Here is a 72,089-nt window from a genome sequence, read left to right on the forward strand (position 1 = left end):
GTATGAGTATCGAACCAGGGAAAAACCTACGTTCTGAATGCAGTGTTGTTTCTAGGTAAAAGGTCAGTCCCTAGGAACCGTTATATAATGAAATGTAGGGAAGGTTATAGATGACAGGTTGCAGTGTTACCTATATGGAATATAACAATGGAAAACCATATTTTGCGCCTGAGTCACAAACATTTGTGTAAGTTTACGATTTTTTCCTATTCACAAAGGTATTTTACGAGTAATATCATTATGACTGCAGATTTTACGCACTCGTGATGGAGGCTCAGCACATAAAAAGATAGGACTTTTCTATCTTTTTACATTGGGAGTCTCTGTCACAAGTGTGGAAACTCCACAGCTGTGTAGTATCTTTTGACTGCAGTCTCTGTGCTCATGGCATACTTTTTAATTTACTATGTTGGCACAAAGGATTTTTGATAAAAAGTTGTAAACATTTATCTTGCTGTTTACATGTGCCCTTATTTTCTATAAGGATTACCTTCATATTGGTGTGGATCTTTATTGGCAGAATATCCCTATTACTAAATATCGATGCCTGAATATCGTGAGTAGCAGTATAAGGAGGAATGGAATATTGTTGGCATGTATATCATTTTTTGTTTGCAACAATATTATCGAAGTAAAAAAAATCTATTACTTAAGTATTGTTGTATTTTACAATTCTTTAGCAATGTGTATTTTTTATAGTATTTAATTTTTTTTAATGTTTTGTACTGTTTTCTTTAAGGTATTATTTGTGTGTTTTTTTAGATGTATATTGTTTCATTTAAAAATGTTTTTAAATTATGATTAGAAAAAAAGTGAGGTTTTTGGGTTACATATGGGTTTAAGGGGGTAGAGTTCTTAAATTGTAATATTTGTTATGTATTTTTTAAATGATAATGGATTTTGTGCATTAAAATATTTTTAGTTTTTTGTTGGTTGTTTATTGTGTTATTTTGATATTTTTTTTTTTTAACTATTATATTTATTTATTACAATTATTTTTACAAATGAATATTTCCAAGTTTTGTCTTGTTGGGTTTATTGATATATCGGGTGGTTGGTATTTTCCGACATCATTACCTTATTTACTTTAAATTTAGGAACTTATAATTTAAGTTTTCAAAACATATTTCATTGAAATTGTAGGGGGTTTATTACATTTTATCCATTATATGCGATAATTTTGCTTTTTGACTATTATATTTTGTACTATTTACTTTATAAATGTATGAAACTATTAGCTTTGGGGTTGTTGGGTTTTTATGGGGTTTTACAAGGGCAGGGCTTTAAAAAAATAGGATTTAAGATTTTTATTGTAAACATTGTATTTAAATTGTAATCTTTTCAACACAATAATTACCTTTTTAAAATTGTTTTATGAACTGTTTGGGAGGGTTGTGTAGATATTAACACACATCATTTTACTTAACATTTATTATTGTTTTTAAATTATATTGCTCAAATAATAGTTATAACTTATCAATTTTATTTTTTATTTATTTTTAAGGGCAATATTTTGGTTGTGTGTTATAATAGTTGAAATACATAAAGGGGTCGATTCCGATTTGGGAAACAAATCTGTACGACGATTCGAATTTGTAGCCCTTTCCGTACGAATCGTACAAATCCGTCCGAATCGTGTAGTACGATTCGTAGGAAAAAAATAAGTCTGAATCTTTGCTAACCGAACGAAAAGCAAGGGAAAATACATACGATACGGACCCTGAAAGTGAACCGTACGAATCGTAAACATGCTGTATGACCCGACAAGTACGATCCAGACCGGGGAATCAGAATGCGATTCGTACGGAAAACGTCGTGTATGAGCTGCGATTTGTACGGAAAACTTCGCGTATGAGCGAGCCACAAAATCAAATACGAGACAACCCACACTGAACGAAGCGCACGCGAAACCCATAAAAACGTCGCGTATGAGCGAGCCACAAAATTAAATACGAGACGAACCCACTCTGAACGCAGCGCACACGAACCCCGTAAATCAGCACAAGGAGGTTGAAAAACGACCCGTACAGCGAGAACGTCACGTTGGACACACAAATAAACAGAAGCAAATACAACTAAACGAGCCGCACTGAACCACGCGGACACTGGAAAACAGCACAAGGAGGGTGAAAACGACTCACACAACACCACAAAACACGCCTCCTGTGTACAAACCATGGAAATGAATGTCCTGGGCAGATCCAAACAGGCAAACAGAGGGGCTAACTCAGAACCACCCCTTATAACACACCCACCAAAAATTCAAACTAAGCCCCACCCACAAATGGACCAATAAAAGGGCCCAAACACACAAACCATGATCCTTTGCAACAGACCCAATTTGCAAGAGACACTGACAACACACCACCAACTGCACACATCCACCTTCACACATATCCCCCATTCACATTCAGACCCACACGACTCCATTCACATTCAGACCCACACACGCACATCCATACACACCGTCACCCCACACCATGTCCGCACAGAAGAATCCAAAGTTAACAAAGGAGGAGATGGAGATCCTTGTAGATGAAGTCATCAGAGTTGAGCCACAGCTGTTTGGCGCATTGGTCAGACGGACCAGCAAAGCTGAGAAAACACGCCTGTGTGAGAGGATAGTCAATAGGGTGAATCTGTTGTACCAATCAGACACACAAGGAAGGAGTGTCAGGCCAGGTGGTACGATCTGCGGAGGATGATCTAGCGGGAAATGGACAAAGAGTACCTACAGAGCCAGCACACTGGAGGAGGTGGTCCCCGCAGACCAGTACAGTATCAGCCCTGGGAGGAGAAGGTGATGGCCCTGCTACCACCGGTGGGAGTACATGGAATTGAAGTAGCCGTAAAGCCTGGTGAGTACACAAACAACTCATGTAACATGGAGGTAATGGCATCCACACCCCAGTACAAAAAATGCCCTCACCAACCCCCAGGCGCCCACTGCCCCAACTACATCCAAAAACAACTCTAATGCCACCAACATGTGTATGCCCCATTGAGAAAGCAAGGCCATGCTATGTCCCATGCTACTGGAATCACAGACCCAAAAATGGATGTCCGGTATGCTGGGAGGGTGGGTGTCACAAAATACATTTTGGGTCTCCAAATCATACCCAATTGCATGGGTTCCCGCAGGGGGGGCAAGGGGGGCTCTTGCCCCCCCTGGGTCGCCAGTGCGTCTGGTGTGAGCCCAGTAAGGGTGGGCCCTAGTCCATCATGCGCTTGAAATGGTACCATTGTTCCAGGTGGCAGCCCCCTCCATTGGGTGTGAAGGGTGCAAGGGGGTGGGCAAGAAGGGTGCAAGGCAAAGAGCGAGAAGGGTGCAAGGTAGAGGAGGGTGCATAGCAGAGGGGAGAAGGGTGCAAGGCAGAGGGGAGAAGGATGCAAGGTAGAGAAGGGTGCAGAGCAGAGGGGAGAAGGGTGCAAGGCAGAGGGGAGAAGGATGCAAGCCGGTGGGCAGAAGGGTGCAAGGTAGAGAAGGGTGTAAGGCAGAGGTGAGAAGGGTGCAATGTAGAGGGGGTGAAGGGTGCAAGCTGGAGGGGAGAAGGGTGCAAGGCGGAGGGGAGAAGGGTACAAGGTAGAAAAGGGTGCAAGACAGAGGTGGAGCAGGGTACAAGGGGGAGGGGGAGAAGGGTGCAAAGGGAGGGTAAGAAGGGTGCAAGGGGGAGGATGAGAAGGGTGCAAGGCAGTGGGGAGAAGGGTGCAAGGGGGATGGAGATGCAGTCAAAATTGTGCCCACCCCTATAAACATATCTGTGGATGCCCATGCCCAATTTCCCTCATCCCATATGGCCCAGGTACACACCCATGCACCATGCTCAATGCACAGGGAGTGGGAAAGTACTGACAAGATAGCCGGCACAGGGCCCTGGTGTAGGCAGCACAAGGCCCTCCTGTGACCAGTGCGAACACAAACACCAGGACAACAAAGTCAGATATCTTGGACAGGAACTCACAACCATGTCATGGCAGCATGCTCCATGGGGGGACAGGCAAACCACGAGGGAGGCCCAGTTCCAAATCAGACTCCAACTACCAGCATGGCCTTTCACACCCACCCCTTGCACAAACATAGCCTCCTGGGACAGGCAATGGAGTGCCCCACTGTCACAATGGCCATGTAACACAACAAAACCAATACAGATCTGCTGAAGCATCCAAGCAAAAAATGCACGGTGCAGATTCACAAGCCCATTGCGCTTCTATCACGCTGCCGTTGCGTCACCTTTTTGACGCAGCGGCCGCACAAAAGTGGCGCCATGGTGCTGGGTATTTACAAGGTGACGCATCTGGGAGATGTGTCACGTTCTAAAGCCCTGCGCCAGAAGTAGGTGTTCTGGTGCAGGGGGAGGGTGGGTGGGCGTTCCGGCGCGGCAACGCCTCCCAAAAGTGGCTGAATGAAATCTGCAAGATTTCACTCAGTCCCTTTTAAGCACATGCTGCGTCAAAACCCTGCGCATGCTTGAAACAGGCGTAAGGATTGACGTAGCATTGTGCAGATAGGGCCCCACAGAGCATTGCTGGAGCTTAGTTGTGCTTGTGATGCAACTCCAGCAATGCGCCACTTCTACGGCACAGATGCGTGATGCAGCTGTGCCGTCTTTCCCCCATGGTGCTCCGCATTGTAAATGTGTCGTATCCATGCTGGCATAGCTGTGGTGCACAATGACTGGTGAATCCCTGCTGATATGCAGGGCTGTGCCAGTGATTGTAAATATGCCCCCACATGTCAATTACTCCTGAGCACAGATCAATATGAACCCACAACATACCCATCCACAAGTGACGCCTCTCACCACTCCACAAATGACCCCAACCAACCTGGCACCTCTGGTGGCCAAACCCGTGCAGCAGCTGGATCAGGAACATCTGTGCCAACCACTACCACCATTCCTGCCACATCCCAGCAGACATCTCGGAGCCCTGCCCACAGTGAACAACGGAGCCAGTCTGACAATGAGGGACAAGGTTCGCCGGGCACCCAGGAGGTGGCAGACAACACCACCGCTGCCATCCCTCAGGGGTCCCGTCGACCCGATGTGCCCACAACGGCAGGCCAGGCTCGTGTGGGCAGGGGTGGTGGGAGTGGCGGCAGGTGGAGGCGAGAACCTGACCAGCCAGCTGTAGGGCCCGGTATGTCTAAACTACGCAACATCATGGAGGCATACCGTTGGGACACCAGGGAGATCAGCCTGGTAGTGGGGACCCTCACAGAGATCAAAAACCTGCAGGCCGAGCAACACGCCAGTCAACAAGAACACCAAGGACGGATGGAGGCAAGACTGGCTGAGCTCCTGGCAGTGCAAAGGAACATAAGCCATTCACTCCATCGGATTGCAGACAACATGGAGCACCCTCCCTGTGTCACCAAGAAAGACACTTCTAGGTGAAGACCGCCACCAGGCACAGGTAGGGAAGAGGAGGAGGAATCGTCCGACGGAGCATCCCATGCATCATCAAGGCCTGCATATGAGGGTCCCCCAAGGAAGGCGGGTCATCCACGGAAAAGACAGTGAGAGGCAGCAGGCCATGCGTATCTCCCAGGTCACCTGGTCTGGCACCTGTACTTTGTGTGCAACAGCATCACCTCATTGACTGTCCTACTCTGCCACATGGACTTGCTAGTTGCAGTCTGAACAATGATGCCAAGCACTGTGGTCTAGACTCTGGTGACTCCAACTGCAAGGAATCACATCTCCCTCTGTAAACTTTGGATTCCCTGCATTTTTGTACAGCACCTATCACTTACTCACAATTCACGCACCTGACAGATAAATAAACAAAACAATCAGAAGGAAAAGTGATGTTGCAGTCATTTTGCATGAGTGAACAACATACAGGTGGGGACATGTCAAAGTATGCCTGAGTGTGGAACAAACTCAAGCCATCCATACACTGGGATCTGAGTCCGGTTGAGGACACACATAGGTCACATTGTATCATCAAATACATACATGGAGCGCAAAACTCACCATTGATGGTTTCAAGCTGCTGAGGGGGGGGCTTGCCATACTGCTTGGACAGACAGGTTTTGAAGAGCATCAGGAAGGCGTAGAGGACATGAGTCATGTGCAGGTGCCCGGGGGGGAGTCCCAGGTCTGTTTGGTGAGGTGGGAGAACTATCTCCCGCATGCAGTTGTTCTGTGGATGTGATGAATGGTGGCCGGGGCAACTTTGGCTGGATGGAGTTGGGGCAATGGGGTGTGGGATGAGAGACGTCCATGGTCATTTTTGGGTCTGGGGTTGTGGAGTGCCTCCTAAGTGTGGCTGAGGAGTCTGAAGGTGATCCAGCAGTTGACAGTATGTAGGTATCTCAGGTGGACGGTCATGTGGCTGTAGCAGGGGATGTTGAGGATGAGGTGTGCGGATGCACCCTGGATGTGTATAAGTCCTCCTGGAGTCTGACTGTTGTTCCTGCATAGCGGGCACTGCCGTCGCTGACCTGGCTCGGGTCGTGGACCTGGGTGACTGTCTGTCTTGCCTAGGAGTGGATCTATCTGAGGATCATTTGCAGCATGGGGAGGATGTTGCAGCATGAGGTAGAGATGGTGTTGAGTTGCATTGTAATTGTGAGCGAGGAGTCTACTATGAACACCAGCTTGCGTGTGTGGCCACTGGGTGCTGGTGCGCTGCCCAGGCCAGTGGGACACAAGGAGTTGTCCCAGCCATAAGGGGACAATCCTCAGATGATGACCTCAGTCTTATCCAAGTCCAGCCTCAGGTGGCTGATGTTCATCCATTTGTCAACGGACCTCATGCCTTCTTGAAGGTTGGAGTGGCTGGGTCTTTGCTGAGGGTGAGGAGCAGCTGGGTGTCAATGGCATAGGACATGATGATGAGGTCATGTGCGCATGTGATGGTGGAGAGGGGGGTCATGGAGACATTGAAGATCGTCACAGTGAGAGATGAGCCCTGGGGCATGGGCCAGATGACCCCAGTATACTACGTGCTGAAGGTGGGAGGCGGATTTCCTGGGCCTTGCTGGTGAGGTACTTGGCGAATTAATCCTGGGCCCTACTCTGGATCCCAGTGTTGGAGATGTGTGATTTGAAAGTGTGGTAGCACATGGTGTAGAATGCCATTGAGAGGTCGAGGAGGTGAGGCTAGTGGTCTCACCATTGTTGAGCAGGGTCCAAAATGTCGTTGGTGGTGGCAATGAGGCCAGTTGCAGTGGTGTGATTACTGTGGAAGATGGACTGGGGCAGGTTGCCTGGAGGTGTTTGCTTGGAGGGAATTGGTCAGTTGCTCATTGACTGTCTTAGAGATGACATTTGCCGGGTAGGGAAGCAGGGTGATGTTTCAGAAGATCATGCGGTATTGCCGTCCGTTGTTTAAGAAGGGCCTGAGTCTCTGCATGCCTCCAGCTACCATGGAATGTGGTGTACTCAACAGAGACATTCATGACGTGCCGGAGGTGGGCTTCAAGGATGGAGTATGCTGTGATTGAGATGTTGTGTGGGAAGGGTCCTGATGGAGAACCGGGGTGGATGGTGTACATGAGCCGGGTGGTGTCTTTGCTGCTGATGGGAGTCCAGGACCTGAGGGGGGAATAATAGCGCTGTCTGCCTCTGTGTGGCGAGGCTGTCGTGTATGTCCACAAGCTTGCAGTGGTAGAATGTTGTGAGGGTTTCCCCTGGCCTTGCAAGGGTGGGATGTCTTTTGGATGGAGAGCTGGGGTTAGATAGTTCACTCACGATGCTGATGAGCTCCTTGATGTTGTGTGTGTTGGTGCCTTTGCCCTACCTGAAGGATGTCCTCTTGTACATGCTGATGATATGGTGATGTCTGTGTGTGGTGGGTTTCAGGGCTGAAAGGTAACTGATGGTTGTTTGTTTCGCAATGTATGCATGAGAGTTCGGCTAGATCTGTATGAGCCAGTATGTCTGCCTTGTCCCAGGTGGCTTAACTGTTGCTGTGCTTCACAAGAAAGTCCGCCAATGTGGCAAGAGTGTTGGATCAGTCGCTGATCCAGTGTGTGAGGATGCAGGGAGTGGCGGTGGCGTTGGTTGGAGTGTCCTGGGCAAGGGTGCTACACAGCTCGTCTGTGGTGACTTAGATCAAGCATCTTTGGGGGATCTGTAGCGGAGTGTGGGGCAGTGTGTTCCTTGTCGGAGAACTGGATGCCAATGTTGATGTACCAACGAAGGATGGTGGTGTGGTTGTCCTCCAGCCAGAAGTTGCTGTCCCACAGCCACATGTAGTCTGTGGAGGTGAGGGCCTGCGTGCTGATGTATTTGTTGATGTCTTAGCAGAATTGTGGGTGGAGGCCTGGAGATCTGTAGATGACTGTTAGTCTGAGGGTGGTCAGGGTGTTGGTGTGAAACCTGAAGTGCAGGTGCTTGACAATGCTGAGTGTGTCCTTGGTGTTGTATGTGACTCTGAGGGTGTACTTCTGAATGAATTGCAATTCATCTTCCTGGATTGAAGGTGCAGTCCCCGCAGGTGATCTTGTATCCGTCTGTGATGGCAATGTTGAAGTTGTGTGCTGAGGATGTGTTCAACCAGGTTACTGTAATGAAGGCGATGTGTGGGGCTGTTGTGTTGAGGAGGTAACAGAGTCCAATGGCGTGCTGGTGGACGGAGTGGGTGTGGAGTAGGAGGTACATGACCTGGTTGTACGGACATGGTCTGGTAGGCGGGGCAGCGTTGTGTAGGCAGTAGGCGTTGCACACCCAGCATGCATAGCTGTTGTGTGTGCGCTTAGGGGTTGCCTGATAGCAGGTGGTTGATTGTCTGGTGTTCATTGCTTGGAGGGTGGCTGGAACATGAGTCTGTTGTGTTACGTGGGTCATGCAAGCACCAGAGGGTCTTGCACTGTGCACGTTGCAGGCGCTGACGGGCACTGACGGTCCTGCCTTTGTCATGGCGTTGGTGTAACAGTGACAAACAAGCTGCTTCCTGCATCAAGAATGGGTGGAGGGAGGGAGGAGCATCTGGGAGGCATATGTGTTGCAGAATCAGGGCTGTCGGTGGGGCGGTGCCGCAGGGGAGGCAGCAGTAGGAATGCGTGAACACCTGATGGTGGCAGGGGTGAGAAACTAGGCAAAACTAGCATACAAAGACAAGGAGGTTAGAAAGCCACAGTGTAACAGGTGTATGGAAAGGAAGTAGTGTTTGGTTACTCATGGGTCACTCAAAGAAAAAGGATGCACGATAACCAAAAATGATGGGCACAGGATCAGGCTACAAAAGGCCAAGCTGCGCACAGGACACACAGCGTCAGCAGGTGTTACCTGCCCGTTGTGGGTAGCAAGGAGCACAAGTACATACACAACCAAGTACTTCATGCACAATAGGTATCATTAGCCATGAAGAACTGCACACATGTTGCCAAAGTACACATACTCCCATGTGCACTATCTTTGACAGTTATGCCATAGATGACGCATGCAAAGTGGCAAGAGATCTGCGGTGATGGAGATGAGGAACATTGTACTGTGGTGAACACATTTACTACACAAACGGATCAAGTATGTGTTTTTGGCCATGCTGCATGAGCCAATGTCCATAGCCAGCGCCATTGGTCTGCGGAAATTAACAGTCATCTAATGAGTCTAACTGTACTGCTGGTGATCCAATGTGCACAGGACTGCCTGTGACTGTCAGGGCCTTGAATCGTCAGAAACCTGCGATGCTCAAAGGGGTCCATCTCCCGATAGCCCCTTGGTCTGAGTAGAAATGACAGGGAGATCAGGCGAGGGAAGGAAAGGAAGGGAACAGCAGGGAGGGAGATCTGAAACAAAGGTAAACAAGCATAAGGATTCTACACTTCTTGTCACTGAATCACAGAATTCCTCAGGACCTATACTGTAACAGTAATACCTGTAAAGGAAAACAACAGCCACTGTATCCTAGTTGGGATCACATTAATGAAAGTGCTAGTGGATCTGAGGATCGAACAAGGACATTACTACACACTTACAAAGAAGGCAGTTCCATACGTTTCCACGTATTTATCCAGCAGTTAGCAACATAACCAAAAAAGTCTTAGGAGCCACGTACCTGGGGAATTGGAGCTTTCTTCCAGACGAGCTCTACAAGCCCCTGCTGTTAAAACAGAGATGAACAATCCACATGAATTCATAGCACATGTAAAGTTGATGAAACACCATAACACACCAAAGATAATGTTGTACGAGTTGAAAAAGAAATGGCGAATATTATGATCCTGTTCCAAGGATTATGCAACTAGCACAGGGATCACAGGAGAAACATAAACGCTAGCAGAGTATTGCAGCAATATGAGGGGGTTTAACGCTCTGCAGGCTGATTCAACAAAATTAAAGGCATGCGGTAATCCAGAAATTCACAGTGTATGAATAAAGTCCAATAAACAGAAATTCAAATGCGCTGCTGCGCGTCTCACACAAAGCCAACAATCCGTAGTTCCCCCAGGGAATCAGTGAGGGTCAAGAAGGGAAATTACACAGCTACAGCAAGAGCCTTAAGAAGCTTGTCCAACGAGGGAGGGAATTAGGTAGACACAAGGAAGCCCCACAGTCATCGGCTCGTCCAACTGGGCTTTGAATGCCAAACATAACAAGCTGCTGGACTGGAACTCAACGGAGAGTAATGAGGAGCGATGGCGCAAATGCACCCCTACCGTGATCAGGATATGCAGCACGCCACAAGAGAATCCTGGAATTAACGGCATCCGACTGGTGCCACGAAAGCGTTTACATTCGCTTCCGAACAACGTTGTGACGCCATCAGCGCCAAGTTCTTGGCTTCATGGGAAATAAAATTTCTCATCCACTTACCGAGAAGGCTTGCACCGCAGTGTTCTCCACCGACCCTGAGGAAGCGACGTGACAGTGACATGACATACTGGCACAAAGGGCAATGCATCCATGCGAACAGACTCACAGGACAGTTGACAGAACATGTGGGACATACGCTGGCCCCCACCTTCACAACATGGATGTTGGAAATCCAATTGTACTGGCATACAAGATTAAGTGGATGAGCCAAACACATCCTGCTGCACACAGAGAGGCTGCAATTCCCCATAGAGCCTGTTGTTGTGATGTCCCACACAATGTCAACCCGTGGCATCCGCAAAGTGTCAGGGGCAAGGTTTACAAACATTGATGCCTTTACCAGAGTCCACACTCCAATACAGATGACTGTCACGAAGGGTGATTGTGATGTCATGGGAGTGGTGCAACATGTAATTTGATCCATGGTGATGAGACATGTATGCATGGTACTACTACATGCCCAGAAACAGTTTCCACACATTCCCAAAGCATACCAACACCTAAAAGCCTGTTTGGATCTCTTACCCGAACTGACATTTACACATGTCCGTGCATGGAACGCTGATTCAGCCCACGTTGCAATCATCATGAGGAATAGTAGGAGGATAAAGATGATACGAGCAGACAACAGGCACAGCAACCTGGGAATGACAGACACACAAGAGGTCACCTGTAAAAATCTTTGCAATAGACATGGGCAGTTACAAAACATGAACAATGTAGGACACATGCAAATTTCAGAGAAAGTCATTGCGCATTACTGTGTGGCCTGACATCAGCACTCGAATGACACATCAGAACACACATCAAAGTCACTTTGCATACAGTCAGCTGGACACACACATTACAACACATGCCACCCAATGCTACAAGCTTGCTCACTCATACCCAGTGACTCACAATTATGAGAAGAAGTTGCATATGAGGTGACTCCGGATATCATCCTCCTCCTCCTCATCACTTGCATCGTGACCAAGCCCTTGATCCTCAACGGGTGGATGTTCCTGCTCCTCAGGATCCAGGATGATTGGCACTGCCTTCTCAAATGCCATGTTGTGCAGCAAGCAGCACACATTGAAGATCTTACAGACCTCGTCCGGTGCATATGGGAGGGATCCGCCGGTCTTATCGAGGCACCGGAATCCGGAATCCGGAATCGGCTCTTCAGGAGGCGAAACGTCCTCTCAATCACTCGCCTGGTCTGCCCGTGTGCATTAATGTACCGCTGATCTGCAGCTGTTCTTGGGTTGCGGAGAGGTGTCATTAGCCATGGCATGTTGGGATATCCCGAGTCCCCTACATAGATACATCATGTAAATAAGTGGGTCAGGAGATGCCGTAAGAGCAAAAGATACTGAAACACACAGGGCAAACAGAGTTTACCCACCAACAAGACATGCCCGCTCGTTGCGCAGCTGCAGCATCATTTGTGGCACCCTGCTACGCCTCATGATGAATGCATCGTGTGCCAATCCTGGAAAATGTGCACAAACGTGGGAAATCAGCATGTTAGCAAGACACACCACAAGGGCATTTATTGAATAGTAATGTTTACGGTTGCGGTAAGCCTGCTCCTGTGCCTGTGGTGGCACCAAAGCCACATGTGTCCCATCAATGGACCCAATGACATGTGGCATCCCTCCCAGGGCGTAGAAATCACCCTTGACATCTCTCAACTCTTCAGGAGTCGGCAATTTGATGAATTCATCAATGTGCTCCAACATGGCTGCCAAAACATCACGCAGGACACGGCTGACCATCGTCGGTGACATTCCACCAACATCAGCTATGGTTAATTGAAACGTACCTGTTGCAAAAAAATGTAGGGCTGCCGTCACCTTTATCTTGGGGGTCAGCGCAGTAGGATACCTGTGTTGCGGTTGGAGATGTGGTGCCAGCTTGTTTGTCAACTCCTGAATCAACTGTTGAGTTAATCTGTAACGTCGGATGCAGGCACGTTCCCTCATGGTAGCCAAGTCTGGGAATGGCCTTGTTAGAGGTGGTGCCCTGCAGGACATATTTGGGAATAATGGAGATTGACAGTCAGCCAACATCAATGGCAATGTATATAGCACATGCAAAACTGCTACTAGACATCAGGTCACTGTGGAGTCTGGCGTGTGCAATACATCCAGGACACATATGCTAGCTTGCTGGCACTCCTCGGAAAAGCCAGATACACCTGTTGATTGACAACTCAACATGACATGCCCTGAAATGAGCTGCTGGGCCGGTCTGAGTGAACAGCCGGAGATATCACCGGAGTGACACACGTCACAATACCTGCAGTGGAAGGTTGTCATCCCATACAGACAGCTGACTGCAAGGCACATGCACAGGTCACATGGAATGTCAAATGTACATATCAAACACATTGCGATTAAGGTGTACATGTGACAACAAAACAACACAGCCATTGACACGACACAGACATGTATGCCTGGGGAAATATGATGTCTGATGCACACAGACCCAACAGCTGTGGGAATCCACATGTGGCATGGTGTGCGTAGATGTGAAACCATTCCCATCTCAACACAGACCCATGTTAGATGCACCAACAGCAGATGCAGTTTACGGAACACAAACAGCAAGCTCAATATAACACATGACACACACCTGACATAGTCACATAGGGTCATGCTGAGCGTGACATTTAAGTTGGCAAAGTGCCCCAGTCCTTGGCATCAGGAGACAGGTGCCGGTAGTGATGACTCTGCCATCCCAGTGTTGCTGTGCATGACAAAATCGGACTAATGATACACATGTGACAAGTGTCAAGGTGATGTGTGCCACATAGTGCCCCATCACGCATGACATGTGTCCACAGGTCATCACACATCGATCGTGCAACAAGATTAGATGCCCTGTGCTATGTCACTGTCTGCCACACCTAGGGCCTGCACATGAAAGTTTGCAATGACAAGTACTTGATAGACATCCTTGTGCGAACCCTACCCCTGCATTCGCATCAGCGTGTGAAAAGCACCATGTGAAATGCACCGTACCCCTGCATTTGCATCAGCGTGTGAAACGCACCATGTGAAATGCATCGTACTCCTGCATTCGCCTCAGCGTGTGAAATGCACCGTACCCCAGCCTGTGAAATGCAACATGTGAAATGCACCGTACGCCTGCATTCGCATCAGCGTGTGAAACGCACCATGTGAAACACACCTTACCCCTGCATTCACATCAGCGTGCGAAACACACCGTACCCCTGCATTCGCATCACCGTGTCAAATGTACCGTACCCCTGCGTGTCAAACACACCATGTGAAATGCACCGTACCCCTGCATTCGCATCGGGCATGTGAAACGCACCGTACCCTGCATTCGCATCAGAATGTGAAACACACCGTACCCCTGCATTCGCTTAAGCGTGTGAAACGCACCATACCCCTGTGTGTGAAACGCACCATGTGAAACGCACCGTACCCCTGCATTCGCATCAGCGCGTGAAACGCCCCGTACCCCTGCATTCGCATCAGCGTGTGAAATGCACCATGTGAAACACACCATACCCCTGCATTCGCATCAGCGTGTGAAATGCACCGTACCCCTGCATTCGCATCAGTGTGTGAAACGCACTGTACCCTTGCATTCGCATCAGCGTGAGAAACGCACCGTACACCTGCGTGTGAAACGCACCATGTGAAACACACCGTACCCCTGCATTCGCATCAGCCTGTGAAACGCACCGTACCCCTACTTTCCAGGCGTGTGTGTGCATCGTATCACTATCCGGTGCTGGACCCAGCGTATTGCTTGGGTCCAGCTGAAGTTGTCACCTCCACACCGGCATGGTGGGCACTGTCGCCTGACCACCCCACATGTGCCGTGTCCTGGCGGTGGTGTTCCCAGACCTCGATGGGCAGTTGCAGGAAAGACAGCATCAAGGAGGGGATAGGTACATGGCTGTTTGTTGTGTTGTGTGTTACCTGCTTTTTGAAGTGCTCTGAAGCATGGCTACACTCCCACAGTTAGGGTGTCATCTCAGAGAGGTTATATGTGCAGTGCCTTTTCAGCTCCCCATAGTCACCTGGTGCCCATTTTCATCCCTTCCCCTGCTTAACATGTGTCCCCTGGTCTGCGTGTAATCACATGTGCACATGTTCATCTAGGGTACAAGAAAATCAGACTGCACATTGATTTCCGCATCATATGGGAGGGTGGCTAGTGACATGTGTTGGGACCTTGCCTGTGCCATGACCTGTGCACTGTGTTTGGGCTCCATATTTGTTGGCACTGATGATGACTCTCAACATAGGAGTGTAAGGTTTCAACTGCACACCCTTGCAGCATGCATGACTTATGTAGTGTCCTCAGACATAATGTACATCAGTGAGAGATATGCATAGTGCCATGATGGTTGCTCATGGTACAGTTAGCTCATTCCAGACCCACGGATCAGTGTGCCCACTACAGTCCCCTGAGACACCCTGGCCTCCTAATCATGTGTGTCATCCAACACTGTGCCCATTCTATGTGGGTTCAGCATGGGTCTGCCTCTGTGGCATTAGTCCCTGGCATAGTTTGCATTTTTCCTGTGTCTGCTACATGTGTCCACTGGAAAGGGATAAAACATTTGGCTTGTGCGTACTCACACTGGGCAGTGCCTGTGTGCCTATTCACAACAATCTGTTGATGGTTGTTTGTCCCAAATATGAATTGCCAGCCCCACGAGGTGATGTTGGGTTACTTTTGGAATTGTTGCTGCACAGTTTTTGTAACCCCTATTCAGAGGTCTCACTTCTTCAGCTGTATCAATCACATTGACTGAGGTATGAGGGTGTTGTGCGGGAGAGGTCTACATGGGCCCGCCTGATTTAGCCTTGCCAGGTCTGACCTGTGGGAGAGAATTGACTGAACAATAATTCACCATGCACTGCCCTTGTGACGGTGGCCAGTGATTTCATTTGGAGCTTTGCAGCCTATGTTGTTTTGTTCCAGACATGATTCAGACTCATACATTTTTGCCACATGTATGTAGGTCAGATGCAACGCTGTTTTGTCTTTGTGTGCAGACATCTGTGTCGACATTTTGCCTGGGGATAAGGGTGTGTTCACAATGTAGCAATGATTTTGTTCATCACAATTGCAGGCCCATTAGCTTAAGCATTGTCCTGAGTTGGGACATGTGTGCCACTCCACATGACAGCCAGTATGTTTTATGTGCAAGCAACTGTGTCATCAGGGAATGGATACCCATGTGAGGACTGACATATTTGAAGTTGTGTCACATGAATGAATGTACCTTGGCACTCACAACACTTGTTAAAAGTTGTTCATGTTTAGAATGTGTTAATATGACGAATTGTGTAAATAACACTTATGTGCCTGCATGATAGATGTCTCACAAGGTAGTGCACACAAAACGACATTTCCACTTTCATGGAAGACGCTGGCACCTTTTCAAAGAGGCCAGTGTTAGCGATAAATGGTGTGCCTTGATCTCCGTATACATGTCCCCATAGTGGTCTTGGGGTCTTGAAAGTCCTTTGTTGTCGATTATACAAACTAAGGAGTGTCAAGACATCAAGACCTCCGTTGGCCCATGTATATGATCAATCTGCAAAGCCATTTGTTTCTAACAGTGTTTTATTTTGAAGGGTGCCAGTTTTTTCAACGAATGTGAAAATGCTTTTTAGTGTGAATTTCCTTGTGAGACCTCTTTCATGCAGGCACATAAGTGTTCTTTTCACAAAATGGTGAATTAACACATTCAATACATGTTGATTGTGTAAAGTTTCGTAAGTCCCAAGGTACCAACATTTATTTAAATTTAATTTTTGACCAATGTACTTACAGGGCTCTGAGTGTGGTGACACTTTGGGGAGCAGCAGCTGTGTGTGGTGTGCAGGCCGGTGCGCGAATAATCTGAGCAGGAGCAGGAGCAGGAGAGTCCCGTAGCCTGTAATCCCGCTCCAGGAGCTCGGAGCTCGCGGCCCACGGGTGGGAGAAAAGCCAGAAGCAGCAAAGGAGCAGCAAAGGAGTTGTCCGAATATCCCGCCATCCGTCACCCGTCACCCGTTTCTCCGAGCTCGGCGCACGGAACTCAGAGCGGATGAAAGCAGAAGAAAGCTCGTGAGAAGCCCGTCTGGAGGAGGCAAGGTGGCGAGGGACCACGTGGAACCCGGAAAAATCGGGAGAGACCGGAGAACGGAACCTGAGCCCGAGCACGAGTCTGGGGCTGGGGCAGGGGTGTGGAGTGCCGCGGCCAAGCGGTATGTCATCGAGAGGCGGTGGCGGGGTCAGCAGGTGAGCGAGTGAGCGAGGTGGTGCCAGGAGGAGCAGCTTGCACTTCAGCCCCCGAGTTCTGCCGTGTGCTTGTGCTGAACCCGACTCGCGTCGGCCTCCAGGTATTCCTCTGGGGGGTCTCCTGCGGTGGGCCCTCTGGCAGTTTCTGGCCTTGAGTCTCGTGGTCGTTTTTTGTACTCTTTGTCGTACTCTACCACACTCTGTGGATTTAGGAGGCAGGAGTACAGCTACTATTGCTACTGGGGTGCTGATTGACTCTGTTATCTGGAGGGTGCGGGACTGTGAGTCCCGGAGCTCAGTGTGCGAAGTACACCAGGCGCACCTGTGACTCCTCCCGGCCCCAACTTCCCCTACATAAAGCAACGCCAAATTCCGCGCACGGGACGGTGCCGGGCGAAGCCCGGGCCAAGGGCGGGCCCGTTGTAGCCCGGGTGAGACCGGACCGGGCCACCCCTCTGGGCCCTTTTATCTAGGAACAGCACACTTACCATCTGAGTGTTTCGTCTCGCCGGGGAATCAGTGAGGGTCAAGAAGGGAAATTACACAGCTACAGCAAGAGCCTTAAGAAGCTTGTCCAACGAGGGAGGGAATTAGGTAGACACAAGGAAGCCCCACAGTCATCGGCTCGTCCAACTGGGCTTTGAATGCCAAACATAACAAGCTGCTGGACTGGAACTCAACGGAGAGTAATGAGGAGCGATGGCGCAAATGCACCCCTACCGTGATCAGGATATGCAGCACGCCACAAGAGAATCCTGGAATTAACGGCATCCGACTGGTGCCACGGAAGCGTCTACATTCGCTTCCGAACAACGTTGTGACGCCATCAGCGCCAAGTTCTTGGCTTCATGGGAAATAAAATTTCTCATCCACTTACCGAGAAGGCTTGCACCGCAGTGTTCTCCACCGACCCTGAGGAAGCGACGTGACAGTGACATGACATACTGGCACAAAGGGCAATGCATCCATACGAACAGACTCACAGGACAGTTGACAGAACATGTGGGACATACGCTGGCCCCCACCTTCACAACATGGATGTTGGAAATCCAATTGTACTGGCATACAAGATTAAGTGGATGAGCCAAACACATCCTGCTGCACACAGAGAGGCTGCAATTCCCCATAGAGCCTGTTGTTGTGATGTCCCACACAATGTCAACCCGTGGCATCCGCAAAGTGTCAGGGGCAAGGTTTACAAACATTGATGCCTTTACCAGAGTCCACACTCCAATACAGATGACTGTCACGAAGGGTGATTGTGATGTCATGGGAGTAGTGCAACATGTAATTTGATCCATGGTGATGAGACATTTATGCATGGTACTACAACATGCCCAGAAACAGTTTCCACACATTCCCAAAGCATACCAACACCTAAAAGCCTGTTTGGATCCCTTACCCGAACTGACATTTACACATGTCCGTGCATGGAACGCTGATTCAGCCCACGTTGCAATCATCATGAGGAATAGTAGGAGGATAAAGATGATACGAGCAGACAACAGGCACAGCAACCTGGGAATGACAGACACACAAGAGGTCACCTGTAAAAATCTTTGCAATAGACATGGGCAGTTACAAAACATGAACAATGTAGGACACATGCAAATTTCAAAGAAAGTCATTGCGCATTACTGTGTGGCCTGACATCAGCACTCGAATGACACATCAGAACACACATCAAAGTCACTTTGCATACAGTCAGCTGGACACACACATTACAACACATGCCACTCAATGCTACAAGCTTGCTCACTCATACCCAGTGACTCACAATTATGAGAAGAAGTTGCGTATGAGCTGACTCCGGATATCATCCTCCTCCTCCTCATCACTTGCATCGTGACCAAGCCCTTGATCCTCAACGGGTGGATGTTCCTGCTCCTCAGGATCCAGGATGATTGGCACTGCCTTCTCAAATGCCATGTTGTGCAGCAAGCAGCACACATTGAAGATCTTACAGACCTCGTCCGGTGCATATGGGAGGGATCCGCCGGTCTTATCGAGGCACCGGAATCGGCTCTTCAGGAGGCGAAACGTCCTCTCAATCACTCGCCTGGTCTGCCCGTGTGCATTAATGTACCGCTGATCTGCAGCTGTTCTTGGGTTGCGGAGAGGTGTCATTAGCCATGGCATGTTGGGATATCCCGAGTCCCCTACATAGATACATCATGTAAATAAGTGGGTCAGGAGATGCCGTAAGAGCAAAAGATACTGAAACACACAGGGCAAACAGAGTTTACCCACCAACAAGACATGCCCGCTCGTTGCGCAGCTGCAGCATCATTTGTGGCACCCTGCTACGCCTCATGATGAATGCATCGTGTGCCGATCCTGGAAAATGTGCACAAACGTGGGAAATCAGCATGTTAGCAAGACACACCACAAGGGCATTTATTGAATAGTAATGTTTACGGTTGCGGTAAGCCTGCTCCTGTGCCTGTGGTGGCACCAAAGCCACATGTGTCCCATCAATGGACCCAATGACATGTGGCATCCCTCCCAAGGCGTAGAAATCACCCTTGACATCTCTCAACTCTTCAGGAGTCGGCAATTTGATGAATTCATCAATGTGCTCCAACATGGCTGCCAAAACATCACGCAGGACTCGGCTGACCATCGTCTGTGACATTCCACCAACATCAGCTATGGTTAATTGAAACGTACCTGTTGCAAAAAAATGTAGGGCTGCCATCACCTTTATCTTGGGGGTCAGCGCAGTAGGATACCTGTGTTGCGGTTGGAGATGTGGTGCCAGCTTGTTTGTCAACTCCTGAATCAACTGTTGAGTTAATCTGTAACGTCGGATGCAGGCACGTTCCCTCATGGTAGCCAAGTCTGGGAATGGCCTTGGTAGAGGTGGTGCCCTGCAGGACATATTTGGGAATAATGGAGATTGACAGTCAGCCAACATCAATGGCAATGTATATAGCACATGCAAAACTGCTACTAGACATCAGGTCACTGTGGAGTCTGGCGTGTGCTATACATCCAGGACACATATGCTAGCTTGCTGGCACTCCTCGGAAAAGCCAGATACACCTGTTGATTGACAACTCAACATGACATGCCCTGAAATGAGCTGCTGGGCCGGTCTGAGTGAACAGCAAGAGATATCACCGGAGTGACACACGTCACAATACCTGCAGTGGAAGGTTGTCATCCCATACAGACAGCTGACTGCAAGGCACATGCACAGGTCACATGGAATGTCAAATGTACATATCAAACACATTGCGATTAAGGTGTACATGTGACAACAAAACAACACAGCCATTGACACGACACAGACATGTATGCCTGGGGAAATATGATGTCTGATGCACACAGACCCAACAGCTGTGGGAATCCACATGTGGCATGGTGTGCGTAGATGTGAAACCATTCCCATCTCAACACAGACCCATGTTAGATGCACCAACAGCAGATGCAGTTTACGGAACACAAACAGCAAGCTCAATATAACACATGACACACACCTGACATAGTCACATAGGGTCATGCTGAGCGTGACATGTAAGTTGGCAAAGTGCCCCAGTCCTTGGCATCAGGAGACAGGTGCCGGTAGTGATGACTCTGCCATCCCAGTGTTGCTGTGCATGACAAAATCGGACTAATGATACACATGTGACAAGTGTCAAGGTGATGTGTGCCACATAGTGCCCCATCACGCATGACATGTGTCCACAGGTCATCACACATCGATCGTGCAACAAGATTAGATGCCCTGTGCTATGTCACTGTCTGCCACACCTAGGGCCTGCACATGAAAGTTTGCAATGACAAGTACTTGATAGACATCCTTGTGCGAACCCTACCCCTGCATTCGCATCAGCCTGTGAAAAGCACCATGTGAAATGCACCGTACCCCTGCATTTGCATCAGCGTGTGAAACGCACCATGTGAAATGCATCGTACTCCTGCATTCGCCTCAGCGTGTGAAATGCACCGTACCCCTGCCTGTGAAATGCAACATGTGAAATGCACCGTACGCCTGCATTCGCATCAGCGTGTGAAACGCACCATGTGAAACGCACCTTACCCCTGCATTCACATCAGTGTGCGAAACACACCGTACCCCTGCATTCACATCACCGTGTCAAACGTACCGTACCCCTGCGTGTCAAACACACCATGTGAAACGCACCGTACCCCTGCATTCGCATCGGGCATGTGAAACGCACCGTACCCTGCATTCGCATCAGAATGTGAAACGCACCGTACCCCTGCATTCGCTTCAGCGTGTGAAATGCACCGTACCCCTGCATTGCATAAGCATGTGAAACGCACCATACCCCTGTGTGTGAAACGCACCATGTGAAACGCACCGTACCCCTGCATTCGCATCAGCGCGTGAAACGCCCCGTACCCCTGCATTCGCATCAGCGTGTGAAATGCACCATGTGAAACACACCATACCCCTGCATTCGCATCAGCGTGTGAAATGCACCGTACCCCTGCATTCGCATCAGTGTGTGAAACGCACTGTACCCTTGCATTCGCATCAGCGTGAGAAACGCACCGTACACCTGCGTGTGAAACGCACCATGTGAAACACACCGTACCCCTGCATTTGCATCAGCCTGTGAAATGCACCGTACCCCTACTTTCCAGGCGTGTGTGTGCATCGTATCACTATTGTAATGGTGCCATATGCGAGCGCGTGAAATGCACCGTGTGGATCTCAAAATTACTTAGAGGACAGAGGGGACGAGTAGTAGGCCCTGAAGGCATCCTGGGTGTCATGGATACTGATTTTTGAGTTGCTATGTGTCCAACAGGTGTCCTGCAAAAGTCAGTTGGCCCAAAAAATACAATGTTGCAAAATGATTGTTGAGCTGAAGCTCAAATTTTAAACAATGCGAATGCGTGTCAGAGCCGTATGTTTAAAGGGATTGGAGGAAACGTACGATGCAGACTAATCTGACCTATCACTCTGTACTCCTCGAACTGAAAGCCCCTCAGCAGCACTGATTTAAGGCAGCATGAACCCCTGAGAGGGCACTTGCCTGCACAACATTGGAGTGGACCACACTGCTGCTGTCTCTGCATCCTCTGGCATATCATGGAACGTACTATGGAGAGGGCCCCAGCCTTCACGGAGGAGGAGAACCAGGCCCTGCTTGACAGCCTTCTACCACAGTACAGCAAGCTGTATGGCAGACCAGAGGAGCAGGTGAGTGCTGACTCCACTACCTTTGACTGTGCACCTGTTGTGTGAGTGTCACAACAGGCATTGTGTATTGGTGGGACAGACATGCAATGTGGTTTGCAGTGAGTGCCAGGGGGTGTACATGGTGGTGTCTCTCATGGAGAGCATGAGGTAGTTCATGTGTGTTCACTCCTCACTTGCATTGTGCTTACTGTGACATTCACTGCATAGTGAATGACACATTCAGCCATGCCAGACCTTGGTGGCTTTATTTCTAAATGTCCTGAGGTGGAACAGTGGTCCCCCCGGAGTGACAGTTGACTGTACTCACAGATGTTTATGACTTGAGAGGACCTGTGGTGAGATTGTCCAAATGATGTGTATAACCTCATGGACATTGATGTGTGTGAATGTGCCTTGTCATGTGGGTGAGTGTGTATGTGATGTGTTGCACCACTGCTGCATGGTGTATGCAGCAGCTCTACCAATCTGATGTGACAAGTAAGCAGTGCTATATGCCTGACTTGCAAAGCTGGCAGGACACCTGTGACACCCCAGTCACAAGTGGCACATGTGCAAAGTGAGGGTTGTATCCGCAGTTGTCAGTGACAGGCGAGTGATCTGTGCCAGGGTGTGTCTGTTTGGTCTGTTGAGGGTTCATCAGTGGAGTGGGATATGTGACTGCTTGGCACGTGCTGTCCCACACCCTGCAGTTGCATGTGTTGCCCAGTGTGTGCCATGATCAGTGAGTGTGTTGCACCCGTTACGCCATCTGTTGGCTTTCAATGCCATGTAGTGCATTGGGGCTTGCACACTGGCCAAATTCACTTGGACAATGATGCAAATCCTGTCAGCATCCTATGCCCTGTTCCCATTATCAAAGATGTGCATGTGTGTGTCTCTGGGACATGGAGCAGGTATAGTGATGTTGTTTCACTGTGTCTTCCTGACAGGTAACTGCCTACGAGAAGGGGGGAATCTGGCGGGACATCGTCAGGGCCATCAGGTGTGCGGGGGGCCCTCGCCGGCGCCTGAGGAACGTGCAGAAGAGGTGGCAGGACATCCGTTGCTGGACCCAGCGTATTGCCCGGGTCCAGCTGAAGTTGTCACCTCCACACCGGCATGGTGGGCACTGTCGCCTGACCCCCCCACATGCGCCGTGTCCTGGCGGTGGTGTTCCCAGACCTCTGTAGTAAATAAATAATTAATTACCGGTACTATTTTTCTATACATTAATCAAAACAGATAGCTCAATAAATAAGAGGCAGGATCCGTGGAATCTGAGTCAGAATGGCTTTAATCGGATGGCTCGAGCCTAAAGACCATAAAGTGGCATTCAATGGACTGGAATGGCAGCTGCAACGTCTCATCAACATTACATAGTATATATAGGAAAACATTACAATTGCATTGAATACAGTAGGCGTAACAAGTGACAAAGTAAGATAAGAACAAATGGGCGTACAAAGAAGGCGTGCACAGGGCGTGCACGTAGACATGTGATGAAAACGTCACAGAAGTGTCAAAAATGGATGGATACATGGAGGGGGCTACCTGGGCAGCTGGAACCTTTAACCTACTGGTGCGCGCAAACGGGCCATGACGTGTAACTAGGGAGTGCTGGGGGCTCTGACTTCTGCACTAGAAGAGGAGACTAAAGTCTGGGATGTCAGAACGACATGTGCCTATAGCATATCTGGTATCTCGTGTTTGGAGTACATGTTGATAGAATCTAGAAGTTATCAGGGCAAAGGCTACTTGACACTAAGGCTGGTGCATGGATATATTCTACATGTATTGCGTGTGCTATGAATCTTCTATGGATATTAATTCAGTAATTCTCTTGCATGGAGACAGGAAGACTAGACTATAGCTGAAGATGTTTATGCAGTTCGTTAGCTTAGGAATGTGAAGCCGGGGAGCTGAACTGATAACTAGAAGCATAACATATTCTTGGCAGACAGGCAGGCAGGCCAGGCCGGGCACCGCGCTTCTTGGCAGAAAGTAAGCGAAGGGTCAGGGATGCGGGAGGGGCTGCATCGCTCCTCGGAATGATTTCAGGAGACTGGAGCTTGAATCTGGTGTCCGGGCCCTTTGAGGCCTAGAAACGGGGACAATTCGATGAATTAACGTGCACAATGTAAAACGTTGGCAACATAGGCCTAATACTCGTTGCTTTCACGAGGACTGGAAACTGGCATACTAACGTTGGACACAACTATAATTGCGTCTTTATTCGGTCAAGGGGGAACATATGCATATCGATCATGCACATATAACATATAATGGGGAACACGTAGGGACACATGACAAGGCAAAATTCAATTTTCCTCATTCCCTCCTTGTGCCCTACGTTTCCTTCAGGAAACATCAATATTCATGATACCATCTATCTGTTCATAGAGCATCATTTGCTCGTCTCGAATTCTCTTGGAACGGGACTTAGGACTAGGAATACAAGAGGTAGCGCACAAGCCGCAAATCGCAGGGCCACATTGTAAACATAGACAACAACTGAATATGACCATTACTACTATCCCTAGGAATGACAATACTTTCCATCCCCAGGCAGATATTATATTCCAGAACCAACCGGACCATGTCCAGGTGCCTGGATTCTGGTGTAACTGATGGGCTATTTTATGAAGTCTGGTTATAGCTGAATAAACAGACGGTGCGTTATTAGGAATGAAAATGCAGCAACTAGATCCGATGACTCTACAAGCTCCGCCCCTATCGGCCAGTATGACGTCAAGGACGAGACGATTTTGAAGCACGACAAATCTCATAGCAGATTGTTCTTCAGTTAAGTTACCTAGAGCGGAAGTAGTCTCATTCACTACTGCTTCAAGGGTTCTGGTTAGCCTACGTATTAGCTTACTATTTTGGACAGGACCTATGAAGAAAAAGAAACCTTTATTGAAGTCTTGATACTGTCCTAAGGCAGTTTCAGTTTGATCGACAATTGGGGACTCAGTCTCCCTTCTATGTCTAACGTGTACTAGATGTGTATTTCTGTGATAATCGGATGGGGCTAGAAAAACGGGTGGCAGTAGGAAGGCAATGTAACATGTTCCATCCCAATCTAGGGGCAGACGAACATATGCGGTCTGACCACACACAAAATATGAATGACGTGAGGCATTGAAATTTGATTTCCCACTGTCACTATACTCGACCACAGTAGTACAATCACTATGCCCTAGATGTACTGAACCATTCTTTCTGACACATAATTCACCTTTCACTGGTAGGACTGTAATAGCAGGCAAATCTGGAGTAGTCTAGGACTGAACATTCAAAACCATGAAATTCGAGGAATAATTACCTAGATCATATACTTCATTTTCTAGATCTAACCCTGTTCTATGGAAAAGTCCTTCCTTGTCTGGGAAACATGTTCTATTCAAAAGGGACTTATCGTCTGTGGATGACGTTAACGTAAACCATGCTCCACACGAACCATTGTGTGAAAACGGATAGGGAAAGAGTGGCAGAACTCCCTTCGGTGTCTGGAAAGGGGGGAGTCGACCACACACCCAACAATTAGTGGCTAGTCTGGTGTGAATAGTGTAACATTTGGATAAAAGTATTGTTGCGCATGGCAAGTCTGTAGGATAACTCGTGAGGAGGTAGTTCACTAAAAGTGTGCTCTACTGTATCATTAGAAGACAAATGTACATGTGGATCAATAGGAGGAAAATATACATGTTGAAAATTAGTACGGTTTGGTGAACATTATCTGCGCCATCTTGCCTCTTCCCCTGATGCCACACTTTTTTCGTGCGCACCCGCCATTTTAAGATGCCCTGATCAGAGCGAACCCTTTTGCATGCCGCTGGCCCCTGATATAGCCCTTCGCCCTCACTAAGCCTGCACGCTGACCAACCCCCTGCTTGCACCTGCCTTGAATCATAAACCCCTCTTCGGCGCTGCTCTGCCCCAGGCCCTCATCCTGTTCCCAGCGCGACACCTCCCTTCTTCCCTTTCATGATCCCCGGCCCTTAGATGCAAACCCCCTTTTTCCCCGTGTGCCCGTTTGTCTTCCCCGTTCCCAGGCCGACACCCAGCACTGCCGATACCATTCCTTGCCCCTCCCCGTACAATAGAAAGCTTCCCCCACCAAAGGATCCCCGGGTTGATCAAAGCCCCCACTCCATGAGATCCGATCAAACCCCCCACATTCCGTGAATCGGCGGAATATCCAGCTGCGCGATACTCATCACCTGTTGTGACTAGGGTGGGGACTTCAACTGTAAATGTGTGTGGGAACGGGCCCAAAGGGGAGTTCCGGGAATGTCTTTTCCATACATCAAAGCTTTAACATGAATATGTAATCTGCAATAAAGTCATAAAACAGTGTATAAGAGGCCAGGCCTCAGAAATGTAGCTAGAGCACCTCAGAACGATACCTTCTGCCCGTTTTGTTGTGTTCTCCTCCGGAGAGAATAAAAACCTTGTTTCCTGCCTTCCAGTCTCCAGCGCCTGCCTCTTCATTGATTAAATAACTAGAGGGTCACAGAGGCAATACCGCCGGGCAAATACCGATTGTCCCCGACCCGACTCAGGTTTAACATACATGTAAAACATAACTTATGCATGTAACCGTAAGACTCAGAAATAACATAAACAGTAACGTGATCACGCATCGACTGCGTAAATTCTTACAATAGCGTATTTTCTTAGAGTTTCGACTAACTCTCTCACTATGGGGGTCTATCTCATACATGTCAGGAACCTAGTCTAACCGCTTCACCTGAGAGGGACTTAGACAATTAAACTGTCTGACTTACTAGACCTCAGTTTTAATTTATACTCCTGCTGCGGAGTTTTCTCTAACAGGGGAAGTTTAGAGTCAGTATCTGGGCAGTCCTTGAGAACGGGGCAGTCTTTGAAAAAAGTCTTTGGACGGAGTCCATGAAATCGTTTAACGTGACTGGAATGAATCCAGCCTTGGCGGCCCTCCACTTTAATCGCTGTCCTTGTGGTCATCAGAACGAGCTTCGGTTCTTTCCAGCGGGGCTCCAGCGGGCTTGAACGATCAAAATTCCGGATCAACACTAGGTCGCCAGGAATGACCTCGTGCGGTTTCACTTGCGTGTTGTCTGGAAAGGCAGCAGCGACCTGTGAACGACAAGAGAGTAGTGCAGACATCAAGGAAGCCAGGTAATCTGTCAGCATATTACTGTCAACATCTGTAATTTTACGTGGCATTGGTGTACCCCACATGTTCGGGGGACGACCGAAAATAACCTCGAAAGGGGACAGACCTGAACGGGAGTGAGCGACCATTCTCATATAAAAAAGGGCGACTGGCAGTGCTACCATCCAATCTACGCCTTTTTCTGCGCAAACCTTGGCAATGCGGATTTTCAGAGTCTGATTATGTCTCTCGACGAGGCCAGCTGCCTCGGGGTGTAGTACACAATGGAACTTCCACTGGTACCCTAACAGAAGAGATACTTGTTTCATGAGTTCGGATGAGAATGGCTGGCCGTTATCTGAATACACGACCCTGGGCAAACCATAGCGGGGAAAAAACTCACGAACCAACTGCCTGGCAGTGGTCGCGGCAGTGTAATCTGGGACTGGATATGCTTCTGTCCATCTGGACAAAGCGCATACTACTACGAGGACATACTTGAAACCTCGACATCGATCCATCTGAATATAATCCATCTGGAGGACTTCAAAAGGGTGGTCAGGAGGATGGAATCCACCTTGTTCCACCGGAACACCTTTACCTGGATTGAACTGACAACATATCATGCAGGTACGTACTTTCTGTTTGGCTGCTGCTCGTAAATGCTTGTTAAACCAAATGTTCTGGATGCTGTCTATCATGGCTTTTTCTCCTAAATGTGCTGGACTATGTGCGGTGTTAATAAGGACTTGAACCATAGAGTCGGGGAGAAACCATGTCGCTTTTCCCCTCGTCAACCATCCCTGATCTGTCTGGACCCCTCCTTGTTCAGACCATTTCTTAATTTCATCGGGAGTTGCATGTGACTGTATGTCTAGTACATCTCGTGTAGGGTCTTTAACTGTCATACAAGTAGTCTGATCTGGAATATCTGTCGTTGTCGTGTTAACTGGAATGTCTGGAGTCTGAGCTGTAAGCTTGGCTGTTCGATCTGCTAGATCGTTACCTTGGGAAATGGTATCAGTGGCTTTCGTATGTGCTTTGCACTTCATAACAGCGATGGCTTTCGGTAAATGTATTGCTTCTAACAGAGCTTGAATGAGGGGGCCATGCTGAATCTTGGCTCCATGAGAGGTCATGAAACCTCTTTCTTGCCAGAGTACTCCAAAGTCGTGTACGACTCCGAATGCATAACGTGAATCTGTATAAATGTTTACTTTCAGGTTCATTATTTACAACAAGGGGTGGTGAGGGACAGAGTCTCTGAATTAAGCAGAATACTCTCACCCAGTCAAGAGATCAGGGCTAGATCCAACACCGTTTTTTAGCTCATTGCACCATCCCAGTTTCAGAACCTGGCTGTATGCAAATTAGTCTGTTCCTGTCCCAGTGCATGATGGGAACAGGGCAAACCAAACTACAAAAGCCAATTCTTACACTGGGAAGGAAACAAGCTTCCGGGGACCGGTTTCTGGCATTACAGCCGTCTTCGGCCCGGCTTGCTTGAATCCTGATGGTGCAATGAGCAAGGGACTCATGTCTGAGTATACCCTTCCACGCTTAGGGTGGACAAAATTATTTACAACAAGGGGTGGTGAGGGACAGAGTCTCTGAATTAAGCAGAATACTCTCACCCAGTCAAGAGATCAGGGCTAGATCCAACACCGTTTTTTAGCTCATTGCACCATCCCAGTTTCAGAACCTGGCTGTATGCAAATTAGTCTGTTCCTGTCCCAGTGCATGATGGGAACAGGGCAAACCAAACTACAAAAGCCAATTCTTACACTGGGAAGGAAACAAGCTTCCGGGGACCGGTTTCTGGCATTACAGCCGTCTTCGGCCCGGCTTGCTTGAATCCTGATGGTGCAATGAGCAAGGGACTCATGTCTGAGTATACCCTTCCACGCTTAGGGTGGACAAAATTATTTACAACAAGGGGTGGTGAGGGACAGAGTCTCTGAATTAAGCAGAATACTCTCACCCAGTCAAGAGATCAGGGCTAGATCCAACACCGTTTTTTTAGCTCATTGCACCATCCCAGTTTCAGAACCTGGCTGTATGCAAATTAGTCTGTTCCTGTCCCAGTGCATGATGGGAACAGGGCAAACCAAACTACAAAAGCCAATTCTTACACTGGGAAGGAAACAAGCTTCCGGGGACCGGTTTCTGGCATTACAGCCGTCTTCGGCCCGGCTTGCTTGAATCCTGATGGTGCAATGAGCAAGGGACTCATGTCTGAGTATACCCTTCCACGCTTAGGGTGGACAAAATTATTTACAATAAGGGGTGGTGAGGGACAGAGTCTCTGAATTAAGCAGAATACTCTCACCCAGTCAAGAGATCAGGGCTAGATCCAACACCGTTTTTTAGCTCATTGCACCATCCCAGTTTCAGAACCTGGCTGTATGCAAATTAGTCTGATCCTGTCCCAGTACTTTCAGGTTCTTCGCTCGTATGCAGGCTTGGGTCAGAGCAATAAGCTCTGCTGCTTGAGCAGACAGGGTGTCAATACGATGTGTTTCTATAACTTCAGTTTCAGCAGTAACTGCATACGCGGCTACTAGTTCTCCTGTACTTGTTCTCATACATGAACCATCCACATAAAGTGTTAGGTCGGGATCAGGTAATGCAATGTCAGTCAAGTCTTGTCATGATGTTAATAACTTCCACACAGTCATGTGTGGCAGGGTTTGATGTACTCGAGGGTAACAGTGTAGCAGGATTTAAAACGTTGCAGCGTCTGATTTCTATGTGTGGCTGAAACAGTGTCAGTTCATAACCTGTTAATCGTGCAATTGTCAAGTGCTGAGTCTGTGTTCGGTTTAAAAGAACTTCCACGGAGTGTGGAACCTGTACTGTCAGGGAATGTCCTAACACTATGGAATCACTTTGTCTGATAGCTAGAGCTGTGGCTGCAACTGACTTGAGGCACGCAGGCAAAGCCTGGGCTACTGGATCTAATGTGCTAGAAAAATAGGCACAAGGCTTGTGTTGTCCTGCTTGATCTTGCGTGAGAACAGATAATGCTGTACCATCACGTTCAGTAACGAAAAGTGTAAAAGGCTTACTGTAGTTCGGTGTCGCTAACACAGGTGCATTACATAAAGCTTTCTTTAATTCATTAAAAACAAGTGTATGTTCCTGGGTCCAAGGGAGGACAGTCGATGTGGCTGCCTCCTGTGTCGTTAACTGTATCAGTGGTTTAGCTAGATATGCATACTGAGGAATCCATTGTCTGCAGTAAGAAGTGAGGCCGATAAAAGCTCGTACCTCCTTCTGTGTCTTGGGCTGTGGAAGATGTGCTATTAACTGGATACGGTCAGGTGTCAACTGTCTACCCCACTTGGACAGTAAGTGTCCAAGGTATACCACTTGCTGGACACAGAATTGTAGTTTCGAAGGGGACACCTTATGCCCCATCTCGGCCAGAAAATACAAGACTGTAAGTGACGCACGTTCGCAGTCACGTTCTGTACGGGCTGTGATCAATAGATCATCGACATACTGGAGCAGGGCAGTGTCAGTTGGCATGTGAATACTGTCTAGTTGTCTTTTAAGTGCTTGACTGTAAATACTAGGACTTTCTGTGAAACCTTGAGGAGCTCGTGTGAATTTATAGCTTCTTCCATTTAAACAGAATCCGAAAAGGAACTGGCTGTCTGGATGAATGGGGACACTAAAGAAGGCGTTCTTGAGATCAATAACAGTAAAGAACGTAGCCTCAGAATCAATAGCTGTCAATAGGGAAGAGATATCTGGAACCACTGGGTACTGGGGTATGATACATTTATTAAGTTCTCGAAGATCAATCACTAATCGATAAACTGGAGGTGCATTTGGATCAGTACGTTTAAGAATCGGAATGATAGGAGAATTACATACATTGGAGTCAGTTTCTACAACCACTCCTTGAGCAATGAGCTCGTCAATAATTTTCGATAAGGCTGCTACAGCCTCAGGTGGCAATTTGTACTGTCGGATTCGTGGTAATACAACGCCTTGTTTCAGAGTGACACGATAGGGTGTAATGTGCATACAACCTACATCAGTTGGACCTTGCGCCCATAAATGCTGTGGTACATTCAGTAATCTTGGATCAAAATCTCATAACACATAATGACCTTTAAAATCACGTAAAAACAATCTCACACCTTCTGGGGAACAGCATATGACTGCACCTAACTCTTTCAATGTCTTAATACCTAGTAAATTTTCAGGACAAGATTTCGTAAGTAACAAGTCTGTAGTTCGGGACAATGGACCAACTTCTAGGGAAACTGGTTTCGATATTTCATTAACAATAGGCTTTCCTGAAAATCCCAGGGAAACGTTTCTTGAGCCTGAGAGTGGAGCCCCTGGAACCTCGTCATGACTGATGGTAGTCCTACTTGCCCCTGTATCAATCAGAAACTTTCTGTCTTTCCCTAAGACTTGACTGTGTACATAGGGACCCTCTTGATCTACAGGAACCTCGATGAGAGGCAAGCCAACCTCCCTCTCTAGGCTGTTTCATGAATACTGCTGATATTCTGGATAATCTGACTGTGCGTACTGGTACATCTGTTGTGTAACGTGTTGTGTAGCAGCTATAGGCTGCGGTACTGTAACTGTCTGTTGTGCGTTCTGCGGTGGCTGAGAATTCTGCGGAACCTGTTCTTGTCTAGGAGGACGTGGTCTCTCTTTCGTCTTACCTGTAGCTATGTTATGTTTCAGAACTGCACATTCGTTTATATAATGACCTGGCTGTTTACAGTAATTGCAGGTCCCTTTAACAGGAGCTGCAGAATGACTAGTCTGGTTCGGACCCCTCTTCTGACTATCTGGTTGAACAGACTGTGCAACTAGTACTTTAATTTTCGTGTCTTAGATACGTCTCCTTTCGTGTTCTTGCTCTTCCCTGATTCTATTCTGGTGATACTGTAGCATCTGGAGCATTTGAGACGGGGTATTAGCTTGCCAAGTACTCTCGACTTTCAATACTCTATTTTTAACTTGCGGTAAAGAATTCTCAACTAGTTTGGTAACAAAAAGATGTGAATACGACTCACTACTTGTTTTCAGACCGCTATTAATAATGAAACATTTCTCAAATCTGGAATAAAAGTCACTAGTGTCTTCGTCTTGTTTCTGTTTACAGGCTGAGATGGCATCCCAATCTTCCTTTTTCGTGGCTAGTAATCTTGGCAAGACTTGTATTAACAGTTCGGGCAACTCTCTGGCTTTATCCCCAAGACCAGTACCTGGAACTCGTGCATTATCTTCGGTCTCTAACGCGGTCCAATCTATCTTTTTCTCTCCCACCTCCCATTCCTTTTCTTTAAGTTTTTCATATATGCCCGCAGGCAACAGGACCTTTAACATTTTTATGATATCAGGATACGTGTATTCTCCCATACGGAGCATGTCCTTTAATTCTCGATGGAACCCTGCTGGATCTTTATCGTGACAGGGTATTAACTTTTTCATTTCTAGAAGTTCTATTTTCGTGATAGGGGTGTAAACAAATACTCGTTCGAGATTACCTCCCTCTCCCTTAACTGGATGCACTTCTCGTAACGGATTCTGTCTGTCTATGTAGAACGGAGGTGGAACTGGAACAAAATGCGGAGTCAAGAACGTTCTGTATTTGTGGCGCTGTTCTAGAATGCCACTAATTAGATCGGTACCTAGACCTTTCCATCTGTTTAGTAACAACTCGTTCAATACATTATATAAGGGACCTGGATCAGAATGCTGACTCTCGTACAGTGTAATGAGGTGCTGAATCATATACATACCCACCAGTCGCTGCTCGCCTGGGGGCAGTTTCAGAAACATTTGGGCCACTACTTCGTCTGGAAACGTGGCAGAATCACTAACCCACCAGACTGCTGATCGGGCTAGTTCTTGTTCATGCATGGTACTAAGTTCATGGTAACCTATTCGTAGTTTCAGAACTTTATCGGTAGCCTGGAATACTTGTTCAAGAGAACACTGTTCCGGTACAGGAGGAGGAAAAGCTTTCTTGTAATCTAGACGTGTGTGTCTATCGGAAAGTCTCGTTCTACCTACATACGCTATTCTGCTGGGATTCTCGGTGTCTACATCTTCGTCTAAAGAATCATTCTCTTTGTCTGCCACTATTCTTGCTTTCTCTTTTTGGTGTATATCTATAATTTGTTTCCGGATCTTTCTGTACATGGTTTCTATACTATTTTGTGTCTTGTGTTTCCGTCTGCTATATTGTCACTCCATTTTGTCAGGACTTTCATCTCTTCTGGACTTTTATCAGGACGATCCTGTTCTCTTATTAAACAATTTATCAGAAATTGCAAAATCATGCCTTGAATCTCGACTTTCCTGTGTGCCATAGCTTCGTGAATACTTCCTGGGTTCTCCCCTGTTCGGATAAAATGATATATTCTGTCTAAATGTTCTTTCATATCTGATATGGTGATCAAGAAGTTTGCAACTCGTCGTAAACGTACGGAGTATAATATCATGTGATCTTCGCCTGGCACTGGATCATATCTACAGTCAGTGAGGAACTTCCTGAGGGCTTCGTACGTAGCCACTTTTGGCGTACGCTGTAATGCGGCATCTCTCAGCGTCAGGCGCTTTGTTTGAGGCGGGGTGGTAGGAGCATCTCCCCCTGCCCCCCCTGAACTGGAATCGTCAATTAATACTGGGTGTGCGGCTGCTGGTAACGTGACTGGTACAGTAGGGATACGTAATGTGGGTTGATCCTGGGGTGCTGGCGCATGGACAGGACCAACGACTGGAGGCACAGGAATTACATTATTAACAGGAGGCTGGACTTGAACTTGGACTGGCGGGGTAGGATTAGTGTTAGCATATTCGGGAACAGTGTCGTCTAAATAGGAAGAAAGAAAAATTTCGGCTGCAGTCGGTTTATGACGCAGCTTAGTCGGAACCAAGGGTGGCGGTAAATTATGGAGTGCTTCCGGGGTCGCCTTCGGCAAACCCTCGGCGAGAAGAGGATACATACCTTTAATAAGGGCATTTCTCTGTCTGTCTGACTGTTCCGCTCTAACTCGTTCACCTTCTTCGATTAATTCTCTTTCTTGGGCTTTTTCTGAGGATTCCCTACTTAATTCTGCTTTTCTGAATTCTTTCTCGGTTCTTTTATGAGATTCTTTGCGCCACAACTCTATGGCGTCTTTCTGAGACTGTCTGGCCTTCTTTTTCCATAATGCTTCTTCTACTCTCATGATGCACTCGGCATCCCATGTACCTGAAACAGGCCATCTATATTTCTCTTCAAGATGTTTAGTATAATCAACCCATAAATCTAGATACAGTATGGCATCTAAGCCATGCTTGTGATACATGAAATGTCCAGGACTGTCCCGTGGAGGGACAGGAACTGATTCTTCGAGTAACCCTTTTCTGGTTTTTATCTGAAGCAATTTCGAAAACAGCGGCATATTTGAACCGTACTTGAACTTGAACACAATACACAATGAACACAGTAATGAATAGCAAAACAATCATTTATACCACGACATCAAGAACACATTAATAACAGTTCGAACAGAATACTACCTGATACATTGAAAACACAATACTTGAATTTCTCGAGAACGGACTTACTAGAATTACTGGATGCACTGCTAAAACAGTACAGAACATACCGGTCTCCTAAAGAGACACGTCATACAGTATCCACCTAGGTGAACACGTCGGACTGGATCTGTGTACCCAAACCCGTCGGACCGGGCACAAATTAATGAACACCCGTCTAGATACCCCCAGCAACGGTACTCACCGGGAAGCAAACTGAAGGCCTCGGACTGGACTGGACTGCTACGACGTCTGGTTACTGCTACGCACTACGCATGCGCTTCGGGCTTCGGGCTTCGGTTACAGGTGGGCCTCCGGATACCTCGGACCCTGCTCTCTCGGCTTGGGCTCTGGTCGGAACGACCCGCCTTCCTCACCGCCTCGTCTTGATGCCGGACCGCAGTCTCCGTCTCCTCCGTGGGCCTGAGGGAGACTTGAGCAGAAATATCTGCAGGTGCGCAGTAGAGGTCCGTCACGGCTGTAGAAGGGTCAGGGGGCCTGCGTTACATCGCCGGCGCGTGGGGAAGGGGCTCGTGCCTATTCGGGCGCCATTTATGTGGTAAATAAATAATTAATTACCGGTACTATTTTTCTATACATTAATCAAAACAGATAGCTCAATAAATAAGAGGCAGGATCCGTGGAATCTGAGTCAGAATGGCTTTAATCGGATGGCTCGAGCCTAAAGACCATAAAGTGGCATTCAATGGACTGGAATGGCAGCTGCAACGTCTCATCAACATTACATAGTATATATAGGAAAACATTACAATTGCATTGAATACAGTAGGCGTAACAAGTGACAAACGTAAGATAAGAACAAATGGGCGTACAAAGAAGGCGTGCACAGGGCGTGCACGTAGACATGTGATGAAAACATCACGGAAGTGTCAAAAATGGGTGGATACATGGAGGGGGCTACCTGGGCAGCTGGAACCTTTAACCTACTGGTGCGCGCAAACGGGCCATGACGTGTAACTAGGGAGTGCTGGGGGCTCTGACTTCTGCACTAGAAGAGGAGACTAAAGTCTGGGATGTCAGAACGACATGTGCCTATAGCATATCTGGTATCTGGTGTTTGGAGTACATGTTGATAGAATCTAGAAGTTATCAGGGCAAAAGCTACTTGACACTAAGGCTGGTGCATGGATATATTCTACATGTATTGCGTGTGCTATGAATCTTCTATGGATATTAATTCAGTAATTCTCTTGCATGGAGACAGGAAGACTAGACTATAGCTGAAGATGTTTATGCGGTTCATTAGCTTAGGAATGTGAAGCCGGGGAGCTGAACTGATAACTAGAAGCATAACATATTCTTGGCAGACAGGCAGGCAGGCCAGGCCGGGCACCGCGCTGCTTGGCAGAAAGTAAGCGAAGGGTCAGGGATGCGGGAGGGGCTGCATCGCTCCTCGGAATGATTTCAGGAGACTGGAGCTTGAATCTGGTGTCCGGGCCCTTTGAGGCCTAGAAACGGGGACAATTCGATGAATTAACGTGCACAATGTAAAACGTTGGCAACATAGGCCTAATACTCGTTGCTTTCACGAGGACTGGAAACTGGCATACTAACGTTGGACACAACTATAATTGCGTCTTTATTCGGTCAAGGGGGAACATATGCATATCGATCATGACATATAACATATAATGGGGAACACGTAGGGACACATGACAAGGCAAAATTCAATTTTCCTCACCTCGATGGGCAGTTGCAGGAAAGACAGCATCAAGGAGGGGATAGGTACATGGCTGTTTGTTGTGTTGTGTGTTACCTGCTTTTTGAAGTGATCTGAAGCATGGCTACACTCCCACAGTTAGGGTGTCAGCTCAGAGAGGTTATATGTGCAGTGCCTTTTCAGCTCCCCATAGTCACCTGGTGCCCATTTTCATCCCTTCCCCTGCTTAACATGTGTCCCCTGGTCTGCGTGTAATCACATGTGCACATGTTCATCTAGGGTACAAGAAAATCAGACTGCACATTGATTTCCGCATCATATGGGAGGGTGGCTAGTGACATGTGTTGGGACCTTGCCTGTGCCATGACCTGTGCACTGTGATTGGGCTCCATATTTGTTGGCACTGATGATGACTCTCAACATAGGAGTGTAAGGTTTCAACTGCACACCCTTGCAGCATGCATGACTTATGTAGTGTCCTCAGACATAATGTACATCAGTGAGAGATATGCATAGTGCCATGACGGTTGCTCATGGTACAGTTAGCTCATTCCAGACCCACGGATCAGTGTGCCCACTACAGTCCCCTGAGACACCCTGGCCTCCTAATCATGTGTGTCATCCAACACTGTGCCCATTCTATGTGGGTTCAGCATGGGTCTGCCTCTGTGGCATTAGTCCCTGGCATAGTTTGCATTTTTCCTGTGCCTGCTACATGTGTCCACTGGAAAGGGATAAAACATTTGGCTTGTGCGTACTCACACTGGGCAGTGCCTGTGTGCCTATTCACAACAATCTGTTGATGGTTGTTTGTCACAAATATGTATTGCCAGCCCCACGAGGTGATGTTGGGTTACTTTTGGAATTGTTGCTGCACAGTTTTTGTAACCCCTATTCAGAGGTCTCACTTCTTCAGCTGTATCAATCACATTGACTGAGGTATGAGGGTGTTGTGCGGGAGAGGTCTACATGGGCCTGCCTGATTTAGCCTTGCCAGGTCTGACCTGTGGGAGAGAATTGACTGAACAATAATTCACCATGCACTGCCCCTGTGACGGTGGCCAGTGATTTCATTTGCAGCTTTGCAGCCTATGTTGTTTTGTTCCAGACATGATTCAGACTCATACATTTTTGCCACATGTATGTAGGTCAGATGCAACGCTGTTTTGTCTTTGTGTGCAGACATCTGTGTCGACATTTTGCCTGGGGATAAGGGTGTGTTCACAATGTAGCAATGATTTTGTTCATCACAATTGCAGGCCCATTAGCTTAAGCATTGTCCTGAGTTGGGACATGTGTGCCACTCCACATGACAGCCAGTATGTTTTATGTGCAAGCAACTGTGTCATCAGGGAATGGATACCCATGTGAGGACTGACATATTTGAAGTTGTGTCACATGAATGATTGTACCTTGGCACTCACAACACTTATTAAAAGTTGTTCATGTTTAGAATGTGTTAATATGACGAATTGTGTAAATAACACTTATGTGCCTGCATGATAGATGTCTCACAAGGCAGTGCACACAAAACGACATTTCCACTTTCATGGAAGACGCTGGCACCTTTTCAAAGAGGCCAGTGTTAGCGATAAATGGTGTGCCTTGATCTCCATATACATGTCCCCATAGTGGTCTTGGGGTCTTGAAAGTCCTTTGTTGTCGATTATACAAACTAAGGAGTGTCAAGACATCAAGACCTCCGTTGGCCCATGTATATGATCAATCTGCAAAGCCATTTTTTTCTAACAGTGTTTTATTTTGAAGGGTGCCAGTTTTTTCAACGAATGTGAAAATGCTTTTTAGTGTGAATTTCCTTGTGAGACCTCTTTCATGCAGGCACATAAGTGTTCTTTTCACAAAATGGTGAATTAACACATTCAATACATGTTGATTGTGTAAAGTTTCGTAAGTCCCAAGGTACCAACATTTATTTAAATTAAATTTTTGACCAATGTACTTACAGGGCTCTGAGTTTGGTGACACCTTGGGGAGCAGCAGCTGTGTGTGGTGTGCAGTCCGGTGCATGAATAATCTGAGCAGGAGCAGGAGCAGGAGAGTCCCGTAGCCTGTAATCCCGCTCCAGGAGTTCGGAGCTCGGGGCCCACGGGTGGGAGAAAAGCCAGAAGCAGCAAAGGAGCAGCAAAGGAGTTGTCCGAATATCCCGCCATCCGTCACCCGTCACCCGTTTCTCAGAGCTCGGAGCACGGAACTCAGAGCGGATGAAAGCAGAAGAAAGCTCGTGAGAAGCCCGTCTGGAGGAGGCAAGGTGGCGAGGGACCACGTGGAACCCGGAAAAATCGGGAGAGACTGGAGAACGGAACCTGAGCCCGAGCACGAGTCTGGGGCTGAGGCAGGGGTGTGGAGTGCGGCGGCCAAGCGGTATGTCATCGAGAGGCGGCGGCGGGGTCAGCAGGTGAACGAGTGAGCGAGGTGGTGCCAGGAGGAGCAGCTTGCACTTCAGCCCCCGAGTTCTGCCGTGTGCTTGTGCTGAACCCGACTCACGTCGGCCTCCAGGTATTCCTCTGGGGGGTCTCCTGCGGTGGGCCCTCCGGCAGTTTCTGGCCTTGAGTCTAGTGGTCGTTTTTTGTACTCTTTGTCGTACTCTGCCACACTCTGTGGATTTAGGAGGCAGGAGTACAGCTACTACTGCTACTGGGGTGCGGATTGACTCTGTTATCTGGAGGGTGCGGGACTGCGAGTCCCGGAGCTCAGTGCGCGAAGTACACCAGGCGCACCTGTGACTCTTCCCGGCCCCAACTTCCCCTACATAAAGCAACGCCAAATTCCGCGCACGCGGAACGCGCGCGGGACGGTGCCGGGCGAAGCCCGGGCCAAGGGCGGGCCCGTTGTAGCCCGGGTGAGACCGGACCGGGCCACCCCTCTGGGCCCTTTTATCTAGGAACAGCACACTTACCATCTGAGTGTTTCGTCTCGCCGGGGAACCAGACACATCAGGATTAACGTACCATGTCATCAAGGGAGACAAGGAGGAAAGCTACGGCTACGTCCATCATGGCTACAGGTACATTGGACAGCTTTCTTATCAAAGCTAAAACTGCAGTAAATGACTAACTGTTGGCCTTAGAAAGACAGGTAGCTGATGGTGTTGAAAGCTCCAGCCGCCCTACAGAATTATCTGTAAATAACAAATTTCCGGAGATACTGGACGACTCCCATCTATCCCTTTTGGATAGTATAGATCAAACAATTGAGTCTGTTTTACAACAGTTAAGGTCTTCCTCTATTTCCCAACGTGATTTCCCCCAGCCTGCACTTGAAGCCACCCCGCCACCATTGTCTGATTCAGCCATGACCCAGAGTGAAGGGAGTGAACAAAACTTATTTTATGTACAGGGCCTTCGAGAAGGTGCTATTCCTAAAAGGAAAAGATCTAGACAATCCAAGGCGGCTAAAAGGGCGAAACTGTTCCACGCCTCTAGCACTGTTGATATCATCCCTGATATAATGGAACCCCCTTCTCTTATGACTATTAATGAAACTGTGACTCCAATGCAGCCTATACAGCCTTCCCAATCACCGGTGCCAGGGGTGGCTGGTCCATTCATTTTTGGCGAGGGGCCTTGTGGAGGGGGGGGATCAGTCTATATCATTTATTGCCAATGTCTTGCAGAAGCTTTTAGCACCCATTCTTGTACGACTTGATTGCATTGACACTAGACTGCAAGCAATTGAAAATGCCACTGGGGGTATGAATGATCAAGTGAGAACCTTGGGTAATAGCCTCGGTACAACAATAACCGATGTGGGAAGTTCTTCCCACTCTAATTTGGCTACTTGCCCAGCTACAGGACTTACTACATTACCTACGTCAACAACGGTACCTGTAGCTAGCCCACCTACCTCAGCCCCCGTCCCCCTTCCAAGGCAAGTTCCGCCAGTACCCTTAGTGGGGAAATCAAAGTTACCTGTGACAAATATCCCACCAAGGCATGAGAAAATGCAAACGAAGATCGGTGAACGTCATGCCCAGAATGTCCCCACCTTAAATCGGTTACATATAGTTAACCTTCCTCCAGAGGCAGCTGACTATACAGTAATTTTGGCCGGAGAACCGGAACTCTCTAGTTCTGTACCAGAACCCTTTGACTCCCTAAGAAACAAGGTGGTTAGCTGGCTAAATATTCACAGGCCTTTGCCGCCTAACTTGAGAGGGGAAATACTAATGGTCAGGCGGGTTCCTTGGGTGGGACATACAAAAAAGGAGATCAAGGGAGATTGTATCCTGGTAACTTCTAGAGATTCACAGATTGCTCCTCACATTAGCAATTGGCTGGGAAGCCTGGGAAATACTACTATCCAACTGTTACCACTGTCCTTTTTTTATCCGCCTAGAAACCATAATTCGCATCCTAGGGGCAATGACGGTTGGGCAAGGGTGGGATTTGCCATTGATGGTACTAGGTATAGATCCACACGGCAGGATATCCCAATGCAGAGCAACTATTTGCATCCCAATAGGTATAGTTGTCTCGAAGAAGTGGATTGTCTGCACCAAGATGTATGCAAGGGAGAAAGCGACTGGGCGGTGCTTTCTGCAGCTGTACTAGAGGCAGCTCCGGATATCACTGATACTGGAAACTCTCCTGATGACCTTGTGTCTAATGGTCAGCCGAGTCTTAACATCCTGGAATCGCCCACACATTCTCCTAAAACCGTTTATCCCCTGGAAACACGTAATGGGGTTAAAGGAAGTCAACATTTGGGTATGGTAGGATGCTACCCTATGACAGTGATTGGTTTAGATAGTCCAGGAGGCGGGAGGAAACACAGTATAATTACCAATGAGATAACAGCAGTTAGCGTTTCCCTGAGTATAGATGACCAAGCGAACCCTCCATTAACTATCTTAGCACCAGGGTATAATCCCAGTGGCAGGGTAGGTAGTATAGTCTCTAGGAACATCGCGGGATTAGGTCCCAGAATGCATTCACCAGAATGGGTATCGTTCATAAATGGCTATGATGTTTGCATTTTCCAAGAGACATGGGCCTGTGAGCCCCTGTTTCTATTGGGTTTCCTCAACTTTTTTGTCCCTGCTGTGAAGGGTCCTAAGGGCAGACCAAAAGGGGGATTGACGATTTGGGCTTGACAGGCACTATTTGAAAAAATAGTAGAACTCCCCACAGGTAACAACGACATCCAGCATATAAGATTAAATCTGACCAAGGGGGAACCGCTAGATATTTATAATTTGTATAGAAGAGGTTCAAATGGGGGGAAATCTCCAGTTCTAGTAGTACTGGACCAGCTGATCGAAGCCCAACCAAGTGCTAACAATATGTTAATTGCTGGGGACATGAATATGACCTTTGAGCCTCTCTCTATTGAAGACTGGCATCCCGGAGAGGAGGCAGATATCGAGTGGGGGATCCCCAAGCTGGGTTTAAATCCCGTGAGTAGATGGTCTGCTGAAATAATTCAGATGAATGCTTTATGCATGGAAAGGGGGGTAAGAGCTCTGAATGGAAGGTCTGTAAGTGATGGACAAGGGGCTAACACATTTGATAATGGTCGATGGCAAAGTCGGATTGATTATGCTATCTGCAACTTGGCAATCTGGCACCTAATGATTGATATGAGGGTGGTCTGTAGGCAGGAGAGCGACCATAATCCCCTATGTATCACCCATAAACTATGGGGTGGGGAGGTGGAGGGCCTAAACGACACAGAAGAGAGGATACCAGAGATCGTGCCAACGAACGACATGAGAAGAGTCAAGTGGCCCAAAGTAGTGGTGAACCAAGAGGCCTTGGATAGTATCAACAAGGAACTGGAGACCACCACTGTAGCCATGGAAGCTATGTTGAAGATAGGAATGGAGGGAGGTACAGAAATGGATGAGATCACTAACCTCCATTGTGCATTCTTTGGCCTAATAAAAGGTCACTTTTATAGGGTAGTACGGGTGCAACCTGCCAAGAAAACTCCCCCACATCAAACAGGGTTGTATAACGCACAGTGCAGGGCAGCAAGAAGTTCATTGGGGATGGCTATTAAGAGCAAGGTCCCAGCTGCTGTGAGGGAAGCGAGGCGGGTGTATAAGGTTAGTGTCCACCAGGCTAAGAAGGACTGGGATGAGCAGCATTGGTTAGATCTTAAAGCCGCCAGCTCAGCCAAAGATTCCAGACTATTCTGGAATATAGTCAAGTGGGGGAAAGGTGGCATTCCTGAACCACCCTCAAACTATGTCTCACAGAGTAGCTGGTTGGACTACTTTGGGCCCCAATACAAATGTCGTCTGGAGGACATCTCGGGAGATTCTGTGGTAACTACAGTTTTTAAATCACCGCCTTTTTTAAGAACCGACGTAGCAATGGCCTTAGATTCAGTGGCGCGGGGTAAAGCTCCAGGACCAGACGGGGTGCCCGCTGATGTCTTCCTCCACGATAAAACCTGCTGGGGGAAGTATATCTTGAACTTGGCGAATGCGGTAGCTCAAGGGGCACCAGTGCCAAAATCGTGGCTGGAGGCGGTAATAATACCCGTATTCAAAAAGGGAGATAAAACAATACCGGGGAATTATAGGCCAATCAGCCTAATAGATACGGTCCAGAAGGTTGTAGGAAAAATGACCCTAACAAAGATCATGAACTGGGTAGAAGAATCCAATGTACTATCACCCTATCAAGCCGGATTTCGCAAATTGACCAGCACAGTAGACCAGATCTTTAGGTTCACTTTGCTACACTGGAAAATAGTGCAGTTGGGGAATGGAAGTCTGTACGCAGCTTTCATCGATCTGCGTGCAGCTTTCGATTTAGTCCCCCGCTCCTTGCTATGGAAAGTCCTAAGTGAGATGGGTATGCCATCTGAGATTCTATCCCTGGTCATGAGATTACACGAGGCCAACCATGCAAAGATTCAGTGGGGTAGGCATGGCCAGGTAACTGATGAGTTCCCAGTGGAAAGAGGGGTACGTCAAGGCTGTGCCATGGCGCCAACACTTTTTTCCCTATATATCAATGGTGTAGTGGAGCGCATGCTGTCTGCGTCTATTGATGCTCCAGTTTTGGATGGTTTGAAAACCCCAATATTACTTTTTGCAGACAACACATTGATAGTATCCAAAACCCCTAGTGGCATTCAGCGTGCCCTGAACATTTTCGAGGACTTTTGCAGGGATCGTGGCCTCGAAGAATATGTGGCAAAAACAAAGCTCATGACTTTTAACGCTCACCCCAGTTTCGGAGGGAACTTTTTCTTGGATGGCCAGAAGGTGGAAATAGTATCAGACTTCGTCTACCTGGGAGTCCATATTGATAAGGGTGCTAAGTGGAAGAAACATATGGAAATGGCGGCCCTCAAATTCCGCCAAAACACAGGTGTCATAAGTGCTGAGCATAAAAAATCATTGACTAGACCTATTACGCCAGCACTTCAAGTATATGAAGCCAAAGTAGTTGGCTTTGCGCTATACGGAGCTGAGCTTTGGGGCTATGACAACCTGGTACTACTAACACTCACTGAAAATAAGTTTCTCCGAAACCTTACTGCACTCCCTAAAAGTACACCCTTGAAGCCGCTACGTTGCGAGTTGGGCAGGAAAGCCATATCTGATATGGCAAGATTGCGACCCATTCTATACTGGCGTCGCATCTGGGTCACTCCTGAACTCGCTCACTACGCTAGGGGCTTCTTGGATGTAATCATCCGGGACAAATTTCATAAGATAGGCTGGTTAGGGGATCTGCGTAGATCCTTTGGGTCTTTGGGTTTGAATGAGCTTTGGGAGAAACCAGAGGAGGTGCAGTTTCCGGCTAAGGAAATTATAAAAGCAAAGTATTGGGAAACAGTAAATCATAGGAATTGGAATGATGCTGACCCTTCTACGTTGGAGGGCCAGTACCTTGAATGGAAATCTTGCCCTTCCCTTGAGCTTTACTGGGATATTATAACCAAGCCCCAGGAAAGGAAGTTATACTTCCAGCTCAGGTTGGGGTCCATTCCTATTAGATCGCTAACTGGGAGATGGGCTGAGGGTAACTCTCACTTTTGTCCATCTTGTAAAGGCTGCATAGAGACCATTGCCCATCTCCTGTTTGTATGTGCGGCCTACTGTTTACCCCGACGTGTCTGGTTGAGGGCCATGTGTAAACAGCTTGGTACAAGGGATAGTGTTGTGGCCCTTAGAATGATATGTACTAGTTCTTCCCCCACTATTGCTGTGGCTGTTGCGAAATACCTAGGCTGGACATGGGCAATCAGAAGAACTTTTCTGGCACAATAATAGGATGTATAGAGAAATGAAGTCTTTCTCCTGCCCTTTCAATTATCTATTGAGAATGTGATTATTCATTGGTGTTGTATCTTTGCATGAATTTTGTGGTTCTAAATTGAATTTTAAATGGAAGTCTTGCAGCTTTATTTTTTAAATTTCTTTGTGATTGTAAATATGTTTTTATTACCATTGCCATGAATGTAAGGTTTTAAAGGTGTTTTGCTTTTATGAGTTTTTTTACCTCGAATAAAGCATACTTGACTGACTGACCTTTGTTGTCGATTATACAAACTAAGGAGTGTCAAGACATCAAGACCTCCGTTGGCCCATGTATATGATCAATCTGCAAAACCATTTGTTTCTAACAGTGTTTTATTTTGAAGGGTGCCAGTTTTTTCAATGAACGTGAAAATGTTTTTTAGTGTGAATTTCCTTGTGAGACCTCTTTCATGCAGGCACATAAGTGTTCTTTTAACAAAATGGTGAATTAACACATTCAATACATGTTGATTGTGTAAAGTTTCGTAAGTCCCAAGGTACCAACATTTATTTAAATTACATTTTTGACCAATGTACTTACAGGGCTCTGAGTGTGGTGACACCTTTGGGAGTGAGGTTGTTTAGTTTGCCCTGAGGGGCACCACTACTGTTTCTTTCTTGGTGAACAAGAGGCGGCATCACTTCATTGTATTGATCTTCTCTCCTGTAAACAAACACTAGCTTCTCTGTGTATTTCTGATTCAAGTTGTGGCCTGGTGTGTTCTTTGGATCCTTGTGTCCAAGTTGCATTGGGTCTATACCAACTGGGCAGTACAAGGCTCAAATATGTGCAGAGTTATCTGGCTGTTACTCATGATGCATGGCATGATTTGCACTGCGACCTATTGATTTTGTGCTCATGTGTCAGATGTGTACAGGTGACTGATGCATTTCTGTTTCTTCTCCTTGCCCATAGCATCATCCCCTGAAACTGGAGGAGACAGCTGCACGGACCAGGAAGAGGGACCCAGCCACAGTGCCACCAGCGTGGAGGAGTCAGAGGGAGCCAGTGGGACGGAGGGTGAGGGGAGTCAGTCTGCGGACCTGTTGGAAGGCGACACATCTTACCACGCTGATGGATCTACTTCTGACTCCCAGGAGGAGGGCGAATTTGCAGCAACACCGGGCAGCAGCACCGAGTCTGTCCCTGCCCCCTCCAGCACCATCTCCACCCTCCCAGTTGCTCCCAGCCCTTCTGTCCGTGTAGACCCCCATGTCTCCTTCAGCCCCGGCACCGCAGCCCTTACCCCTGTCACCACTGCTGCCCTCAGTGCGGAGTCTGTGGACTTACTCCGCAAGTTACAGGTTGGTCAGACATCGATGCTGAATGTCGTACATGCACACACAAATCCTGACACAGTTGTTGTCTTTCATGGAGGGCATGTCAGCAACGATGTTTGACCAACGTCGGATTATGCAGTCCATGGACTCATCACTGATGGCAGCAGTTTCCCTCCTGCAGCGGTCCGTCCCCCCTCCTTTGGATCCATCCACACTCCCCTCTCCCATACCTGTCCCACGCACATGTAGGAAGACACCATCACACACCCCAACAGACACAGGAAGCACCCCCCCCCCCACTAAAGGTGAAGCTCAAACCTCCTGGCACGCAAACTCAGGGGGCTGCAGGCACACCCACAGGAACTGGGGTTAGACCGCATACACGCAGCCAGAGTCACAGTCCCCAACCCTCACAGCCCTCTCCCTCCACTCCCATAGTGTCCTCGGGTGCAGGGGTTGGTCTGGATGAACTGGCTGCCGTGTGCAGCACAGAGTATCTGTCCATCTCTGGCACTGCACAGGCCACTGAGGAGGATACATCCACCCCTGCACTCACCATACCTACCCTTCCAACTCCTGTCCCTGCGGTGCCTGGTCCTGCCCCCGATGATGCCCCCCAAGGGTCAACATCCCATTAGCTACTCCATGTGCAGGCAAGTTAGGGGTAGACGGCCCACCCAACGTCCCTCTACATGGACATTTGTGTGGACTGGTCATTGGCCTTATTTGAGCACGGACTCATTTTTGCACATCTTTTTTTTCCAGCTGAATAAAGCCTTTTATTTTAGTTCATCACTATTGCATTTCAGGTACTTAATGTTGGTGTTGAGGGGCCTGGAGTTGGTGTCATGGTAATGTTTTGGGGTTCTGAAAGATGTTTTTTGTTGATGGTCATGAGGTGGACCATGGTATCTGTGTGCCATCACAATGTCTCTGCAATTAATCATTGGTTGTGTGTGTTCAGTTTGGCTAGAGACATTGTCCCAAGGAGTGTTCCTTCCTCTGTGGCACCTGACATCTTCACTGCAGACAGTTGCACAATTGTTGTGCTGACATGTGTGCACGTTTCCTTTTTTCGTGACCGTTCCCTTCAACAATGGCCATGCCTGCTCACAGATGCCTACTGCTCATTCGTCTGTGCCATGCTTGAAACTCACTGTACTTGTGTTTTGAGTATGTTCAAATGCTATCATGGACACATTCACCCTTTTCACCACGATGCATGTGTGTAATCACAGCCTACCCCTATGTTGGGAATTGTTATGCAGGGTATTTGGGCACATGACTCACAATTTTGTGCATTGTATCTAAGTGGTTTCAACCCTATTCATTCCATGAGAGACTACATCTTGATGGTCTGACCACCACCTGTACATTCATATCAGTCCTGGGATGTGCATGACAGTGTGTGTTCCCTTTCACCCTCTTTGTTTGGTAGGCTGTTACATCACTATACACTCTTGTGTCATGATGGTAGGGTGTGTATTTCACCTGCAGCCTCCATGGGTGGGTATGCATGTGGAATTTGACAACACACCCACATGTGGTGTGTCACGCAGTGTGTGAAAGTAATCCATCCTCCAGGGAGTGGGATACTGCTGTAAGTGATGTGTTTATATGGCATTATCATCATAGTCACAAGTTAGGTATGTGCATATACCCCCATGTAGTTGTGGTATGCTGATGATGATGTACCCCTCATATATCTGAGCACTGCTGGGAGTCCTCTGCACCCACCCCCGCACTGTTGGCCACTGCTGGGAGCAGGGCCGGCCCTAGGCATGTGCAAACTGTGCACCTGCACAGGGCCGCCAAACCCGAGGGGCCGCCACGACGACCAACGGACGAGCCGAGGATCGGATCGGAACTAGTTGAATCACTGGCGGCCCCCTGGCAGAATTGGCGGCCTCCGGGCGTGAGCGCTGTTGTTGTTTACACTAGTCATTGGTTTCACTTGCCCAGGCAGCCAGCCAGCAGTTGGGTCCCAGGGCCGTCAATCTTCTTACCCCTATGACGACGTGACGGCCCTGGGACAACCCCCGCGCACTGTGCGCGCCACAATTTAGCTGCTCAGTGACACGTCACGCTCCGGCCCGCCTCACTGGGAGAGTTGCGTCAGTGAGCGGTGCGTCGACTCGTCACGGTCACATCGTCGTGTGAGATTCATTGAGAGAGAAGTCAGAATTAAATCATAAAGAACAAATAATTAACTGTCCTTGTCGTCCTGTCGCCACCCGATCATCGATAGAGACAGAGAACACCTGCTCGACTAGTCTCTTCCCAGAGAGTCCGACTCCGATCCTTCAAATAACGCCAGTGAGAGTCTAACTCTGTCTCTGAGACGAGACTGCTCTGTGCTCACAAAATATATATAATGACGTAATAATCGCCTGCCTGTCTTTCCAGTTGAACTGCCTAGTATGAATATGAGTGTTAATAACATCTGATGCGCAGCGTAGTCTAGTAGTCAATACACTGAATGGTTTGTCTCTGCGCCACAATTATGCATGTTCACGAGACAGGACACGCGTGTGTAACTATCTGAGGTGCCTGCCTGAATTGCTTTTGAGAAGAGAGTAAGACTGTTCCTTGTGCACCCCAATGGTTGGTTCTGTATTAAGATAGAGTCATAGACATTAAAAAGGCCAAACTGCAGTTAGACGTCACGTCGCATCGGGTGAAAGGCAGGGTCAGAAGCTGCTCCCAACCCTGCCTGCTCGTCATCATTTCTCCATGAAAGATGCACAGAACCTAGGGAGCTTGGACATAGGCTACCCAAGTGCCCTCTGTATGTTCTAATAAAGGGTGCCTTAGAGATGCCCACATAACGGGTATACACTGTAGAGTGGCAGCCTGCCAGCCCCTGCTCAGGGTAGGGAAGCTTGTCAGGGGATGGGTACGCATGCGCACATGTGACTGCTGCAACCGACTAGAAAGTTTCTGGTGCTGACGGGCATCTAAAACTTTACACAATGCGTAATGCCACTCCCAAGACTAACATAGGTGTGAACTCATGGAGACAAAATGATGTGCCCAAGGCCACACTGTTTGGTCATGAGGTAGCTAGGATCAGAGCTCAGTATTCCTGGTTCCACAGAGGGCACCTTAGACGCCAGGCCATATCTCTTGCCTGTGTTGGACGCAGTTCCGCGGTGCCAGGTTAGCAACCAGTTACTCTCACTAACAGCACCGACTGCTCCCTAACACGTAGATCGAATTGGCAACTCACCTCTTGGGGGTTCATCATACCAGGGTCCTGCTTCTACAACTCCACATACCTAAACCCTCCCCTCTATGTTTCCCTAAACTAGGCTCAGCCCAGATCTCATGGGAAGGGGCAGATACACAATTTCAGAGTAAATTCTGCAGGATTTGCGGCTCACCTTTTCGATTTTAAAGTGGAGGCTGCAGTGAGTGAACATAGAAGACTGTTCTAGTGTGCAGCCTGGTACTTAGGATAGTAAAAATGCACCCTGTAACTGTCCATACCGCCTGGTGCCCTATGTACCAGGTGGAGGGCGCCCAGACAGAGTGCTAGGCATCAGAATGGGCAATAACTTCTTCCTTCATTCTGAGCTGCAAATTCAGAAAATTAGATGCTTTTATAATCAAACTCTGCCCAATTTGTTCCTAGCATTATCCAAGCCGGTGCAAAGTGTGAAATACGTTTTTGCTCGTTGTAATCGTGAGTGAGGTGAAAACTCACCTTTGTACCCGAATTGGGTAATCCGTGCCATTGAACTGAGGGCCATGAATAAATAATTATTACCAGGTGGGAGGCAAGAAGGGCCTGTCCCCAAATAGTTACTCCATTTCCCTTCCTGTTGCATTGTTATCCACTCCACATGGTCCATAGCTTTGACTTTGCTGTAACCTTTTAAACCTTCTTTTTTATTTTTGTTTTCTTGGTTTAGCACCATGGCTGCTGCAGGGGCGTGTATTCATACACGTAGCACCTATTTAGTGAACATACGCTGTTTATGTTGCTTCTAAGTCGTCCCCCTAAAAGAATAAGAAATGTCTTATTTTATGGCCACCTGGGTCTACTTGGTTGTAGATGGCAGGATAGCTCAGTGGGTTTATGAACTGTTGTCTACATCTGCCAGAGTTTCCTTTCTCTCCGAGTCCACTTGATACATCTTTTTTCATGACCCTTTAATCTAATCTTGTAGTCGGTAAAATAGCTCAGTGGATCAGTGCTCTACTGCAGAGATCTGTCTGTTGGAGTTTTGAATCCAGGGGGAGATGTCTCATCCTTTCATCCTGTGAACAGAACTAATAAAGTAACATTGAGTTGTGTAACACTAACATTTGTATTCAGTGCATAGGGAAGATTGGGTGGGCGGTGCCTTATACACAATTGTCCATTACAACGTCCCACTATGCAGGAGGTGTGGCGGGAGAGGGCAGTGCCTCGATCTGCGGTGCAGGGTGTGTTATTCCAGAGTCAGCGCTCCACTAAGACCCACCGTGTGATCTTGTGACCCTCAGAGTGGAGAGAAGCCCTGGCCTAGGGTGCCTTAACACCACAGTGTACCAGGGCACGAGGCATGTCCTTGTCTCACTGTCCAGGTCTTCTTTCCTGCAGGCAGCCACCCAACCCTTCGCTCTGTGTCTTTCTTCACACTGCTTCTCAGTGACTTGTCCCCACACAGGGGAACGTGAGAGGGGGCCAAGCTGAGAGATTGGCGGTGCTCGAGTACACAGGCGTGTTCGTGTTTGTTTCCTTGGCCCAAAGAAGGGTTTCTCTGGCTGATTATTGTTGTTACTGTACACACACATTAAGATGCCCTAAAGGAAACCCGAGGTATTTCCAGAAAGGCCGGGTGAGTTGGGGAAAGTCAGTTACGTGTCAGGGTTTGCCTCACAATCTGCAAATGATCTTCAGGTTTCTCTGTGGCGCCGGTTTCCTGCCCGTGCTGTTTCCTATGACAACCCCTTATCAGGGGTCTGTGGGTCCAACGGCGTGAGCTGAAATAAAGACTACAAGTCCCAGAAGGCACTGCTCAGTTGCAGAACTCCTGCCAACATTGAACAATCAAATACCCTTTTTTGGATGACTCTTCCCCTGGTGCACCGGCCTCTCAAATGCAGGTCAATAGGGGGCCACAACTCAGTCAGAATGTACCCCAGATTCAAGCACATTCCCTAAAGCAACCAACTTCTCTGGCTAAAAGATGAGTTAAAGATGGCTTTCAAAAATGCACCACAGTATCTCGAAGGAATTAGTGGCCGCACACCAAACTAACCGATGAAAGTCCTCCCCACCCTACCAACTAGATTACCAGAGCGACAATCAAAAATACCATTTTCAAGAATTAATTTAAGGAGAAATTTCTGGGAGCAAGGAAGAAACGATGCACTTTTCTTTCACACCAGCCCTAGCCGACGCTTGTCCACTCAGAGAGCTCCTAACATCCCACCGTGTCATAGAATAATTAACCAGCCAATCAGGGAGTTGAGCCTCAACCAGAAACAAGAACAAAATAAAGGACGAATATGTCTAAGCAGGTCAGAAGCTAAGAACTATGTGAGACACACATTACAAGCATGCTTCTTTGGGGACTTTAACTTCCAGGTATTATAACAACAATAACAAAAATCATAACATCTCTTTGTATGCAGTTGTCAACTCTTTGGGTTCAGTGGGGTGAGCGGGTACCTTCGCCGCCCCATCGCTGGCCGGAGGAATCAGGTTTAACTTCAACAGGGGCAGAGTACATGGTCACTGAGAGTTGTTATCACTTACCAAATCTGGGGGGTCATCTCTTCCCTGGAACCTGAGAACATTTTTTAAAAAGTTCTCCTAGAACGTGTGATGAGACATTTTTTACGTCAGTGCGATTGTCTGTTTGACCTACTGTGACAAAGCTTTCAAATTACACATAGAGTACATTTTGGGTCCTCCCAGGGGAGTATTACTCTCTCGCCACATGATATTGGTAGAGGCATAACACAGGCCCTTGCAGCTCCTGTGGCCCCATTGAACTGATGGTCTATGAATATCAGTGATATATGGGAGTGTTAGGGGCCAATCACAACTTTCTGTGGGAGAGGGGGGGTTCTATGCATTACTGGTCAATCATCTAACGACTTTTCTGGACGTATTATTAGTAAAACACCTTCCTGAGCTCCGCCCCGTCCGGACCCCCTCTTCCGGGGGCCCCCACCTACGCTCCCTGCACAGGGCCACCATGAGCCTAGAGCCGGCCCTGCTGGGAGTCATATCCACACACCCCTCATATGTCTGGGCACTGCTGGAAGTCATATCTACCCACCCCTCATATGTCTGGCCTCTGCTGGGAGTCATATCCACCCACCCCCATACTATTGGCCACTGCTGGGAGTCTAATCCACCCACCCTTTATATGTCTGGGCACTGCTGGGAGTCATACCCACCCACCCCTCATAAGTCTGGCCTCTGCTGGGAGTCATATCCACCCACCCCCATACTGTTGGCCACTGCTGGGAGTCATATCCACCCACCCCTCATATGTCTGGGCACTACTGTGAGTCATATCCACCCACCCCTCATATGTCTGGCCTCTTCTGGGAGTCATATCCACCCACCCCCTCATATGTCTAGCCTCTGCTGGGAGTCCTCTGCTCCCACCCCCATACTGTTGGCCACTGCTGGGAGTCATATCCACCCACCCCTCATATGTCTGGCCTCTTCTGGGAGTCATATCCACCCACCCCCTCATATGTCTGGCGTCTGCTGGGAGTCCTCTGCTCCCACCCCCATACTGTTGGCCACTGCTGGGAGTCATATGCACCCACCCCTCATATGTCTGTGTACTGCTGGGAGTCATATCCACCCACCCCTCATATGTCTGGCCTCTGCTGGAAGTCCTCTGCACCCACCCCCATACTGTTGGCCACTGCTGGGAGTCATATCCACCCACCCCCATACTGTTGGCCACTGCTGGGAGTCATATCCACCCACCCCTCGTATGTCTGGGCACTGCTGGGAGGCATATCCACCCGCCCCTCATATGTCTGGCCACTGCTGGGAGTCCTCTGCACCCACCCCCATACTGTTGGCCACTGCTGGGAGTCATATCCACCCACCCCTCATATGTCTGGCCTCTGCTGGAGTCATATCCACCCACCCCTCATATGTCTGGCCTCTGCTGGGAGTCATATCCACCCACCCCTCATAAGTCTGGGCACTGCTCGGAGTCATATCCACCCACCCCCATACTGTTGGCCTCTGCTGGTAGTTCTCTGCACCCAACCCTATACTGTTGGCCACTGCTGGGAGTCATATCCACCCACCCCTCATATGTCTGGCCTCTGCTGGGAGTCATATCCACCCACTAGTCATATGTCTGGCTTATGCTGGGAGTCCTCTGCACCCACCCCCACACTGTTGGCCACTGCTGGGAGTCATATCCACACACCCCTCATATGTCTGGGCACTGATGGTAGTCATATCTACCCACCCCTCATATGTCTGGCCTCTGCTGGGAGTCATATCCACCCACCCCCATACTATTGGCCACTGCTGGGAGTCTAATCCACCCACCCCTCATATGTCTGGGCACTGCTGGGAGTCATACCCACCCACCCTTCATATGTCTGGCCTCTGCTGGGAGTCATATCCACCCACCCCCATACTGTTGGCCACTGCTGGGAGTCATATCCACCCACCCCTCATATGTCTGGGCACTACTGGGAGTCATATCCACCCACCCCTCATATGTCTGGCCTCTGCTGGGAGTCCTCTGCTCCCACCCCCATACTATTGGCCACTGCTGGGAGTCATATCCACCCACCCCTCATATGTCTGGGCACTGCTGGGAGTCACATCCACCCACCCCTCATATGTCTGGCCTCTGCTGGGAGTCCTCTGCACCCACCCCTATACTATTGGGCACTGCTGGGAGTCATACCCACCCACCCCCATACGGTTGGCCACTGCTGGGAGTCATATCCACCCACCCCTCATATGTCTGGGCACTGCTGGGAGTCATATCCACCCGCCCCTCATATGCCTGGCCACTGCTGGGAGTCCTCTGCACCCACCCCCATACTGTTGGCCACTGCTGGGAGTCATATCCACCCACCTCTAATATGACTGGCCTATGCTGGGAGTCATATCCACCCACCCCTCATATGTCTGGCCTCTGCTGGGAGTCATATCCACCCACCCCTCATATGTCTAGCCTCTGCTGGGAGTCCTCTGCACCCACCCCCATACTGTTGGCCACTGCTGGGAGTCATATCCACCCACCCCTCATATGTATGGGTACTGCTGGGAGTCATATCCTCCCACCCCCATACGGTTGGCCTCTGCTGGGAGTCCTTTGCACCCACCCCATTACTGTTGGCCACTGCTGGGAGTCATATCCACCCACCCCTCATATGTCTGGCCTCTGCTGGGAGTCATATCCTCCCACCCCCATACTGTTGGCCTCTGCTGGGAGTCGTCTGCACCCACCCCATCACTGTTGGCCACTGCTGGGAGTCATATCCACCCACCCCTCATAAGTCTGGCCTCTGCTGGGAGTCATATCCACCCACCCCCATACTGTTGGCCACTGCTGGGAGTCATATCCACCCACCCCTCATATGTCTGGGCACTACTGGGAGTCATATCCACCCACCCCTCATATGTATGGCCTCTTCTGGGAGTCATATCCACCCACCCCCTCATATGTCTGGCCTCTGCTGGGAGCCCTCTGCACCCACCCCATACTGTTGTCCACTGCTGGGAGTCATATCCACCCACCCCTCATATGTCTGGCCTCTGCTGGGAGTCTTATCCACTCACCCCTCATATGTCTGGCTTCTGCTGGGAGTCATATCCACCTACCCCCATACTGTTGGCCACATGGAGTTGATGGCGTGTGTGTGTGACTCGTATCACTATTGTGATGGTGCTGTACGCGAGTGCGTGAAACGCACCATACCCCAACATTCCTGGCATGTGTGCGCCTCGTATCACTATTGTAATGGTGCCATACGCGAGTGCGTGAAACGCACCGTACCCCAACATTTCTGGCGTGTGTGCGCCTCGTATCACTATTGTAATGGTGCCATACACGAGGGCGTGAAACGCACCGTACCCCAACATTCCTGGCGTGTGTGCACCTCGTATCACTATTGCAATGGTGCTGTACGCAAGCGTGTAAGACGCACCGTACAAGTACAATTCTGTTGTTGTGATACGTTGTTCTCACCGTATGCGCCGTCGTCGGTTTCTGTGCACCAGGTCGTAGGCATACAGGACTGGGATGACACGGACGATGGGGTTCATGGCGTGTATGTCGCGTACCCAGGATGCGGTTCGGGTTGGACTCTGCTTTTACGGACATTTTTGGATCCTGTAGAAAAAGGGTCGAACGGAGTGTCGCAGAGACGAATCGTACTTGCTGGGCCGGAAACTGCTGCTTTTTTACGTATGGACGTAGCGTAATGCGTGTTCCGGATACAATTCGCATGTATTTTTTTGTCGTACGGTGTTTAGTACGGTTTCGTACGGAGATCTGCTTTGGATACGAATCGTACTTCATCATACGTACCGGCACGTTTACGGGTACGATTTGTACAGGAAATATGCTCCGTACGGCTATTTGTAAGGGATTTTACCGAATCGGAATCGGTCCCAAAATGTATTAAAAATGCTATGTTCAGTTTGAAATATTTAATTCATAAATAACATTTTATATTTGTACTGTGCGTAATATTTATTTAGTTTTAAGATACATCTCTCTAATATTCCCATTAAAAACTGTTAATACTCACATTTTTTTATTAAAATTGGTGAGAGCTTTGAAATTGCTCCGACCAAGTGAGAGCAAACACCAGTGAAGGGAGGGAACCTGCTATGTCCTGGTGGTGGGACCCGGGGACATAGCTGGAGCCGGCCCTTGGGATGGGGTTCCCAGGGCCATTGATAGCTCTAGGAGGAGGGCACACAGCCCACTCTTAATTTTGTGGCAGGGCCCTGGGGGTGGAGGTCACTGGGGCTGAACTCAGTCCAGGAGGGGGCTGCTTGCACCCCTTTCAATACATTAAGAGATGGCAATGCCCCGGGGGTGGTGGTCCCCAGTGCCAAAACCGGCCCTGGCAGGGGTGCCACGTGTGTCCCTCATACCAAAATATATAATACATATTTCCCCCGGGACCTGGGCCAACCAATGCACCAATTAAAAATCAGGGGGCAGATTTATGTTAACTGGGATGCGCCAGTTAATGTGCGCCACAGCTCCGCCACCCATGGTGCGCCGCATTTACAATGCGGCGCACCATGGGGCAAAAACGGCACAGATGCGTGACGCATCTGTGCCGTAAAGGTGGCGCATTGCTGGAGTTGCGTCGCAAGCGCGACGCAGCTCCAGCAAGGCTCGGGGGTGCCCCATCTTCACAATGCTGCGTCAAGACCTACGCCTGCTTCAAGCAGGCGCAGGGTTTTGACGCAGCATTGGCCTGAAAGTGACTGAGTGAAATCGTATAGATTTCACTCAGCCACTTTCAGGAGGTGTTCCTGCGCAGGAATGCCCCCCCTGCGCAGGAACGCCTCCTTATGGCGCAGGGCTTTACAAAGTGACGCATCTCCTAGTTGCGTCACGTTGTAAATAGGGCGCATTCTTTGCGCTGCCGTTGCGTCAAATAAAGTGACGCAATTGCGGCGCAAAGAGGCGCAAGGGCCTCATGAATCTGCCCCAGGGTGTGTGAGACCGAACTGGTTTAAAAAAATAAATAGCTGTTGATAGCCAATCACTTCTTACCATGAGATCTCTCAGAAGCGCAGAGGATTTGCATCGCTAGATATCTATAAATCCATTTTCTTTAATAACTCCAAAACTACTTAACAGATTTTCACCAGATTACACAAAAGAGACCTTTCTGGACCAAGATGTAGCTTTCTGCCAAATTTGGTGTAATTCCGTTCAGCGGTTTGGACTGTAGTCGTGTTCAAAATTCGTATTAGAAATTGCATAGGGAAATTGTGTTTTAGGGCCACCCTGTTTCTCAGCCCCCTTTGCTGAATCTCCTCATTACTTTCCAGACAGCAGCTGAAGTGAGTGGCAAACTAGTTTTGAAAATATCGTAAAGATTCATGACACGGTTCTAAAGCTATCAAAGAAAAGATCGCTCTGTCTTTGGAAATTAGGTCCTAACTATAACTGCCTACTGGAGACTGCCAATAGGTAAAGAGTGAGAGAGAGTAGATTTTATCTCACACAAGTATAATAAAGTATCATTATTGTTAATTTTGAGGTACGGTAAACTTAGACAAAAAAAACATAGAGCATCATTAGGATGGCGGAAAATGGGATCGCCTGCCATATGTGCGGCAGTCCCGTGAGGGAGATTAGGATGTACCCGCTACAGTGGCAGGCGCATCAGGCATTTTTATAATTGCGGAGGGCGGTGCTTTCAGCAGCACCCACCACAATTGTAAAGATGCATGTTATGCATTTGCATGCAGAAAGTGGTAGGCACCACGCTGTGACTAACGCATTGTGCATGCAAATGCAGGGGGGGGGTACCATAGGTACCGCCCATGTGCACCCCCCACCCCCCAACTTCCTGGGGGCCTGTAATGGGCCCCCAATTGTGAACTCCACATGCCTCGTTGCCGCCACGGAAAGGCTGCTCTCCGCCTGCATACTAATATGGATGACGGTGTCTAGCAGACACCGCCACCATAATAAACCCTTTTCCACCCGGTCGACTCGTCAACCAGGCAGAAAAGTGGCAGACGGTCTTTCCCTCTGCCGGGATTGCCCCCCACCATACTAATATGGTGGGGGAAATGGGTGGCGGTCGGGGTGGGATGTAGGGTTGTAGTGTAGTTCCTATTATCCCAATAGGCTCTGCGCATTGGAATAATACCTTCAATAGTATAGGCCTAGACCAGACGTTAACTAGGTCTACTACTGTCGATATTAGACTTAAAGTTTTGGGTTTGCCAGCTAGCTCAGAGTTCACTAGAAACTTTCTCGAATAGGCAAGGAGGAGTTGAACCTCCCTGGATAGACAAGAAGGGATTTAGTTTCTGACAACCATAGAACATGACAACTTTGCTCTCCCCTAATCAAGAGTGTATCTCTAGAGTCGTGTGAACAAAAGGCAATTTATTTTACTCAGTCAGTACGTGCATTCTTAGTCTCATCAGATTGTAGAGAAAAGGAAGAGACGGGCGTGTTCAATAAAAGATGTTATTTATTGATCAGTCTCTTTTCTCATACAAGAGAAATGGATCGATATTATTGCAATACTTATGGTTAAGTAAAGTGCATACATTAAAAGCAGAAGTATAAAATAATACTGTAAAAACATTGATATGGTTTCTAAGCCATATGAAGGTTTAAAATGAATAAAATATATTACATACACGTATACATTTGACTAATCGTACTCAACTGGTGTTTCTAACTACGCCTACCCCGTGTACCTGACCTAAGCCTAATACGTGGGCGGGAATAGAAAGTTACAGTTTAAGTTAAGTTTGTTTTGCCAAGTGACTGACTAAAGAATTCTCTGCAAGCGGTTATTCAGTTCTGTACCTGGAATCTAGGATGAATGAGGGATGGTATCTCTCGTCTCTGGTCTCGATATTCCAGGCTGCCTGCGAGGGCTACCCAGAAGCGCCGGAGCTGGATTTCTCGGCAGGAGAAAAAGGCAGCTTCTCGTTCTCAGCGCGTCAAGAAGGCGGGGCTGCGCCAGCGGGGTCTGCTCTGCTCTGGGCTTCGGCAAGTCTGGCTGCTCCGATCTCGTCACCACCGCGTGTGTTTGCATAGGGCAATATCGGTAATATTTATACCTTTAAGGTGCCGAGATTGACGTAAGGATGGACATAGATACGTCAATAAGGATGTCATACGACCAGGTCGTTAGCACATTCTTTTGCTGAAGTTCTCGGTGAAATCAAAACAATGGCCGCAGGGTTTTTCCCAGGTCTGTCATAGGTTTGATTTGTTTTGAGAACTCCGTATGCCTTATCAGGGGCTGGAGGAATATCGCTTGTCTAATTAGATGGCAAGCGTTATGACCTAATCAGATAACACGTTCCTGTGCCGTAGTGTGGCTTTATCAGATAACGGTTCCTGCATCATGGGGGTTTTCTGCCTCATGGGATGGCTGCTAGTTACCTTGTTAACCAGAATAGGGTCAGGAATAGGGGGATCGATACAGAACCTATAGGAATACATCACACCCACTCCACGCTAACTATGGACATATTTACTAATCTATGCATAGTAAAACATACTGTAGAGTATCGTGTATACCTTACCACCCCAAAATACATAAATGCATTTTGAAATTATCAAATATACGGAAAAAACAGTCATATGTAATATATGCACTCAAGCTGCAGAATAATGCTAAAGTAATCACGCATATCTATACATTATCACTAATCTGTATATGAAAATCTACACATGAAATGGCTCTTAGTACAGAAAAAAGGTTCAAGACCATTCCATCACAGCATAAAATAATTATGAACATACCAGCGGGCAGCTAATGTCTATAAACTATCTAAAATTAGAAATTTTAGTTCTCTAAGAATAGTTCTTACTTTAAGCAGAAGATAGTGTCCCGAAAAATATGCAAAAATATTTTGGGGCTGCTGAAAAAATTGCTGTCCGTGAACTGGAGGGAAAATTGTTCATGGTATTTTGCTTTTCTAGTCGAAGGCCAAATTCAGGGAACGCCGTGTACGAGCTTGCTCAAAAGTCTCTATTTCTGCTCTGGTGAGAACATCATATCATTTAGACTCTCGAAAAAGTTGTCAACAGCTTCCTGGGAGAGTTCCACTAACTCGGAAATAGGTGTAACCATGCATTCGTGCGCATGATTGTCTCCATTGACATTATGATTAATATTGCTGACAGAAGGTCGTACCTGATCGATGCTGCTTTCATCTTGAACTTCACTACCCCTTAATCGTAGTGGTGAAGCTTCCACGAATGCCGTCATCAGGATTGGTAGCCGTTGAGGGCAGCACAAAGCATGAGCCTTTATTGGACTCAACAATGTTTCTGCATCCATTGGCGCATCTGATTGTAGCGTCAGACAGGTGTCTAACACGCATTCTTCTCCGCATAGCAGGCACTTTAATACAGGTAAAACACATCGCTGCCACATTGGTCGAAATGAAAGAAACCAAGTCATGTTCAGGTCTCTAAGCCGGGATAGTCCCAGGATTTTTGATATCCGGTCCCGGTATCCAATGGCTAGGATTGTTTCTTCCCTTGTCGCAGGTGTTTTGTCTGTGACATGGTTTGCCATAACGAAATATAAGGACTAAGAATAGGATTCCTGCAATTAGTCCCAAAATGAGGGGAAGTCCGCCAAAAATCGAATGGACGAAATCTGGAAAAATACCCAGTATGGCTTTGAAGGGTGTTAATGCCATCGAAAATACTGTCTTAAATACTTTTGAGACTCCACTGGTATCAGAAATATTTAAGATTTCATTCAGGATTTCTGCGAAATGTATGGGGGAATTAGTTGATAACAATGAATGTATCTCTGCAGTCGTCCTTGCGACTAGGAGATTATACGTTTCTTTTGATGACGTGAGCCTTGTCGGCGTCTGAAGAAGCACTGTTTTCATTCTGCTTAAAGTATCTATTCGAATAGAAGTAATTTTCAAGTTGGGCCATGCCCTTGCCTCCCTGTCTGGAAAGGAGCTGGGGAACAATAAGCGTCCACAGCACTTGACCTTCGCAGTCGTAGTTACGAGATAAGGAGTCCCGGGCATAAGACTACAGCATCTGCGGTCCACAATTAGAATGTAACTCCCATTATAGAGTCTTTGAAAGAATGGTTCTATCTCTGTTGCAGGTGTGCCTAGCTGGTGACATGAAAGGTTATTTGAGTTCCCTTCACAGGCTCCATGCAAACTAATTCCGTTACACAGAAGTGTACCGCTTAGTGACATCGCACAATTATTGCCACTAAGAAACACTTTCTGTCCTTTATTACTGACACATGCATGTGAATAGGGCAAGTTCCATGTTGTTTTAATGTACCCTTTTCCCAATTTTTCGTACATGCCAGCCTGTATATATTTTTGGCAGTATTGAAACCTGAAGGTTGATATTGGAATATTAATTATCCCATGTATTATCCATTCACTGACAGGTCGTTCTGACATTGTCACTGGTAATCTCTCAAGTTTCTCAATGCTCAGGATTGTATAATCAGCACCCTTTTGTGCCATACTGATTTGTTTATCAGTAAGGTTAAAGATATTGAAAAGTGACGTTGTGTTGATTAAACGCCAAGGCACATAGCCTGAACGCAGATTTTGTAACGTCCAACCAAGCTGTACAATAGAACGCAATTGGGACTGACCGTGTTGTAACAACAGTAAGTCTTGCGATATTATGTCGATTGCTGAAGACACAATGCTGTCCAGAGAAGAAATTCTGGAGGACAGAGTCATTAACCCATTGTCCACTACAGAAAGTGATTTTTCCAAATGAATACGGTCAATTTCCCGTATACTTTCAGCTGTCTCAATTTGAGTAACCTTCCAGGCCTCGTTGTATGCTGCGTATACAGAGGCTGCTATGAAACGTTTTTGACGCTGTTTGCGCGGTCCCATAATGAAATCACGCAAGTCAGCACCATCAGTAAGTAAAGTTAGGTGTTGCTTAATTTCTGCCAGTGTGGACCTTTGTAGCCATTGAAGGCATAATTTGCCCACACTGTAGGTGGTTATTATCCCTGGGTGTTGTCTTTGAGGATATCTAGGGTCTGGCCTGGTCATTTTGAACCCCTGTGTTTTGTTCAGGAATCTGTCTTGACAGTTATTAGTATCTGTGGGCCAGATCAACCACTGTTTCCAATCTGGATGTGTTCTGTTTTGGTTTAATACATAATTTACGTCTATCTCTTCATCTGTAGAACTATTACTGTTCATTGTTGGTTTTGGAATAGACGGTTTATTTAAGTCTTTGATTTTGGCTAAGCCAAGACAGGTAGTTTGTTGAACAGTGTCATTTAAAAATATAATTTGTTCTGGGATCATGCAGGCTCTAAACAAAGATTCTATACCCTGTACTTGCCATTCTTTTGTACCCCAAACACTCTTTACTTCAACATTTTTGTCCCAATAATCAAAACCAAAAGTATTAATTTGTTCAAAGAATGAGTCTGAATATATCAATTTCGTGTTTGTTATCATGGTCTTTGTCCCTGTCTTATTTGACAATTTGAAATAAAATGTTTCAGCATTACTTATGTTAAAACCTGAAAAGTATGAATATTTGTCGTAAACGGTTCTTGAGCTTCCTTTTGGAGGGGTTGCACAATGTTCCCATTGATTATAATTTAAAACATTTCTAGGTTGTGCAGATCTATGTAGAAAATGGTTACCATAGTGGTTATAACAGTACATACTATCATAATTTGTAGAACCCTGCAAATAATCATGTTTGGTAAATTTAGCAGACATCACTAAGTCAGACATCATATTATTTATACTTTCAAAGTCCCAATCATCAGCAAATGAGCTTGGTTTTACAAAGTCACTCAACGAGATCTTAATTTGGTGTGGATATTTCAGGATTTCAACCGGACCATAAATTTCGTAGTCAGTGTTGTCCCATGCTACCCCACCCGGTATAGGATTGGCTGTGAAGTTGACTGAAGAAAGTTCTCTTTTCTCGACGTGTGAAGATGTGTGTGGTTTGAGGATCAAGTTGATTTTCTGACTTGCTGTGTCCATTTTAGCATATTTTCCCTCAATGAAGCGTCCCAATGTTAGTATCATGATGAGCCAAAGTATGAGGATAAATGCACCAAAACCCACCCAAAATTCAATCCATTGAGAAATCAGATATGTTTCTTTCAGTTGTTTCAAAAGTACTTTAACTTTATCTTTAAAGGTTTTTGTTGATGGCTGTGTTTTTGATTCAGTGAAGCCTTCAGAGGAATCATCAAAGTTTATGAAGTAGCCGGATGCAGATCTGTCAATTGTTCCAATTGCTTCAGGATTACTGTTTCTTGCATAGTCGTTTGTTACTTCATTATAGATTGGTGTGTCTCTGCTAAATGTTTTTATTTGGGTTTTCAGAGGTCTAAGTTCCATTGCAGTGTTGCATAGTCCTTGTTGTAGATCTGTAGGCGTTTCGAATGTGATCAGCCTCTTAGATTGAACCTCTGTGTTTGTAGCAAATCTTGGTGTTCTACTACTTATCGGGAGTCCACTTGGCCTACTATTTGTTATCGGCCACATGATTGTGGTTTTACCAGGTCGATGGATACAACTCGGTTCTCCTTTTTACCAGCAAGCGGCGGTAGTACAACTGATCTTGTCCCGTTGACAGACAAGACAGGAACTGCTTTTCTGTAAGAAGGCCCAAATTCCTTCTTTACCGCGATCTTTTCTCTGACTAGATCCCCGACTTTTGGAATCCAGACAGGTCTTGCTGGGACAGGTGGTGGTTCTTCAGTGGTTGTTGGCTGCTGTTTCAACTTTATGTTGCTCAGGTCTTTTCTTGTTTCATTTAAGTCCTGCAAAATAGCCAAACGATCTTTGATATCAAAGCTTTTTTCCTTCACCACTGAAGTTTGACTATCGAGGTCTAAGACTAACATCCTAGTTCCAAATAATCATTCGTACGGACTGAATCCCTTCAGAGAATTTCTTGGCAGGTTATTTAGACTACGTTGGACACTTATTAGATGTTTGACCCACCCAGCTCCCGAACCTAATATCCTTTCTGTTATAGATAGCTTTATGCCTTGGTTTTTTCTTTACACCATCCCGTATCCCTCAGGAAGGAAGTGAGAAGATTCCCGCTGTGCTATGCTCATTTGGCCATGTTTCCCATCAGGCTGGAGGGCTAGAGTGAAAACAATGATCAAACGTAGCATGCTCTTAGCGTATATGCCATTTAGACTCGCAAATCTTTGTATAACAGTCCAGACGTCAGCCGAGTGCTGGTGATCTACATTATAAGTGGAAACTAGCCTGTATATGTTAATCGCAAGCCTTGCTTTTTACTGTGGATTTTTTCTGGAGTGAAACGACACGGTATTACACCGTTTCTCTCACCACTGCGATTCCTGTTGCAGTTTGGGCAGTTTTTTACAAACATGGTGTGATGCAGGCTCATGCCTGGCCACCAGTACCTTGATTGTAATTCTTCCAGAGAATCTTTTAGTTTGAGGTGTCTAAGACCCTCACCCATATGCGCGTCTGCAATTAACAAGTTTCTCCTGTCCATGTTTGGAATCACTCTATCCCCCACTCCAGGGATTCGAGCAAAAGGGACGGAGTTTGCATCGATTATGTATGTATAATTGAGTGGATAGTTGATCGGTAGCGCTGAGCAGTCGCCTTTTGATGACGTTTTCACCGCCAGCACTGTTTCACCGTCAATATACTTCACTGTACGCTTTTTTCGAACTACGGAAGCCGATTTAGTTGCTACCGCTGTGGCTGTCTCAGCCAATGAATTCCCTGCAACGTGAACGCCATCACGCTGATGACTCAGTGAGTGTGTCACTTGAGTATTTGGTAGTTCTTTTTGTAAAAGAGCTATTTGTTCCCAAAGCAGTTTCTGCTTTATTGTTGCATCTGTGTCATCTTTGTAACCGTTTTGAATCCATGTCTGCAAATCGTTGTTATATGATTTGACGCAGTAATATGAATCGGACACTATAAGTGTCGGGAATTCGCGATCCGCATTATCTAGCGCCAATTTCAATGCTATTATTTCAGTCTGTTGTTCTGAATTAGTTTTTACTGAGTGTGTTTTTGTTAATAGAGGTCTTAGTTTACCTCCGCGCCACACTTCTTTTGTAATCTCACATGTGGGGTTGTATGCTTGTTCTCCCCAAACGGAGGGTTGAGCATGTCCGTCTGTATAGATTACACATGCGTATTGTCGTAAGGGCAGAATGTCGATTGGCAGAGGGAATGTTCTTTCATGTTCTAGATTTTTGAGTTCCTCTAGTTCTGGATCAAAGTAGTAGTATACTTTGTCCGTTGTAATTGAATTCACCCATTGTATCCATTCCGGATTCAATGTTGTTGTTGGTAAATTACACGGTGTTGTTAATGCCTCAAAGGCTGATTCTGCTGTTCTGACTGTGATACGTCTACCGTCTGCTTGATCTTTTTCTCTAACTATTGCGGTTTGAACTGCATGAACAATGTTTTCTTTAATGCTGAATTTCTGTTCAGCTTCTGTGTACAAGTGTGATTTGAATGCAATTGGTACCTTTTCTCCCTCATTAGAGGTCAGGTATGTGAATCCGCATCTTCCTGTGATGACTCGAATCACAAGATTGCGTGTGTTATCACGTGTTTCTAATTTTGTTTTAATTAACATGTCTGTTTGTAAGGAACTCAGAATTTCTGTGTGTATTTGAGTCCAATTGGTTCTTTTAAAATCTGGTTTTATTAGATCATAAAGGGGTTTGACCCTTTCTGCGTAATTTGCAATGTATGTTCTTCCGAAATTTAAGAAGCCTAGAATTGACTGTAGGTTTTTTAGTGTTCTAGGTGCTTGGAGTACGGCACATTTCTCTAGGAAATTGTCAGCCAGGCTTTTGCCTTCACTTGATAATTCATATCCTAAGAACAGGACTGTCAGATGGGCAATTCTGGATTTTTTAAAGTTGAATTTGTAACCCTCTGCTGCGAACCCAAGTATTATGGTGTTCACTCTCTTCAAGTGAGTCTCCAAGTCATCATCTGTTAAGTATATGTCGTCGACATACGATAATGCTTCGTCATCATATGTTTGTAGTAATTCTGTTACTCTCGCTGAGAATACCCCTGGGCTATTCTTGTACCCCTGGGCTAACCGACAGAATTGTTTTTGAGTGCCATTTATTGAGAACGCAGACAAATATCTGCTCTCTGGTGCTATGTTTTGACAAAAGAATCCATTAGAGATGTCTAATGTTGTTTTGTATTTTTTGCGCACTATGTTATTCATTAGTGTAGCACTATGCGAGTTTTGCACTGCAAAAGTTTTGCAACATGAGTTAAGGTGTCGGTAATCCAAAACTAGACGATATGAATTGTCTGGTTTGGAGACCGGAAACAAAGGGTTGTTCATTTGTGAGGTGCAAGTTTCAATCACCCCCTGGTATTCTAGCTGATCTAGGATTTCTTTTACCTGTTTTTTAGCTTCTTGCTTAATTGGGTACTGTCTCTGTGCAGTAGGTTGTGATTTTAACTGGATTTTGTGAGGAGGAGAGTCCTCATCCCATCCTACGTGATTTTTATATAAAGCAGGAGCTAGAGCTACTGCCCACTTTCTGGCAAGTGTATATTTTTTATGAATTGGGATATGATTTGAGAAGGCAGGCATAATTATTTCTTCGCCATGAGGGCACTCCCTTACAAACTCTGGTGGCCAGTCTTTTTCAGCTAGAAGGATGTCATAGCCCTTGGAGAGATTATCCCAAAATAGTCCCCTTATTTTTCTAGTCTTATCCCCCTCTATACGTAAAGTGATTTCATATATTTTGTGAGGTTTGCTAACTCTGGTGTCTGCAGTTTCCACTTGAAGATATTCATTTGTGTCCACTGTCTCCAGAAGATTCATAAGGACTTTGCGAGCTATGCTCACTTCTGCTGCGCTGTCTAGCATTGTCTGAGCCCATTCTCCGTTTTTCAGTTGTGTCCTCAGTATTCTCGGCATTGTTAACTACCTTGATACTGGCTACCTTCTTTTTTGGAAATTGTAGTTTCTTTTTTAGATGAGCAGGTTCCTTGTCTTTGGACTTGGCGTGCTCTTCTCTTTGTTATGATCGTCCTCTTCTTTCCGATTTCTGCGAGGAAGTCTGAAAAGATTGAGAGGGACGTGTATCAATGTCTTGATATCTATCAGGCTTCTTTATATTATCCCTATTTCTAAGGTTATATCTTTTCCCAGAGGGGTCACTCTGGGGTGACCTTTGTCTTTGGTTCGGAGATTTTTCTCTTCGCCTAGGAGACCTTCCTCTGGACTGGAATTTCTTTTCTTTAGGATTGGATTGTTTGTTTCCATCCCAGCTCTTTTTTTGTGATGTTGAATTATTATTAAAAAATATTTTTTCAGGACTTTCAATCAGTTGTGGTTTTACTGGTATTCCACCTAAACTATCTCTACCTAGTTCCTCATAGGATTTTTCTATGATTCTGGCAATCTCAGCTGGTTGGTCTGCTATATATGTCTCCTTTAACCTCTGGCGGATCGCCACGTTTGCTGCTTCTCCCTTTATGTTGGCTAATAATATAGCCGAGACCTGCTTGAAGTCTTTTAGTAATTTCATACCAAGAGTTAAAGCGGGTTCTGGACCGTATTCGTCTTGAATTTGTTTTAGCACATCTGGTATTACCGAAATGGATGGAACACCGTGCGTTTTTGTGTAGATGGAAGCAAAGACTGTACCCCAAGTGTCACAGTCCTCCACGTGTGGTGCGATTCCCATTGGAATTACAGATAGTCAGAATCCTGTGTTTTTCTAACGGGGTGGTGTCTGGAAACACAGCCTCTATTTGGGTGATTTTTTGTGCTAACCAGAATGGTATTTGTTCCCGTTTAGCTGGTACTTTACCTAGGCAGGATTGTATGTTCTGAGGTGTAATTTTATTTGTGTTCCCCTGGTGAGGGGTCAGCTGTGGAATTTTAATTGCTGGTTGGATTGTTGAAGTCCGCATCACATATTGGACTAATTGTCTATGTATTTTTATTAATTGTTTTAGTTGTACTAAAAGATCTGCTGCAGGCATTCTTTCGAAGTCTGGATGTGGTGTGTATCCGGCTAGTACCGGCCACGTTGCTCCTGGTCTACCTAAGGGACCGAGCCTGGTGATGTGATTATTGTGTTTTAGGGCGCCATTAAATAAGAGCAGGTGCTCTTGAAATTTAAGTGGTACTTCCACCTCCTCGAAAGGAGTGTACTCTTCAGGAGGTTCCTCTGTTTTGTAATAGTGGAAGTACTTTGTTACAGCATTTGCTGCTGGAAAATGTATCCATGAATAGTATACCTCTGTCTGCCGATATTCGTGTGCCTCAATTACGAATATGACTGTGCCACCTCTAGGTGTCAGTCCATTTTCTATAAGTTTTAAAGTTATAGATTTCCTTTTGATGACCGGGATGAGTATTATATCCTGGTCAGCTTCTTGTATAGCAGTATCAGCTGCTACTATTTCAGCTGCTAATCTAACTGCCTCTCTTTCATCCTCACTGTCTACCATTTTACCGACAGGAAGCTTATTTTGTTTGTTTGCAGATCAGGTTTCTTATGGAAACAAAGATTAGATGCACAATATTTTGGAACGGTGTATCCTTCAACGTTGACTAAACCAAGTACCATACATAGGAGTTTCCTCCTGCGAGGTTTTGGCGGATATTACCTTTTACCCACTCCAGACGTCTTTGGAGTATTATGGGAAAAGGGGTCTGAGTGAGAAAGCTCGACTGAGTTACTTTAAATGTCTTACGTTAGTTTTATCGTCCTTCCAAACACGTTGGGCGCCATGTAGTGTAGTTCCTATTATCCCAATAGGCTCTGCGCATTGGAATAATACCTTCAATAGTATAGGCCTAGACCAGACGTTAACTAGGTCTACTACTGTCGATATTAGACTTAAAGTTTTGGGTTTGCCAGCTAGCTCACAGTTCACTAGAAACTTTCTCGAATAGGCAAGGAGGAGTTGAACCTCCCTGGATAGACAAGAAGGGATTTAGTTTCTGACAACCATAGAACATGACAACTTTGCTCTCCTCTAATCAAGAGTGTATCTCTAGAGTCGTGTGAACAAAAGGCAATTTATTTTACTCAGTCAGTACGTGCATTCTTAGTCTCATCAGATTGTAGAGAAAAGGAAGAGACGGGCGTGTTCAATAAAAGATGTTATTTATTGATCAGTCTCTTTTCTCATACAAGAGAAATGGATCGATATTATTGCAATACTTATGGTTAAGTAAAGTGCATACATTAAAAACAGAAGTATAAAATAATACTGTAAAAACATTGATATGGTTTCTAAGCCATATGAAGGTTTAAAATGAATAAAATATATTACATACACGTATACATTTGACTAATCGTACTCAACTGGTGTTTCTAACTACGCCTACCCCGTGTACCTGACCTAAGCCTAATACGTGGGCGGAAATAGAAAGTTACAGTTTAAGTTAAGTTTGTTTTGCCAAGTGACTGACTAAAGAAATCTCTGCAAGGGGTTATTCAGTTCTGTACCTGGAATCTAGTATGAATGAGGGATGGTATCTCTCGTCTCTGGTCTCGATATTCCAGGCTGCCTGCGAGGGCTACCCGGAAGCGCCGGAGCTGGATTTCTCGGCAGGAGAAAAAGGCAGCTTCTCGTTCTCAGCGCGTCAAGAAGGCGGGGCTGCGCCAGCGGGGTCTGCTCTGCTCTGGGCTTCGGCAAGTCTGGCTGCTCCGATCTCGTCACCACCGCGTGTGTTTGCATAGGGCAATATCGGTAATATTTATACCTTTAAGGTGCCGAGATTGACGTAAGGATGGACATAGATACGTCAATAAGGATGTCATACGACCAGGTCGTTAGCACATTCTTTTGCTGAAGTTCTCGGTGAAATCAAAACAATGGCCGCAGGGTTTTTCCCAGGTCTGTCATAGGTTTGATTTGTTTTGAGAACTCCGTATGCCTTATCAGGGGCTGGAGGAATATCGCTTGTCTAATTAGATGGCAAGCGTTATGACCTAATCAGATAACACGTTCCTGTGCCGTAGTGTGACTTTATCAGATAACGGTTCCTGCATCATGGGGGTTTTCTGCCTCATGGGATGGCTGCTAGTTAACTTGTTAACCAGAATAGGGTCAGGAATAGGGGGATCGATACAGAACCTATAGGAATACATCACAGGGTGGATCGCCACCGCCATGCGGGCAGTGGCGATCCGCCCTACATCCTAATGGACCCCTTAGTGTGTTATAATATCATGAGTATCAATATGCATACCTGTGTGTGTAGTTGGAATGTGATTAGATGAATGTCCTGATTGTCTCCCTACCACAACAGGTGATACTCCTGTTCCTGCTGCTGCGAATAATAAACATGAAAAACAGGGACTGAATTAAAAAAGAGATTGCAGTATGATTACACAAATCATTATTAAATTTAAAAGGGAGATTGAACTATGAATGTGTCCTGATTAGTGCAACATCACTTTTCATGACATTGTGGTGGTGAGGTGGTCGTCTGAAGTTATGTGCTTGCAGTGTTAATGTTTGACAAGTATGTGCCTCAGGTTAGGTAAAAGTAGTTTGCCCATACTTTTCTATTCTGAATTTCCACAGCAGAGGCAGAGATTTTCACCTATGTATGTAGAGTGGAAATTGGTCAAAAACAGTTGGTTTTCAGTCATAATAGTATTTTCCCCTTTAGGTAAGGGAGTGGAGACTGGTAAATTTGAATACTGCGTAGATAATGCCGCCCAGAATTGGTGAATACCATTCAGATGGAGATGTCCACCCAGGTGTAAATAAAGTCTGAATGTAAGGAGAACTCCATACAGAGGTTGAAGATTTCTCTTTGTGAATGTTATGTTATCTGCACTTGTACCGCGCTCAGCTGCCCCAGCAAAGGGGCGTCCCGGCGCTTTGCAAGGTACACAAAACACAACTCAGTCAATAGGCCAGAAAAATGAAACAACAACAGAGTAAAATAATCCAGGCTAAGCGAATAGAAAAGTCTTGATGGCGCGCCTGAACAGCAAGAGATCAGCAAGAATCAGGTCTTGATGCTTCGTGGCATGGCACAGATAACACTGTTGCTACTTTCCAGATTGGTGCTAGTAGAATATTCAAAGGGTTCCTCGGATATAACATTTTAATTAAACCCACAGCTGTAAGATTTGAGACCATGGCTACTATGTGGTTGAACTTAACAAGAACACATGTCTAAAAAAATAATACTGATTGGTCATTATGATTATAATATGCTATCTGTATTTGATATTCTACTACACCTCACCTGCAAAAGTATGGATTAACATTCTACCTTGCTACATTCTGAAATTCGAAGCCTAAAATGGAAATACTAGGGGCCTCATTTATGAGGCCTTGCGTCAGTTTTGCGCTTCTGATGCGTCACTTTTTGTGACGCATCGGTGGCGTAAAAAATGTCTCCTGTTGCTCACTATTTACAAAGTGAAGCATCTAAGCAGATGCGTCACTTTGTAAACCCCTGCGCTACATTATACCTGCGTCAGGTATAATGTATGCAGAGGGGGTGTTCCCCCGCAAAAAGCCTCGTAATAGTGACGCAGTGAAATCTATGAGATTTCACTGCGTCACTTTTAGGACGCTGTTGCGTCAAAATCTTGCGCCTGCCTCACAGCAGGCGTAAGACTGAGGCAAGCCCTTTCACATGGGCCTTTCCTCATGTGAAAGGACGCATTGCTGGAGTTGCGTCACTTTTGTGACACACCCCAGCAATGCGTGACTTTTGCGCTTACAGATACGTCAGAAATACTGACGTATCTGTAACTCCAATGCGACATGATGCGTCGTACATTAAATATGACGCATCAGGTATGTCGCAAGGAGTGAGAAGTGACGCATCGCTGCTTTCACGCAGCGATGCGTCATTTCTCATAAATGAGGCCCCAGCCTTTCAGTGAGCTCCCTTTAGAAAGAAAATCCTGGGATTTCCTAGATAACTGCTATTCAATTTACCCTGGCTGTTTTAAATTGTATATGTTTTTAAATCGTCACTGCTGCTAGCGCATTTTGCACTTTATTGACCAACTGAATTGCTAAAATGTTTTAAACATATTAAACAAGTATTCAAGTCGCACTTTGCTATTTTCACAGCTGCTCAGGAATCTTATTTGCCTGCCACACGCTTTTGCCTTGACTCTCCCTGGTCCACCGCAGCTCACTGAGCTGATTGTGTGAAGGGAGAACGCCCCGCCGGAAAAATACTCAGTTCCGTGGGCCACTAGACGGCTGCCAATTTAGTAAACTGACAGTCTAGTCAATA

The sequence above is a fragment of the Lissotriton helveticus genome, chromosome 7, assembly GCF_964261635.1.
Source record: "Lissotriton helveticus chromosome 7, aLisHel1.1, whole genome shotgun sequence".
NCBI lineage: Eukaryota > Metazoa > Chordata > Amphibia > Caudata > Salamandridae > Lissotriton > Lissotriton helveticus.